General features: G+C 36.4%; 1 protein-coding gene and 1 non-coding gene across 3 annotated transcripts; both read left to right on the top strand.

Annotated features, from left to right (window-relative positions):
• The first annotated feature begins 13,381 nt into the window (after nt 1-13,381).
• On the top strand, nt 13,382-59,108 carry LOC135073336 (roundabout homolog 1-like). Of its 2 annotated transcripts, none has more exons than XM_063967486.1 (11): nt 13,382-13,503; nt 45,727-45,871; nt 50,998-51,327; nt 51,627-51,780; nt 53,180-53,310; nt 53,460-53,732; nt 53,931-55,247; nt 55,337-55,670; nt 55,748-55,920; nt 56,664-57,010; nt 57,090-59,108. In XM_063967486.1, exons 2-11 carry the CDS (start codon nt 45,817-45,819, stop codon nt 57,660-57,662), a joined length of 3,687 nt encoding a protein of 1,228 aa, XP_063823556.1. In that variant the 5' UTR covers nt 13,382-13,503; nt 45,727-45,816; the 3' UTR covers nt 57,663-59,108. The 2 variants fall into 2 exon arrangements, with proteins under 2 accessions (XP_063823556.1, XP_063823555.1); XM_063967485.1 differs by lacking the exon at nt 13,382-13,503 and adding an exon at nt 26,670-26,804.
• Trnal-uag (transfer RNA leucine (anticodon UAG)) lies at nt 24,068-24,139 on the top strand. Its single transcript has one exon. It is a non-coding gene; the product is annotated as a tRNA-Leu (tRNA).
• Nucleotides 59,109-72,089: the final 12,981 nt, after the last annotated feature.

Below are 72,089 nucleotides of genomic sequence, written 5' to 3'. Positions count from 1 at the left end.
AGCCTGCGGGTAACGAGCCATTGGACGTGGAGAGGGTCATTAATTATACACATATTTTCTACTTTGCCGAACATTTGCACGAGAACGGTTTGTTCAAAACATATGAATTTGGTCTTATTTAATGCAGAATTAAATGCCCTTCAACCATCAGGAAGACCACTTTTCGATAGGGTAAGTCCTTTACGCGGTATAACTGGAAAACCGAAAAAGCGCCCCTTTCGGGGGCCCCCACCACTTAAGCACAACTCCGTCGAAGTCGAAAACTTAGGAGAGTCTTAATGGGCAACCAATGAAGCCATTAAAGCAATAAAATCTTTTGTAGGAATTATTTCCGATTTAAAAGCTAATTCTACTGGACTACTAAGAAACCTAAGAAAGTGATAATGAAAAACAAAAAACTTTAGAAAAACGAAAAACAAATGAATACCGAAATAAGTAAAATCTATGTAACGAAAATGTACTTACTCCATTTTCAAAAACGGAATAATCAGCGAAACCAGCTTGTGATAGCGCTGCAGGACAAAGTTTCCAAAGCCTGTGTCATGCAGATAAGAATTTCGGTTGTTTCAAAACGAAACGTCAAGAGTTAGAGCGATATGGAAATGCTGCTCGAAATTTTACAGCTTGGGAACATTTTTGGTCTTATTTTGAACGTTTGAGAATTACTTGAAGTTTACACAATGGATTACTTAGTTTATCTATTTGTCTATTTCATTTGAAAGACCGATGTAAATATGAAGAAAGACGGAGAAATAGAAAGAAGGCGAAATAACTCTTTATTTATTGGCCTTTTGTAAGAACAATGCAAAATAGTATTTTCAAACATAATTTCATAGTTAAAATCATCTGAGGAAGAAAGTAATATTTTTTAGTAGGTCGTAATAGGAGTAGGTAGTAAGTTATTCCTCGGGCAATAAACACTAGGTACATCGCAAAAAAACCAAATGAAATGTAAATAATCACATAAATGACCCAAAAGTACTTTAAGACATATCTTTCTATACTTTTATCACTTCTCCCACACAACACTTTCCTAGAAACTGCATACGCTGATGCAATACAGCTGCTTTTCTATTCCTTATTTATTAAATTCTGTCCAACAAGTACTAACAAGTGCCTTCGAAACGCAGCGCGAATTCATAAAATATTTTGATAAAGCCAGCTCCTGCATAATAGCGCAGTTCTGGGTAGCTTAATGGCGTCGAGTGCGTTGCAGGTGCTCTTGCGTTTATTTATTCTGCAGGTGTATTCTGGAAAACATTTTCAATAACTCATTTCTATCTGCCTCTTTTACTCTTACGAGCATTCTTACGTGAGTGATAGAGACAGATCGCTATGTGATGATCGGAATTGCCATCCGAAGTAGTGCCCTGATTTCAAGCGATTATAGCGCTGTCTCGTGGGCGGACTCGCTTTATTAACAACACTTTTAGTTTTTGGGTCATTTGTGTGGAGAACAGAAGTTACCTTGGATGGTTATTAAAAATAAAATTACAGTACAGTAACAGTACAGTACTGTATAGGTACAGTTAGGCTGGTTTTAGTGTCACGCGGACCGTCCGGTGCGGACCCGCACTTCTAGGGATCGTTTTAGAGTAAATGCGGTCCGGAGGAACCGCTCCGCTCGCTAGCAGTTCATACAGATCGGCTGTGCGGAGCGATCCGCACTGACAGTCCGCGTGACACTAAAACCAGCCTTAAAGACACGTAAAATGTCCAAGGACAATTTTCATATTGAGAATTAATGTGAAGTTTGTTAGACTAGACCAAGATAGATTATTTTAATGGATATTTTTACCCACAATGGAGAAGCTTTTGGTCTGCATCACACCTGATTGATAGTAAACTGAAAAGGCCGAATTTCAGCACATAATTTTTAAATAAAATTATCGTGAAACTTCTTACACGACGATTCAACATGAGCCATCTAAACCTTAGCATTTTCTTTTATATTGTAATTTAATAGTAAAATAAGCATTAATTCAAATTCTACTACGACTGTATTAGCGCAATTTGCCAATCACTAACAGAACCGAGTTACGCTAAACTGAAGAAATGCCAACCATTTTAGGGCGCCATTCACTGGCAAAGCCAAGTCTATCATGCCTTAATGCCATCTGTATTATGCTAAACAAGTCGGCCAATTGCATAGTCCTTGCATTCGCGGACTGGTTCGTTTAGTGGAAAATACTTCTTACTCAAATAAGGCTTTGTTAGATTTTTGTAAATTTTAGATTATATCATCCAACAAAAATCTAGGTTACGCTTAGCAACAGTTATTTATTTCTTTTATTAACCGCCTCTGTGGTCTAGTGCTAAGACCGCCTGCTTTAGACCCATCAGTGTCCTGGGTTCGAATCCGCCTGGCTAGCTACCACTATCTTACCCAAGTATGTCGCCATAACAATTATGTTAACAGCATTGTAATTTGAGGTAAGATAGCCAGTTTTTCTGTGGTTGAAGATTCTGGATGAAGCTCGCTTCCACCCTCGGCCTCATCACCACTTTTCATCAGGTGTGATGCAGGCATCTTCGTTGTGAATTAAAAAATACTGATTACTGACGATGATTTACTCTTTCTCTCTATATTGTTAGTTAAAACAAATTAGCATTTTACCACTTGTATGTGCGTAGTAGCAACATAACATACTCGGTCCTAAGGCTTGATTTGTTTTACGCAAATCAACTATAATACCTTAAATCTACATGGGTAATATTACTTTTATATTTTTGTATCAATCAATAAATCAATCAAACGGTATTTTTATTAAGACGTTAATTATTTTACACATCTCCAATAATAATTTATAGAGGTATCTTAAATACTTATCTAATAAAAGATTAAACACATTTTAAAGATACGGTTCGGTATCTCTAATATCTCTAAATCAGATAGCTAATGAGAAGGTTAGTGCAAGAGAAGCCGCGTGGGTGAACGAGGTGTGTAAGATAAGGTACTACGTGGGAATGAAATAAAATAAATAAATTCCCATGACACTTTAGTGGTAATTTGAAGTTTCAATGTCACGATTTATCGCTATGTTTTGTATGTAACTAATGTGACCCGTTTTTTTTGTGTTGTTAACTAAGACCTACTCGTATACTTACTTGCTCTTTTTCGTCTTGTCAGCGTGTAGGCCGTGGAATAATAACTGTGTTTCAGTTACCATGTTAAACGACTTTTTAGAATGTGAGGTAAAAATAAGGATTTTTTGTTGCAAAATCTAATTTTGAAAATTGAAAAAATCTATTGCCTCAAGTGGGAATTGACTCCAGGACATAACATCATATTGGAGATGCCATGGTCTATAGCTTGATGCGCCTTTGTTCCTGTCATTAACATCTCAAACGCATCTAGTTTACCTACCTATATGAAACAGAAAAATATTATTATAAGAGGTAACTTTAAAGTTTAAGTATAATTATGGTATTTAAATACAGATGCGACCCATTAAATCAAACGGGGCATTAAGCTCAGCAACTTGGTGTTTTAATTACATGTCCCTAGATTTATATGTGAAGGGTCATCTAAGGAAATGGGCCTCTAGCGAAATTTATACTGCTGCGGACCGCGCAAGATGCCGTATTAAGCCATTTAGTGCATTCTAACTTACACACGAATTGATAATACGATCTCGCTTTTGGTTTGTTTAGATAGTTAAGTAGGTAACTTTCAGCGTAGTCGTGTAGCTAGTTTAGGTATATGCGGTACTTAAATTTCGTGAAAATTGTTGTTTTAAAAGATTTATTTACATTATGGACAAATGAATCAGTTATGAATATCCGATTATTATTAAAACGCCTTTTGATGTGTCCTTTGTTCTTATCCCTATCAAGACTATAGGACAGAGAACAGTAACTAGAACAGGTTAAATCATCAACTTTTATCAGTGCATAAAAACCTCATTTTCCTAACCTTTTATGGATAGTACGACCAGTCGACCATGAATTTAACATACATTAAACGCCAGTGAATTCGTGGCATCATAAATTACGTTAACAATAGAGGTCTTAATCGAAAGATCGGTTTATTCATAAGAGCCTAAAACGTTCCAACGCTTTTAACCCACCGGGGACATTTATTCTGTATGGAGTATGGAATCGCGGAAAATCACTCGATTCAGCCACGAAATTCTTCCGAGTAATAATATTATGACAATAAAGGGAAAGACACCGATATCGGTTGTTACGTAAGGCGAAACTCGCGCAATGTAGCGTTGGGATATTCTTTATTTCGCGTTTTCCGAAAGTTTTCGATACAAAAGCTGCTATTTTATTCATGGAAAACTCTAAAAGCTTGCAGATTTTGTAAATGAATTGTACTAATAGAGGAGTGTATTAATTTTATTCTGTGTAGAGCTACGTATTGTCAACAATGAAACATCTACTATGTTTAAGTAATTCTATGAGTAAAACGCTGTACGATATCACTGTTATCTGATACCTACTTTTATTAAATTCTTATTTTGTTGTTCGTTATTCTATTGAATGTTACAAATTACATCAAATGAGACCCATCTCTAAAATAACAGCTGAAAGAAAATTGAATATACCAAACCCATTTTGCTTATTCCAAACCATGTTTATCAAAACAGTCTATGAATATTATTAGAAGCCTAGTTTCCCAACCTGTCAGCGGTTGTCTTCCCAACTTATTCGACTCAAACAGAGGGTGAACACACCACTTAGACACCAAACAAGGGTGTATTAAGTGCGAGTTAAAATTTAAATTGATTCCACCCTCGCTGGAAAATTCAAATAGTGCACGGTGTGATCTGAAGCGAGTAACTTTCTGTTTGTGGGATTCTTTCCTGCAAATTGGTCGCCTCAGGGCGGTTAGTCACAAAAAGTGTGGGCTAACACACACATGCATGACGCCTGAGATTACACGGTTCATTTGGAAGGTAGATTGAGACAGATGCCCCAAAAAAGATAATGGCGACATGTTTTGTTTCTTTTTTCGCGCGTCTTTTGTTTTCTTGTCGTGCATGAATATTACTGGCTGCTTTATGATACCTTTTAAGTGACAAAACACTTTTTTTTTGTCACAATGTAATGAAATTCCAGTTACGTTTCATGTAGGTACACTTGTCATAATAATGAGAAAATAGTTATAAAAATGTTTTTTAAAGTTTAGATGTATGCTACTTCTTTTCAGCACCTACCTACACGTATACTTATTTTGTTCCAAAGCAGTGATAGACATAGGGAATCTATGCACATTAGTCGGCAAGTGTATTAAATGACTTAAAAAGAATACAATAGATAATTTTAATTAAAATTTCATCATTTTGAAATGTGATAACGCTACCTAGCACACCAACATACACTATAGTATGCGGAAAAAGTTATTCATAAATTAAAATACTATCTCATTCAAAGTTCTAACAAGACTCTTATACTTACGTGGCTAAGGCCCTCACTCACACTTACATTACTTACAAACACACATACACGACGCCCCGTGATTACACGCTCCATTTATGAGGGGAAGACATCTGTCTCAAAATGGTTAAAGTTTTCGCGGAAAAATGGCTGCGATAAAGTCACAGGTCTTAAAAGGTTTTTGAATTGATTCTTCTAAGACTTACCTATATTATTTGGTTAAAGGAGCTGTTTTTGCTTATAAAACTATCATGGAGTTTATTGAAACGGCCAAAAATGTAGCTTTTTATGTAAATCAGACCTTATTGTCCGCGGGTTTGTAAACTTTTAAATTTAGCATGGTTAAATTGATTGCCCTTAAAAGTACAAAGTTGTAAAGCATTTTAATTTCTGGTGCCTCTGTTACGATTTACCGTAAGAGATTTTTGGTGAATTACAAATTCTTGTGAAAATTAAAACATGGGTGCCTATACAGTATTAGTTAACTTTAGAATGAACATGGAAAACTGAGTTACAGTGTTTTCACTAGGAATGTTTAAACTAACGTATTTTTTGGTTGCCCTATTGCAAAATAGAGAATGCTTTCATTTCATTAATGGTCGTCAATTTGAGAGCACCCAAAATTCCATAATAACGAAACAATGTTTCTGCCTTAATTAGTCATTCTCGTAATTTGAAAGAAAAATTCAAATTTCTGTTGCGGATCGTTTACGATTTGTACACAAACCTCGCTAGAGGCGGATGAGCTGTAATATCATGCAAATTTCCCAAGGTTTAAGTATGAAATTCGTTTTATTTTTTCCTTTCATTTTCTCCGGGTTTCGGGTCGACTCGTAAAAGCTTTTACATTCGTCTCGCTTACAAAGTTAACAAAGGCGCGACTATTTTCGTAAGAATGTCTAATTGACAGTGTTTTTCGATCTTACAAAGTGGAGAAAAATATATTTTCCCATTAAATTGTGCTTAAACGGACCCATCCTAATTCTTCAAGGTCCATGTTAAGTAAAGGCGATATTTGGCTATTCTGCATTTTGTTATCTAGCTCATACCTACAAATACATTTGACTCATGACATTACTTTGCACGTAGATACGAGTACTAAACTCTTTGCCGTGATGCTATTAAAAACTTTGTTAAAAATTTTGACACTCGTAGGTAAGCTTAAAAATTTACTGGTCGTAAGTGTGCATGTGCACTTTTCATTACAGACACAGGTCTTCAAAAGCATATTATTACAAGCACATTTCTACTTTTATCAATAAAAGTAGAAAAAAAGACCGTTCTATCTTATGGGGCTGGTGCTATCGGGTCTACGTAATGGCACATGAATAATCTCATATACGACGGTTGTCCCTTTCGCGTCGGGATGCCCTTCAAACATCTGCCAAAATCAATCTTAAATATTGAATTTGCTTCGTAATCCGATGGAAACTTTTACGGGAAACGAGTTTCTATTACGTTTTAACGCAATTTGTTTCGAGTTTTCACCTTCCACCGTTTGTAGGTGCTTCAAACTTATAAGCCGAGCGGAATTTTGGATTTTAATTGCAGGCGCGGGCGAGAGTACAATGTAATATTGTCTGATTGTATATAATGTATGATAACTTCGGTTTTTGCGAGTTTGAGCGTGAATTATACGGAAAGTTTAAGGCTTAAGAACAAAACGTGTTAACTTTACGGCGCTTTGTGATTTCACGGGTCGGTAAATGTGAGTGTTTGAGTTTATAATAATATGAATTTGATAAAATATGACATGATAAAACTCTGCTTTGTCTTGTGTTTTTTTCTTTACGTGACAGTAGGCTTGATGTTATGTAATTTTAGAGATTGTAGAGTCATTTTCTTTCAAAAATCTTTGCTTTGAAAAAAAATATAAACGCAGTTGTCCTTGCATAATTTAAATCGGCTCGCAATAAAGCTGGGCGTCATCGATAGCAGCGTATTCACGTGCATTATTCCCAGATTACTGCTGTTATCCGAATTTTCAATGCCCACACAGTTTCAGGGTACCGGTAATACCATTACATTGGCAGCTTTTTCAATTATTACAATGGTTCTTTGTTGATTTAAAAACTGATACAAATTCCAACAATTTTATTAATGCAAGCTACGAGTATGTCGGTCATTTTAGTTTTCCTACGGATCTCCTTATTTCTGATTCGATCACGCCGGGAATGTCCGATTATAGCACAATCACTTCCACTAGGTGGACCGACGATCTGGTGAAGGTCGCGGGTAGATCTTGGATGCAGGACCGTTCGTTGTAGAAATCCTTGTGGAAGGCCTTTGTGCAGCAGTGGAAGCCAAACGGCTAAAATGAACGAACGAACGAAGTTTTTTGTTATTTATTTTGTGGGTTTTACTTTAGGATCATCTTATTTCTGACTTCTTTTATAATACCTCTGTGATTATAGATTTCGGCGAATTCCCGGAATTTGAGTTCAGGTAATGGGCTGTCCATCAGTGAAATATTACTTGGAAACAGATGAAAAGTTCTAAGTATTGTACTTATTATTATTCTGTGGTATTACTAACCCCTAGGAAAATTGTATAAGAGTAGGCGGTATTCCATTTTGGTGATATTGGAAAATACATATATAATCTTACTTTATATGCCACTCTATATCTGTAAATTATACGTAGACGAAACTGTCTGGTGTGGATAATTTAATTCTTAGAAAGATTGAAATACCTTTTCAGTCATCTGATTCCCGTTTATCAACGAAGCGAAGTCGATACTCCTACTTTAAACTCTTTTTTATTGTCTTTTGATTAAAATTCATTGTAGGTTTCATAACAGTCTGCTTTCTACCGGGACTTTTCCACCTTTAGAATTGGATCACTGGTGGCCAAACTGTAAACCCTGGATATCCAGGAGTTGCAATAGGATCGAAATGTAGAATCAAGAATCAATCCGCTGCTCCACAAGATATACGCCCGTATTCACAAACATTACTATGAGGTTTCACAGTGCGCGCACGCACAGGACGCACAGGGTGACACATGAACCAATCAGTGATTGGCAATCACAGAGCTCTATTCAACGCTGTGCGTTCGATGCTTCTTCACTTAAGCGAGCATCGTTTGCGAATACGGGCGATAAATACGCTCAATAATTAAATACGGAACCAACCAACTTTAACGGGCGATTCCCCCTTAACCAGATTTTTCGCTGCCCGCGAACGAGGTATTAAGGGCGTTGATGGGCGCTACAGAAACTTCGTTGTTAAGCCTTCCTCTTTTAAGTGCCCACCTTATTAATTAATTAATCCACGAGCTGTAATCAGAAGTTTTAAAGGCAACTTTGTAATTAAGAGTCTGTTCCCGAAAAGTGTTTACTATTGAAATTTCGCTGCCGTTCAGTTTCAGTGAGTGTACGTGATGTAATTTAATTAAATATTTCTTAATTTATTCGAAGTGTCTTGAACGAAATTTTCTAATTATCTTGTAGATACCCTTTTGAAGTGGTTGATTGACAGCTAAGGACTCGCCATAAAATAGGTAGGAAAGTTTGGTATTCTTGCACTGCCGCTTGTGTGGACTTTTTTCAAAATATAAATTTTCCTATTATTCCAGGCGAAATAACTTGGCGCCTGGGACACACCGCTTCAAATATGGGTTGGCGGCTAAAGGTTCGGCCAAATTAACGCGTGCACCCTGTGTGCGCGATGGCGATCAGATGTCGTGTGTGAATTTGTAGCGATGAGTTCACAATTTCACATCAACGTGTCCTGTCATAATCTTCGCCATCGCCATCGCCCACGAGAGCAGCACGCGTTGGTTTGGCCGAAGCTTAATAGGTTAAAAACTGCAAGTACTTAGTCTAAAGCGCGTGAGCCGCTTCAGTTAAAGGGCCCCAGCTTAGGTTTGCGTGGCAAACAGGCTTTCGTGTCTCTTCTTTCTTTTTCATGCGCCATTTTAATTGATGTACTTATTTAACTGCGCTAAACTGAAACATCACGCTACATCAGACGGTTAACTACTTACCCGAAAAATTGTTGATTAATTCATTTCATTCCCATTATAAAGAAAAAACAAGTTCAGGTTCTCTTTCTAATTATGAAAAAACAAAACTCTTTACAAGCTTCTATGTCTTCATCTTATGTTAAAACTACGATTTGATGTTTCTTTTCAAATAGTTGATCAAAAATGTCTGCTTACTAAGCACTGCTTAATGCGGGCTATCGTTTTAGCGCTCACCAGTTTGCGCCACTGTATAGTAAGGTCCTGTCAATCGCCAGGGGTGCCAACTGTTAAGTATAAAAACGATAGCCCTCATTGCTTAAGTCAAAACTACTTTTGATAAAATTAGTTAAAAGTACTTTTGACTAAAGGCTCCAATCAATAGCACTTTTGAATGAATCAAAAGTCAAAAGTAATCTTACCCAATGAAAAATCGCCCTTCTGCAGTAGGGTGAAAATTAAAAACGACGCCAAAAAACGTAATGACAAAATCTCGCAAGATATTATAAACATTGTTTCAGCAATAAAAACTGCAGTCTGGATGCCTTAAATTCTCGTTTCACAAAAACAGATATCCTATGCAGAAAATTAAATTCCTGAAGTGACTAAATGTATTTTTGCTCGTACATACCGTCATTCTTATTTTGTTTTGGGTTTAATAAATCTCACGTTATCTCTATATTTTCCATTACCGTTCCTTTTTGTGGTGAACAATTATTACTTTAGGTATTTTGTACCTTGGGGAATGGGGAAAGTTTCGAACCAATTTTTTTAATATACAAATGGCTTCCTAAGCCATAAAGTGATAAGTTATAATGGAAACAATTTGATTTTACGATCGATGTTAGGTTAATCTTCATTGTTGAAAATCACTTTCATATTAGGGCCAGTGGATAGTTGTTCCTGATAAAAAGCAACGCTATCTAATGAATAAAAGTTGTACTTTATTTGATGCATTATTTTATAATAGGCTATCAAGGACAGGATGTGTATCGAACTTTAATATTTTTATAATACTTTATTTTTGTAAAATAACACCTTTTATAACCACGTAAAACACCACAGTATTTAGCTAGATTTGCCATCATTTGTACAATGGCACGTTAAGCTAAACACTGTGACTTCTTATTTATTTGTTACAAGAGCCATTTTCCAACAAAAATGTAAAGCCTGATGGGCTGTCGTCTATACAACCTAACAGCCAAAATGAACGAAACGAAATGGAAGAGCACCCAATGCACTGTCCTCCATAGATTCGTATGGTGCTAATTTTTTGTGTGGCGAGAGGCTTTTAGGGGACAATGATTAATAGCGTGGCACATGTATCTCTCTTCTTTCACTACAACCACATTAACTAGGTCTCCCCTACCACTCTTGTTCTAACAAAATATCTAAGAGTTATAAGAGTTAGTACTAAAAGTGATAGCTCAAGATATGTTGGGATAGGAATGTTTGGAAATGCGTTCAGAACAGAAAGACCCTGAAAGGAAATCGGTCGTGTCATTGCCTTGGTATTAGCATTGAGGACAGTTGAATTCATTTTATTCGGTTTCGAGAAAGCTCAACGAGGGATTGAAAGTCTTTCCTTTTTCAGAGCTGATTTAAATTATGGCGGTAAGAAGCTGGCTTTTCATAATATAAACAATTAGGTAACTTCAATACTTTTCCTATAGCTTATGGATTGGATTGATTTTACAAAATGTATGATTAATAACTGTGAACCTCAAAAACCAAAAACCAATGAGCTCTAGTTTCTACTTTTAAATCTTTGTAATATTATGTTTTGCCAACTAGGTAAATAAAAAAAGGTAAAAAAATTTGTGTTTTTAAGTAAGACCTCTATAAAGTGGCAAAAATGTGTCTAAACAAAATGACAAGTACATACTTAGGTATCGATGTGCTTTTTATCCACAATGAGGAAGCTCTTGGCCTGATGGTAAGTGATGTTCAGCCGAAGGTGGTGTAGTCAAAAGATTCAATTTCTCAGGCTATTCTCTTGTCTAAACGCTGGACAGAGGTGGTACCAGAAACAAAACACTTCAATAAACCCGTGACATTGATAAAACAACGAAGCATAAAATCAAAGGACGATAAATAAAAGAAAACAATGATTCGATTCCAGGAAAAGAGATGTTAAAAAAAACACAACACGCTTAATGGCCTTTAATAAAAAGGAGCGAAACGGCTTTACTTTCCCGCCCATTAAAACGGGGAGATAAGCTTAGACGCTGTCAACTCATACATCGTTAATTTTGGGAAAACTCCGGTTTTTATTGTCCGTAATTTTTCCTCGCCCGCAGAATATATTGTTGCGGCGACATGTGACACAATTAATGCATTTATCTCGACCGGAAAAATGTTTAGTGATGTACCCATGGTGGGAATATGGCTGCAAGTAGACGATAAACATTTAGGTAACCTATTTTTTTTCCTAGAAAGTTATACCCATTGCAAAACTAGAGATTGTGAAATCTCGTACTTAGTTGACTACCTAACATTGTACACTTATCAAATCTCTATAACTACCTCTAATGTTTATTTTTAACATCACTGAGTTATTTCATAATACTTACTACTTACTGAAAAGCACTACACTACACACTTCGTTTGACCAAGATAACTACAGCAAGGCATGTAAAATGGGCTAAGTCCGTCACAGACTCCCATTCCCATTCATTAAATACTCTAGAAGATTATATCTATGGTCACCATTTACACAAACGAGTCATTTTAATACTCGAATCCAAACACAGAACATAACACTACTATTATTTTCCTACGAATTTACTACAAAATACATCACTACTTCTATTTGCGATGGTTTATCACCTTTACTTTTTGTGCCCAGTAATTGATTGAACACGGGAAAATAAGTCAAGTCTCCACAACAATAGGCTCTCGTGTGATCGTGGGTATCATTCAGAAGTTAATGATACGGTTGGCTTAATTACCACTTTTGTCTTTGCGTTGACGAATAAACGATAATTACTCGTAAGGTTTTCCTTAGGTATCATACATTGTGCTGTAATTAGCCAGATTGCTTTCTATAATTAATTAGGGATTGAGCTTTTACATATCGATACGCCAGAAAATTTGTTTATTTAATTCAGAACATTGCACCGCTTAATTAAATTAAACTAAGCTAAGTTAACTAGCTCAGCTTAGTTTAGTCAGCCAGCGTAGAAACTTAGGTAGTTATATTTTGTTGAACAGATGATGTATTTGTGTGTCTCTACATCTATCAAATTCATTCTTATTCCAAAATCTTTTCCCAATAAACTAGAGACTCACTTTCTAGAAAAATAAACTAGCATCACCAAGATAAGTAACTACGGCTTGAAAAAAGTGAAAAGAGAGTTAACTTATTTGAATATGTAGTAATAGTAGTATAGGTCGCACAAACAATCTTATTATATTCAGTGTTTACAAGAAAAGCTCATAGCTAAGATATGTCCACAATTCTCTCAGTAAACACTGTGCAGCTTTACGCAATTTTAATCGATGCGATTTTGTACCAGAAATGTGCAATAAGTTTCGCTATCTACTCTACTTACTGAAAGCGCTTCCTAATTTGCAATCTAATAATATATTTCTTCTTATGAACCAATAATGTATTTCTACAAGCATCCAATCATTTCCCTTAATGCCCCTGCCTTTAATGCACCAAGCTCGTGATTACCGTAATTCCTGTAACAAATTGCGTCCCATATTCATATCGGGGCATATACATTTCCACAAGTGGCTGAAAACAGCTGGCCTAAGTTTTATTGCGTGTCATTATACCCTCCTTAGCTGGAGCGATGTGAAACATTTCTTACCTGCTTTCGATATTGCACCCGTAACGTATGAAGGTTCACTTACATATATAGCTTAAGTTTCCCCTGAAAGTTGTTGGGTACTGAAAAGTGTACTTTCAGGTGTATATTTTATGGGTTATTTTGGTTTGTTTGAGGTTGTAAGGGATGCGCGCGTCTGGATGGAGCCTGGTAGAGTTTGCGACCCCCCTCAGTTTAAGCTCGGCCGCTGTGGAGGCCTGTTGTGTAGGGCGGCGCCCTACTTCGTCGCGACTCGTAAGGTACGAGTGTACCGGTGTTTTCGAGTGTTGTGGTATTAACTTAAAGTGTTTGGACTTGATTGTGGACATGGATTTGTGAGGTAGGTGTTTCATGCTTATTAAAATAATTTAATCCTGTTGGATTTTCGGAAATTAATTCCTGATGTTTTTCAATATGAAATAGGCATAATTTTAATTTTTACGATTTTGCTATTTAAAAAACAAATGCTGTCTAGATATTCAAATAATTAATTTTAACAGCGACAATTAAGCTTTCATAAAAAATGTTTAAAATTAATAATAATCATCCCCCTACCCCTTCTCTCGGGTCATATGGGGCCCACGCAGCGTATCCTCTTCCGGTACAATAACGATATTTGGTACTCATACTACAAATTCATAATCATAATCTACATTAACCTGATAATAAATTTTACATTCATTTTATTGAGGTTATGGCAGTTTATTAAAAAATCCAGATTTTTCATTTCGTAACAAAGATAATAATTAAGTTTCGAGCATTTATTACTATTTAATTAGTTGGGTTTGGTAATAACGTTAAAATATCATTAACCATATACCGATACAAATTAATTCTACTTAGAATTATTTAGTAAAAAAATTGTAACGAAGCTTAAGCTATCTTACCCCTTTGCTAAATAGTGCCAAAAATAATAGACAAGGAAAAACAAGACAAGGATTACTAGGTACTGTAGTTATGCCCGTTTTCACCATCAATCCCTAAATTTTAAGTGACCCCTTTGAAAATAAAATTCCTGTTATGTGTTACCATAGGGGTCACTTAAAGATTAGGGATTGACGGTGAAAACGGGCATTAGTTTCTTAATTAAATTAAACATTTTTGAAAAGTTCTATTAGAATACCGGAAGTACCTGTACTAATTTAAAGAAAACTCACAGTATCTATCTATGTTCGATAGTGGTTTGGGGTAAACTAATTGGTATAAAATCTGAGCTTAAAAAATTTAAAAGCTGCTTATGTCAAGAATAATCAATAATAGTGACCCGTTATGTTTTGTGTACATGCATTCGTTCGTTCGAAAGACGTCCACTGCTGGACAAAGGCCTCCCCCAAGGATTTCCACAAGACCGGACCATGCATCAGGCAAATAAAAATATTCTTATTAGAGACCTTTACGCAGGAAATATTTTCTAATTGGAAAATGTTTAAAGCTTTTTTATGTAAAATAAAATTATCCACTTAACAAACCACACAACAATAATAATTTTATTATTTCCCCATAATAAGCCTATTAAAAAATTATTATTGTTATACAATGCAACATGATAATTATTTAACTCCATAAAATTAACTGCTATAGTTGGCTGGCATATTATTATATTACGTACAATTGATTTTTATGTGCCATTATTATAAACACTAACTTCAATCTTCAATATAAAACATGCTCATGAAAAATTAAGCAGCAAGTTCGTATCATGCTTTAGAAGAGAAAATCAGTAAAATATCCTCCAGGAAGTATGAAGAGCTTTCTAGTTTCACTTCCGGGAAATGTTTAATAATTCTTCGAGAAAATGAGTTCACAGTGTATTTTTTGCCTATCTGTCTGTACACCCTGTATATTTTAACCCTTATTAAAATCCTTTCTTCCCAAAGCAAATACTAAATTTAGCTAAATCAATAATTGTTCCCAGCTTGCGCAAAGATCTTCAAAGCCTATTATAACATCGAGGAATATTATTTCCTTTGGGTTTCTGTCAGACCGTTTCTAAGAATATCATACGAAACGACCTAATCAAATAGATCCGACAATTTCAATATCCATGGGGTGGGTAAGCGGCTTGTTATTTTTTGTACGGCCAAACAATAACAGGTCATCTTCAAAACGAATGTTTTTCTAACACAGTACGCACTTTGTGTTTTCTTTGCCCTCACCTAAACCACTTGTACCAACACCAGAACACGGAATTTCAAAAAAGAAACATAAATTACACCAACGCCTGTTCCGACATGTCAAAAATAAAAAAGTAAAATGTCAGGAATAAAGTCATTTAATTCTATTGTCATCTGTGATACCGCTGTTACAACTATACCAATAACGGATGCCGCAATAAAAAGTGGGGTAAGGAAAATTAAACTTTATGGTTTTGAATTTAAAGCAGATGAATAGCAAATGAGTAGGAGATTTATGCTGGTCGAAAATACAAAGCAGGAACGATAAAACAGATAGCAGGAGGCGTTACAAAGGCGAGTGCAACAAAGGCTGTACGTAAATAGTGACGGCCTACGTCCGCCGCATATTTGCTCTTGTCCAATCCAATCTACATCTTAGAATTATTATATGACTCAGATTAGAATCATAAGGTTATAAAAAATAATTCAAACGAAATTATCAACATTTTATTTAAATATATTTTAACAGTTTTGTAACTTAATTGCCAAGTCATATTTAAAAAAAGTTTAAGCTTTGGCACACTACAAACGACCCGAAAAATTGCGTTATCCAGAAATAGAAAGAACCGCGGTTCAATTCAGTAAATAAATTTATTATAACTTTCAAACCAACATTACAAAAAAATAAGGTAAATAATTGGTTTATACCTACTGATGAAACTTACATAAGAAGGATTTTTTCATTTACATACTGATAATTTACGTAAAGTGTGTGTTTTATTTAAACGAGATAATTACATGCATTCATAAATAAGGACTTAACAAAAGCGACGTTTGCGGGAATATTCATCCCACATGGGAACACAAACAATTGTCCTCGCCGGAGTTTCAATTTGGGCTGAATAATATGAACAATCTATACATTTTATCTTCTGTCACATCAAGCGGGTATCTATTACGAAATTGCAATTTGATAAATCGCCAAACATTATTATGGGCGGCGAAAGAAATGGACGTGCTCAACTCGAAATGATACTTTGCCTAAACCGCTGTGCCTTCTAAAATAAACTCTATTCCCCCATTTTATAGTTTATTATAGCAACGGGGGAAAGCTCACGCCGTAAAATGAGTATTATTAACCTATAAGGAAACCGTAACGACACGGACACTATGATGAAAGCGAGTCTTTTAGTAAATTGGCTAGACGTTGAATAACATTATTTTTCAAGTAATTTATTGCGTGGAGATGCCATATTTAAAATGCTCTATTAATATTCCGTCTATTAAGCTAGCAGCGCAGTAAGAGCTGTTAATGAAAATTTAAGCTTACGGCAATACTTAGTAATAAATAAAATTGGTTACGAAATTAAGCATGCACAATAATCCACTTATCTACCTAGTAAAGCTTTATGTATACTAATTGGTTATCACACAAACTTACCAATTTCTTTTAATGTTATAATATCCAGTGAAACCATTTTACAAAAAAAAATGTAGGTAGGTACTTCATGATCATTCTAAATCTAGGAAAAAGGTATCATTAAGTTGATATAGCTGCTGTTAGCTTTACCTTTACGTATGCATTCGTACTAATAAGTTATTTTCATTGAACAAATCTATCTACTATCACGATAAAATTTTAGAAATCAGCTTAATTAAGTAAATACCTATTACCTATCTTAATTATGTATATTGTTTTAAAGTGGCTGATTACTTAAACCACAATCCAGTAGTACAATAAAACGTTACGAAAATTATTAGAATATGAAACGAGAATACCTATTTACGGAAGGCATATTTAAGAAGCAAATAAATCGCGTTCCATTCCTACATTATTGAAGCGTGCTACTAAATTACAAGCTCGATTTTCTCCATTTCGCCACCCGACGAGTTCGCGTGTGTGTCTGCTCAGCCCTTTGCACGCTATACCAAAATTTTCAAAAGTCCCATTTACACGTTGCGATCTGCGCGAAAACGGAATTGAAGAATTCTTCGAGGTTACATCACTCGCTACAATTAATCGGCAATCAATTACTGAAACGATATTTCAGTTATAATCGATTACAGTGTCGAATTCATGTATCTAGGTAGTAGTAAATGCGAAATTCGCCTGAATGTAGAACGCAAATAAATATGTCTGTATTTCGGTAGCAATAATGCACATGTAAAATGTTTACGAGCACGTTAATGTACCAACTTTATTTACTAGCTGGCCGCAAAACTGTAATGTGCAGACATTATCCACTCAATAAAGTTTAAATAATGACTGGACTTTTTGTTATATTCATAAAATGTATTGAAATGTAAAATCTATTTTATAAAAAAAGATAATCCATCCATTATTCCTTAAATGTTGAGGTTGAGAACTCCCTGTGGTCATGTATTGACCGGGAAAGCTGGAAAAGTTGCCGAAGCTATTTCAGTCCGAAAAAAGTTCACCACTACAGACTTGATGCTAACGATCCGACTAATCGCAAGGTGTAAACCCCAGCATCTCAGCTTACGTCGGCAACATTCACTTTCAGGCCTCACGAAATCTCGTCGTCAGGAGAATGGGGCTCGCGAAACCGTTCAGATTAGCCCGGGTGAGCCCGGGTGTATGGCACGCAAGACATGATGGATGACAAGGCCATATTCCGATTGTCTGACCCGAGGTAATTGGGAAGAAAACATCTTGTCCTTCCATCCCATCGGTTGGGTAAGGTAGGGAAAAGAGGATTGAAACGGGAAATGTTTGCACAATTCTTAAAATACATGCATCCCTATATTTGATTTTAATGAAATAATAAGACCATCAAATGCATGTACCTACATAAAACGATAATTTAAATGGACAATGAAACAACACCAAGACTGAAGCACTTGTAAGAAGAAAACTAATTGGTAAAAAAATCTTTTAAAATGTAAAGCACATACATTTTTAGCATTTTAAACGAAACGTATTTTGATACAAATACGTAGTAACATGGTTTTGGGAAAATATTACTTTCTTGTATCCAAAACTGTTTCCATTACTAACGTCTCATTTATAAAAACAATCTACGAAATCTCCCAGAACAAGATGAATCACGAAAAGCGTTTACGTTGACGACCTTCTATTATCTAGTATTCCATATTGGGAAAACTTTGGAAGTAATTCATCGTACGTGTGTAACTTTAGGGGGCAAGGATCAGGCGATGTGTTAATTCGAGCTGTCATGCGATGAGTAACAACAATGTCCGGGTCTGGGCTGCTCTGATAATGGTTTTGGCAACGAGATTGGCCTGTTAGGGAGCAGACGTCTTTATGTTTAATGCCGTAATATTTTGTTGCACTGCTATGCACATTTCCTTTTGTGCTAATATACCCGTTGTTTATGATTCGGATGCTTTTTTCTGACTATGAATGGTTTGGCGCAGTATTACAGTTTACCATTTTTCCATTGTTCAAAGTTTTAGTATCTTTATTTTGTTGTCATTACAATAAAATAATATCAAAATTTCTTAATGGTGTGGTATTGTCTCTAAGTCTAGTCAAGTTGTTAGCTCCTGCAATCAGGTAACACTCTAACTCCTAAGTTTCCCCCGAAACTATCGAGACGGAGAGTGCTCCAAACTTCAGCATCACTTAATGACGACGATTGTCTAAACTCAAACGGGAAGCGACAACTGGAAACATGCAAAATGCATTTACTAAGGTCAAGGCAACCAACTAAACGTGAAAGCGCCAATTAGATTAACAGCAAGAGGAACGTCACGCAAATTGTCCAGAAGGGGGTGTATTCAGCCCCTCTTTCCAATGTTTAGCGAGTGAGCGGGACAGATGCTTAGGGTAATTACGCTGCTGTGGTCAGGTTTACGAGGTATCGTAAGACTATGGATGTAGAGCGCTACGCTTAGTTGCTTTAATGGTGCCTTGTTAATGTTTAAACTAGATTAAACGACGTCCTATAACATTGTACAGCTTTAGAAAACACTGAATTCAGAAACACGACATAATGATCTACTTAATTGTGTATTTGACTACATTATGACATTATTATTTTTTCAAAAACTTTTGGCTATGTATTATTGTCAATTGTTATTTTTGATGGTACATAATCTGAGACTAATGTGTTACCTACCTAAATAAAGGTTATACACGATTTATGAGCGCAGTGACAAGGAACCCTTGTCCAGGTAGTGTTGCAAAAACTGTCCTTTGAAACTATTGGACAATCGATTCGTCTCGTGTAGCGGTAAAAATATTTTGTCCATTCTCGTCAAACCCGAGCCCGCATTGAATAATTATGGCCGTTTAACACCCGTGATGCAGTTTTAAGAACCGTCCACCCAACAATGAACAAATGATTATGTTACGGCGGCCATAAAGTAATAATGTTGACATTGTACTAGCCACTATTGTTTACTTAAAAGTGGTTAGTGCTTAGCATAACAATCTCAATGGTATATGTGCTCAAGTAACAAATGCACTTACCACAATGGAAGAGAGTCGAAACTTCATTGACGAAAAGAAAGCTAGAGACATAGATTTGAATTTAGATTTTGGACGTTCGGGGTACGGGACCAGTGATTTATATTCGTCTTTTGTTTTTGGCTGTTTAGTAACAGTATCAATGGCACATGCTCTCGGAAGGTCGTTATTCTTGCATTGTGCCACCAGTATTGTCTACAGAACGACATCGTTAGTAAGTTGGCGGGTGGTCGTGCGCATTGAAATTCTATTGGTGACATGATAAATCTCCAACCGTTCACTCTATTGCCAGAACCCATTCCTATAATTGTTTCGATTACATGACATTTTTATGTAAATTGCCTACTTTCATTCAAAGTGGGAATTCTTAACTCGGTAGCTATAGAATATTCAGCGTCATCAGAAAAAGAGTGAGATTGAAAAATATGGAAGTATCCATTGTACGATTTTTACTTTATCGAATATCATCGATATAAATCGAAAAAAGTTTCATTCAGATATCGGTTCTTTTTTCTTTTAGTTTTGTAACAAAATCGTGTGTCAACGTTGATATATTGCGTAAAGGACAACAAAGAGAATTCCATTCGTTTGTCAAAATAAAACGCTATCGACCCACACGTAACATGGGATATCGTTTCGACGCCAGCCAGTGAACACGTGGTGACAATTGAGTCACAAGTTCCAGTATATCTGATTTCTGGATCGTAACATTTTTAAGCTGTGTCCGTGGAGTTTGGGAAACTTAAAATGTGTTCATTGTTGTTTCTGATCGAGCTTATTACAAAACCGAACCATTGTTGGTAAGAGACGGGTGATCTGTGATGTTCTCTATTGTAATTCTTTGGTGTCGAACAATAAATGACCATTATACATATACAGTCTTTGTTGCTTGCAGCTGATGTTTTATGTAGGATGTCTATCTAAAATGGAGGTTTATTTTATTTAATAAAGAGGAAATTGAAGTAAATGTATTCGGATTTATGACAGCGGATAAAATTTAATCTGTCATGTTACCCTAACTATGCCAGTAGACAATTTACATAATATTTAATACCTAAAAATTTCTTGCTGGATGATGTACCCCTTTTAGCTTTAATAATGTGGCATCTATTGAAGTTGTGATAGGTGTGGTTTTACAATTACAAATGTTAAACACTGATGCACCGGTGAATGTAGTATAAATTAGAAGCTCGTCGATACACTCGTTATTTGACATAGGTAGCTAATCTAATCAAAATCAATTCCAAATGCAATAGGAGCAATAGTCAAATTTGTAGTAGGTACTATTTTGAAATGGAAAAACCCAATGCAAATTTTGATAATAAAACTGAATAAAATTATAACATTTGCAATATAGTCACATTGCCCTCATTCAATTATAATGAGTGCCTACAATAAAGTCCGCCAGATACACATTAGTCAACCGAATAGCCCTCGGCTTAACGAAGGCCGAAATAAAGGCAGACAAAAAGGCTGTAGCCCTCTCGAGGTTCAGGGGCATGGCATTAGCACAGGCTTAATGAGGCGAACGAAACCTTGGAACAAGTCCAGGTCGTCTTGTAAACAGTGAAATTAAAAGTGAAGCCGACTCCCGGCAGAGGAACGAAACGTTCAGCGTTGCAAATTTTAATTAACCCCAGCAAAATACAAAGCTTGTTAAGGCAGCCTTTCGAGAACTGGAACAGATAAACTTGAATTACTAGAATAATGAGTTCGGAAATGTTGAAGAAGTTTCATAAAGAAATAGCACGCCAATGCTTAAACGTCTACATACGTAACGTTAACAACACTATTTCCTATGCATAGATCTTCACCTACTCAAGCTCTCACCTACCGTAATAATACGCCACGAGTAAGGCTCAAGGTGTATTGTTTTATAATAACTTCCGTATTATTATACATTAGAGCTCGTGAACTAAATCATTATTAAATTCACATGCAAAAGCTTAATTTGCGTTAGAACAACACCGTGGTACACGAGTCTGCCTGATTTTCGACATGCGACATTCCTGGAACGCCGTCGCCGTTAGAAAATGGAGTTTTTACTAACTGATCTCGACTTAAACTCACGTTAAAAACATAAATGATAAAAGAATAGATACTTGTTAAGTCGACTGAGTTTTCGAAATCTTAGAAGAAACATTTTAAATGTTGGATTACAAGAGCAAAGGCGATCTAATATACCTAGTGACATCTTATGTACAAAGTATTGATAAAAATTGCATGTAGTGATAGACCAGAACCAACAGACTTTATAGTCAGCAAAACTATGTATCAGTACACAGGTACTTATTAGAGTAATATTTTGTATTAAAATGGTAATAGCCACTCTCCACCTCACACCTCAACCTTATTAATCTAGATGCATGTCATTAATCTCCACACGATCCTGCAATATCCTCCCCGACGCGAGAACACAGTGCCTTTACGTCCCGTGGTAGTGTAAATTGTGTGAAATTCCCTGCTTTAGCGCTGAATTAACAACGCGGGGTAAATTACAGCTCGGTTTTAGCTCGAGCCGTAGTGGCCCGGCTTGTAAGTTCGGGCACGTCCGTGGCTCAAGCCGTTCCGAGCCACCGCCTCGCGTTTGTGATGTCGGTTCCCTGACAAATGTTACCTGCTTTTTAGGGTTTAGCATACGCAAATATTTAAATAAGTTTATAATTTGCAAGTTTAGTGCCGAATATTCTAAGATTGTAGCGGCGGCGTCGCTGCTGGCCAAGATGTTACAACAGGATTATAACAGTGTTATTATAACCCTATGTTACTTTAGACCTTTCTTTTGGCTCTTAAAGTTGCTACTTTGAGCTGAAAAATGTCATTTCAGGTGAAATAATATCACAAATTCAGAAATTGGTATACGTCACTGACTATACGATGTGTCTTAAATCGTCTGAGGGAATCGGAATTGTAAACCGTTTTACATTTAAACTTGCATAGCGAAATAATCTTTCAAAACATTCGAATTCCTTCTCAAGTCCAAGAATTTCAGATATACCAGAACTTCATAAAGTTCATAGACCAAATAAGACGCGTACTTCACGTGCAGTTGATGGCGTGGGCGGTAAACAGCGAGCACTGTATCTAGTCGGAAGATTTTGTGAGCTTAACTCGGCGCTAGGGATTAACCAGCACTCCGCTCCTACACGAGAACTTGGTGAGTAACTCATCCACGTGCGGGAACGTTTTTTGAAAACGGCCATGTTTATATTCATAAGTTTTACGTTTTTAGTATTGTACATTTATAATGGATAAACCTATTTTCTAGTTCAATTCAGTGCTAGATACTGACGTACTTTGGAGCTAGTGTCACTACAGAACTTCTCATCCACGCTTCGAATTTTAGCAATATTCAATCATTATTCTCATTTGCTCTTCATGTTTTTTTTCAAACATCTACAATAAGAGGGATTAGTATGTATTACCATAAAGCACGTGTTAAAATATAGTTATAATAATTATGCTTTACCATTCTGGTTCTATTATTCAGTGCCACTTTTAAACTGAGCTCGGCATTCAAATGACGCGTCATGTGAACATCAATTTGTCATTTCACCCGCATCTTTTGTTTCTGAGGATGGACAGTTGAATTAACCAATACGGACGTCTTAATATCAGATTAGTAGTAACCATCATTGAATAATCTCTTCATTTGCATAGGTCAGCGTGATAAGTTCAATTTAAATTAGTTTAACTTATAATCAGGTTGAGTAAACTAGATAGTTAATATTTAATTTGATTTAACCATCATCGTCACCATCACTATTATTTTTCGCTCAATTCACACAACTTTACACTGCGAAATAATCTCTATGTAAGTATTTAAAATAAATCCTACTTGTCACTATGAACTAAGCAAATACCTCAATGTGCTGTTGTCAGTATGAAATATTCTTTAAAAATACTTTTAATAAAATGACAATAAAAACTTACCGTTTTACAACATCATGGCGCGGCGTGGCGTGGCATTCTCATAACATTGACAGCCATGAGCGTGACATATCGTATCAAATCGTAGACATCACGCCACGATCACCTCACCCGCTTACCACTACAGCAAAATCCATCAATAACTTACTATATCTTTGCTCTCCTTCTCTCACTATTGCTGCGCAATGCCGTAAACTCTACTTTAGGCAACGCTGCTAAATTTAACCTAGATCAATATGGATTATTCCCGGCGTCCGAGCATTGCCTGCAGACACTTATTAATAGCGGCTAACGGCCATCTCCTGAATTACATATCGACTATTCGGCTATTCTGATTGCGTACATTCGAATAGGGCTAAGTGGATGACAATCAAGTATGTAAGAGCTAGACGTATATGCTAAGTGCCGCCTCTGTGGTCTAGTGGTAAGACCACCTGCTTTAGACGCAGAGGTCCCGGGTTCGATTCCCAGTGGGGGCAGATTTTTCTGTTCGGTTTGGTTGGTGGTAGAGCTTGTTCTAAGTCCGCCTGGCTAGCTACCACCATCTTACCTAAGTCTGTCGCCATAACAACATATTGTGTTCCGGCAGTTAGAGGTAAGATAGCCAGTTCCTCCGTGGTTGAGGATTCCGGGTATTCCACTTAAGCTGAGTTGCACCACCTAACTTTGACCGTAACTATGACGATAACCGGTGCTTTTTGTATTAAGTTTGACAGATTTTTGACGTTTGTCAAAGTTAAAGTAAGATGGTGCAACCCAGCCTTAGGTCACCATCCTACTTTAACTTTGACAAACTTCAAAAATCTGACAATTTCCATACAAGAAACACCGGTTATTGTTTTAGTTACGGTCAGAGTTAGGTGGTGCAACTCAGCCATAATATTGCTCTTGTTTCATAAAAAAATCTTACATACAACATGTATCAATGCCGAGAACCAAGAACTTACATTAATCACATTTTTTCTGCTTCACCATATTTTTCGCAATAAAAAAAAACATTACAGTAAATTACTCAGGAAGAAAACCGATGGAAAATAAAAATAAAAGTAGTAAAAATTTTGATCTTCGCAAAACATGGGTGCGCGAATTTAAGGATTTTGTTTTTTTTTCATATCACAAAAATATAATTCAGAATTAGTGATAATAATAACACAAAGTAAACCGAGGAAACTCTGTGCAGATTCTGCCATACAGAAGAAGAAACGGCCATGCATGTTCTTTGCTCATGCGGCCCGCTTATGAGCAAAAGAAGTATCCATCTCGGGCGACACATCATGCACCCGGATGAGATAGCAGATATCACGCTCCAAAGAATCTGGAAATTTATAGACTCAACGGGACAAAGCAGTGAACTCTAAAGACAAGGGCTGCCACAATAGATCAAACCTGGTCGAGCTGGCGCAAATGAAGGCCCAAAACCAATAATAATAACACAAAGTAGGGGAGAGGGGGGCAGCTTTGAACAATTTTCATACTTTATTAAATATCTTCCAAACTTGAACGATTTCATTAATTTTTTCTTCCTAGATAGAGGTCATGGTTATCACACAACAAAATAATGATGTTCTTCTTAATTATTCATGAACGCTTATTAAGATATTTAGATTTTTGCACAGACCTGTAAACGTTCAAAACTGCCCCGTAGTCGGGGCAGCCTTGAACACGCCTGGGGCAGTTTTGAATTAGTATTTTTTTCAATGAAATAAAACTGAATATTTATGAATGTGTATTTTTAAAATAATCAATAAACAAAATTTTAAATGATCAGTGTCATTTGGGATCAATTTAACATGTTTATTTTATTTTACATCACTCTGTACAAAGTAACACAAAACTTAGGAATATTATTAAAAAAAAGTAAATATAAGATATATCAATTAACTAAATAATAATAAACTTTCTGTTTAATGACACATCAAAGACAAAACTGCATAATTTAAAAAATATCAATCAACTACTAAAACTAGCTTTTGCCCGGACTTCACCCAGCTTGAAATTTTATCTGTCACAGTAAAGCAATCTGCTTATTTTTTATGTAAAAACCTTCTACGAAGTATTAGAAAACTTAAGGTTTCATAATACCACTTAAAAAAGAAAATTTATAAAGTTCAAAGGTGCCCCAACCATTTCGTTCAAAGCTGCCCCATGGGTATATTTCCAGAAAAAAACATAAATTTAATAACGGAACATACTTTTATATCGCAATTTCTTATCAAATCTTCATTGAAACTATTTAAACTTCCATATAGTAAACAAACCACTCACTATTTTATAAAACTACGTCCACAAAAACCTTAGCACCAAAATAAAAAAGTGCGAAATTGGCAGTCAAAAACAAAAAACCACTTTTGCCGGTTAACCTACAGTTAGATATTAAAAATTAGATGTGACGGCTATGCGCATCAGTGCTGGCAATATAAATTATGATTTATACCATTGTAGCCTAAACCAGTGATTTTTAAATTCATTTGTTCTAAGCTGCCCCTGTCCAAAGCTGCCCCCCTCTCTACATTATTAAGTATCCTTACAATTTATCAATATCATTAACATAAAACAATTATTTATACAGGAAATTACAAATTCGTTACTATCCATTATCTAATTAACAGGTAAACCTTATCAAAACCTCGTTTCACGTAAACCAAGTTACTGAATATTTAATTTTCTTATTTAATAACAGGAGTTACAGCGTGAAATTAGCAAACGCTCTAAAAAGCGAAACCATTTTCGTTTCAGCCCGAAGGCATTTGAGATTAGTGATTCAATATCTGAAAAGGCAAAATTAGCCGTTGAAGAAACAAAGTTTCAGAAAAGTTGTACGTTTGAATCGTTTAGAAGTTGTGGATTAAAACGTTTCGTAATTAGCCTTCGGGTGTTCTTTTGATTGTGTTTTTATCTGTATTTTTGTGTATGATGGTTTGTGGGTTTTTGTCCGGGGGTTGGTTCCCGCCCCCTCTAGCCCTGGTCGTCTAGACTGGTGGGCCAAGCGGCAGTTGGGTTTGGGCATCGGTGCGGGACGGGTGTCGCTCGCTGCGCGTTCTTGGCGCGAATTTCAAATTGTTGACATGCGCGCGTAATCTGTGGAAAAAGTGGAATTGTGTTTGTGACTTTTTGGACTAGAATTGTGCAAATGGATTGATTGGTGTGAGTATAAAGACTGAATTTGATAACCTATGCTATTGATATGAAATAAGATGTTTAAATAAAGTTTTCATAGTTACGAGTAAATAATAAACTATCAAGATTTCAATTTAGCCAAACTTTAGATAAGTATAGTAAATGTTAACTTTTACTTTATTTACATTATTTGAGTCAATTCTTAGACAACTATCATCAATTTTACTAAGATAAGCTGTATAAGTCTTAATTAATTACATAAATAATTATTGCTACTATACTAACAAGTTTACATATTATGGCAATATACCTCTAATAAGCATAAGATATACTTGTAAAGTGATGTTTATTTACAATCCAAATGAAGTTGTGCAAGGTCCATGGAGAAATTTCGCAAAATTTGCCATTTTTAATAACGCCAATTAAACAAGATTTCTAAAATTGCGAAAATCCCGAACAAACGATGGCGTGAGTGCGTCTTAAGTGCATGCCATTGTAAAAAAACTCGCAAAGGGATGTCAAAACGTACTTGGGAGAGAAAAGTCTTTTTCGAAGACATTTTGCTACTCGAGAGTCGGTGGAAGAAAAAAGATTGTCAAGGGTGACTCGGACTGGACTCTACATGATTCCGTTATACAATTATATTTTTATTTAATTAAATTATTACCTTTTATTAAAATAAGCTTTAAGATAAATCAAATCAAATAATTTATTTGTGAAACATAGGTGACGGAATACAGGTGGTACGTAATAGTGAGTTGAGCTCTATGTTTGGCCTGTGAGTTAAATAAATTAATGATAAGTATAAATTACAACATAAATAATAAATATGCATGGAATATTTTTTTTCGTCTCTGTCTTAATAACTTTTTTTTTAGTATCATCCTTTTTTATCGTGTGGATTTTAACAATTGAGGAAACTTTGGGTAATCTAATCATTTTTAACGAGTCTACCGTTTAAATTTATTTTTCATTTTAGAAAACTAATGTGATTAAAATCTGCTGATGTTTTATTTGTAGGAATCAAATATAGGATCCCCAGATCAAGAGAGCCAAATTATGTGTTTTACTGTTTTTATTTGCTATGGGATATGGGGATCAGATATAATTTAACAGAAAGACATTCGTGTTTTTGAAAACATGCTTAGTGAATTGCCTAAAATGTATACTCGATAAATAGATCTGCCAATACTTTTTAGAAGTTCGCACTAACAAACTAGTAGAGTCAGAAACCTTTTTTTTTCATAAAACAGAGTTATTGTCCCGTTGCAAAAAAAACAATGTGAAGGATTCGTTATTTTACTTTTTGCGTGCGGATCTCTGAAAAGGAGAAAAAAGCGGGTTCCGGGCCTACCGGCACTTATCGTCGCCGGCTGAAGTGATGAATTAGCAAATGCTCTTTAGCTAAGGCGCTGGTTTATAATTTTATGGCTTAAGTTTGCTACTGGGACTCAGTCCATTAGTTTTTAAAGTAAGAACATACTCCGCACTCTATTTCTTTATTATCTTTGAGTGTGTATAACTTCAATGCAGTTCGTTTTTCAAAATAAATGTTAGTATTTCCCGAGAATCTGAAAACATGTTTCTGATTAAATATATTAGAGTACAATATAATTGATTAGAGTACATTTAGGTACCTATCTACTCGTATGTTGGTTTTCATTTAAATAAAAATATCTGAAAGAACAACCTAATAAATAGGTAAATAAATAAATTTAATAATGTACAACTAAATGTACTACTGAAACTGAGACTAAATCTAAGTATTAATTTCAGTTTCAGTAGTTCATAAACGTATTACTACTTATTCATAATACGTAATCTATGCAGAACGTAGTTACAATAAAAACGAATTTCTAAGGCGCTTTTAAATAAATAATAAAAGATTTATAAACACGCCTTACTTTAGATAAATTAAAAAATCTGTGTTCCGTAACAGAGTGAAAAGGCCGGAAACATGAAGTCAAAATGGACGCATTCGTTCTTGTAACAACGTCACTCGATACGCAGCTCTGATGCATCGCGTTACTTAGTATTAACGATACAAAATACGAGCTTAAAAATAGACTCAATATTTTTTATGAATTTGTTTCACTTCTTACGTAAGGAAAATATAGAGTTTTCTAGAGCATTGTTTTCCAAAACTAAGGTAGGTACCTACATTGTGAATATTTTTCATACTTGTAATCTTAAACAGATCATTAAAACAAACGTATAATACGCCATAGTACTCATAATTTCTACAAATCAATGCATTTATTAATTTCAATCAAATAGGGGAGAGTTCGGTATATTGTACCGCCGGGTAAATTGTACCACCCCCATATTTCGTAAAGTATTTATTGAATGTCTGTAATTGCAACACTCAGCGATACACAACTAAAATCAATTAATATCAGCCATGTGGTTTTTGCCGTGACAACAAACACGTGTGTTTTATTTTGAAAAGTATTTTTTCATTGTTTTCAAGTAACTTTTGACAATACATGTTTAGTTTGTAATTTTGTTAAATTTAATCACAGGGTGTTTCTAATATATTATTTAGAAGCGTAAATTAGTGTGGATTACAATTATTTGAAACATTTTTCGGTATTTATAAGCTATATTTTTTACCGATTTTTTAAAAGCACTATCACCTAGTCGGCTAAATTGTACCACATCAAGTTGTATGGAACTTTACCAAAGGATTTTGAAATTTTTTAGCAAATCATATTTTGAAGTTATAATAGCGTAGTTATGTTTGACTAACAATAAATGAAAGCAAAAGACTGGCAAAGTAGATTAGGTACAAATGTGCGTTACGATAATTGGAACTACAAAACTTGTACTTAAAATCGTGATAACGTGTAAAACAATATCGATTGTCTATGTTATTAACTACTGTTCCTTTTCATTTCCTAATTTGTTAAGAGTGTATCGTATAATATTTTGCCATAGTTTTTTTATAGGCTTGAAATTTATTGAAATCTAATTTAGTAACCCTGTGGTACAAATTATCGAACCGGTTGGCTAAATTGGACCGAAGCTCTGAACTCGTACTTCGTGGATTTGTGCTAAATATACAACAATCATGTTAATTAATACTTATGAAATAGTAAGTTGAATAATATATCTTTTATTACATACCATGAACATTAGCAAAAACAAAAGAAAACTATGTGTAAAATGGGATTGAAAAAAACTGGGCCAAATTAGCGGACTCTCCCTTACAATGTTTATCAATACGTCAATGAATAACAGAACCACAAAAAATATTACAAACTCCAGCTTTTTTCTGTTGTAAATACAACATCGTATGTACAATCACTGTTTTGAACAATACACTGAGTTGAATGGTAAACGACTCTAATATAATGTATGGGCCTTCCAGCAGTCACAATAGAGGTCACATTCGTGCATCCAGAAGTGCAAGAGGTGATAGAATGTTCTAATGCTTTAGATCCTGTCGCTAGTGTCGTCAGAGGTCATCGGTTACTGAACGGATGCGTCCCATCTCATACAGTTTGAGTTATTTAACATACAATATAGAAATATGCGCATATCTTTACCACATAGCCGCAACCCACATTTACGAAGCCCGCTCACGCTCTTTACTTTTGCTTGCGAAATGAGTGGGAAACTAAAAAACTTTTAAATCTACATCCGTTACTTGAACATGAATATTTATACGTATTAATGTACCACACATGGCACAAGTTTACTCGGTTATCGAATTTGCTTTCTTATTTTCACCGTTGCTAATTTTCAAAGGAAGTGAATCATTCATTAGAGTCATTGTTTCAGCGTTGTAATTTTACGGTGTCTCGCTTTTGAAAATGCTTACAAATTCGCACACAATGATGCATAAAATTACCATTTTACATTAAATTTCAAATCCTTTTAGTATGACCCCAATTCCTCCTATTCTATATTTGGTAACTACAGAAATAACAAACCCAACTATAAATATCCACTTACTGTACATTGACTGATAGAGCAATAAAAGTCTTTAAAGATTCGGTTCTATCTCAAAGAGTTCAAGTCATAAAACCAATCCGTGTCTTATCTGTTGTCATCTGACTCTTCTGAATTAATTCAAGAAACTTGATATACCTAAGGACCTTAAAACTTTCCAATTGATAGATCAATGCGATCTTGGAATCCCCACCCAAGAGGTCACGTAATTATCACCCCCGCCCTCCAGTTTAAAAGCCTATTCTTGTTACCGATAAAGCAAAGATATCTTGTGACCTCGGTCTTTGGGTTCCAGGATAAGAAACAATGAATTTTAATTCAGTGAGCGAGCGGGTGCCATAAATAAGGCCCCTTATCGAATAGGTAATTGGGGATATGGGTGATCGCACCCAAAACTAAAGGATGCAGGCGGCAACCGATACGTGACGATAAGTGAAATTACTGATGGTGGGATTCTGGATTGCTCTAAAGATATTAAAACCCCTTATCAAAAGCTACTGATAATAATAATAGAGACAAATGGAGTAGTGCCGATACTTTTGCATGTAACTCATGAAGGCTCATTCCAGAATGTGTTTAAACTATAGTGTGACAGTCAATCTGTTATTTGACAACTAAAGTATCAACTTTACGTTATTTAAGAATTCTTATCGCAATATAACATCAAAGCTAAAACAAGAATCAAATTCAGGCCACAAGTCAGAATTATTTATCACACTAAAAATATGATATTTCTGAAACTTTTCTTGGATTTATAAAAACATGATATCGCTTTAACTCCGGTTGACGCGACAGTCCAAATAAACAAATGTCACCTTTTTAATCTGTGGACTCAAAAGTAAGCAGTTGACAGACAGCTACTAACTTGTTTGAATTTTAATAAAAGCTTATCTTTGTAAAACAACTATCGGAAAGCTTCTTCAGTAGTCCCTAAGATGAACTACTTACAGCTTTTTTAGATAACGTCTGCTTGAAAATATTACAGAGTTTATCATTAAATTAACATCTTAAAGTTTTAGTGGAGTACCTTACTACTGTTTGTTTTAAAGCACTAGTAAATTTAAAAGGCGCGGCATTAAACGTTCTTGAAGTTATGAAGTCTAAAACGACACATACTCGATTTAAACGATTATGTACTTACTTATTGAAAGCTCACTGAAGGTGGTTGAGAATAAAATCCTCTATTGCCAGTCGTTAACACGTCACTTGAAACGTAATAGGACAATACTCGTGAGTGACAGCGGGACCTAAATCCGCCATCAAGTCTATCAAAATCGAATGAAGCACAATTTTCCCCCATTACCGCCCTTCATATCTTGCGCGTTACGTATCGCTTCCGACGAAAGAGGGTTAGGAAAGATGAAAATAATAAATCCATATCGAATATGCACGAACGGAGCCGATGAAAAAACTTCTTACGCCAAATATGAGTCGGCTGTGAATATTGCGATCCATCACCAATTAAACGTTGTACTGTGGCCGATACATTATCAGACGATCCGTTCTCTGATTGATGATGCTATACCATGAAACCATACTGAGCTCCCGCCCCATTGACTTCTAGTCTACGGAGACCACTGTCAAAGTGACCGATCACTGTTCCATATCCCTTGCCATTCAATTCGCACCAGCACCTAATCAAACGCCGTTACACCCCAAATTCCATAAAGATTACACAGTTCTTGAACTTGAATTGATTGAATTAATTTCGTACACCGAGGAGCTGTGAAATTCGAGCAATAAATTTGCATGAGCGTAGATAATAACAACCAAACAATGTGCACCTGATATTATGAACGTTTAGAACACAGCAGTTTAATCACGGGCTGGAATATGAGCTTAATTATTCCGTCCGTTGGATAATTAATTAAACAAAAGACGGTGGAGCTAGGTAAGTATTGAAGCTGACTTCCATTGTTGGGGATAACGTTGAAAAATCCGCGACGCTTCCGCGTCTGGCACGGTGTCTTATTGTTCGTCCGTCGTTCGTCCCTCTTCAATTTACGTAGCCCTTTTATCGCGTGACTGACGCATTTATCATTTGAGAAATTTGCCCCTATAAATTGTTTATTGAACTGGCGTTTCTAATCGGAGGCGGATCGGCTATACCGATGTCTTTTTGATTCTGATACGACAGATTTGTAGGCATTTAGCGTGGTGGGGTCGCGTTCCCATGGCGTCGGGTGTTACGCTATTTTAGTGTCGTCGCTTGTAATTTATGGGTGTGCATTGCACGCAGCTTTTAGGGAGATGGCGTGGTATAACGATTTTTGTGTGTTTACACCGCTCTAAAGATGATATGTGAGTTCTAATAAGGATTTATGCATTTTTAACGCGGCTTTTACACTAACGAAATGCATTTGTAACGATAACCATGTTGTAAAAGAGATGGTGGGTAATAAATGGCAAGTGAACGTGTATTTAACCTACATAACTAAAATCTATCGTAAAATATATAATAGAGCTTAGCCATAAGGATAATGAAAAACGCTAGAAATAACTTTTTTATTGCAATGAAATAGTTACGAAATCTTAACAAAATATTTCAAAAATTGTAATGTTGCAAGCGAACTCGCAATCAAAATATCTACTGCAAAAACTTCGGTATTTGTATAATAATATTAACTGAAAACTCTATCAATTATTTAAACATAGTTTCAGATTTCAGTGTATAAACTCTGTCAATTAATGAGTGCACTAAGCTGCTAATGAAAAGTGTGAAACCAAACGTAATGACACTAGCTTTTGTCTCCACTTAAAATTTTATTGTAAGTTGTCCCCGATTGTGGCACGCTAAACATCTGAAGACTTAACAAGCCCATTAACGGGTGAATTGTTGGACCAATTTGTACTGAAATTATTCGTCAAGAGTCCATTCCGAAAATTGTTTCCAGATTTAGCGGCAAGGGTTCGAATATGCTTCCCATGTTACAGCTTGACACAAAGGCGATTGCTCTACTAGACTTCACATTAAAATAAAAGGTTACTTTGCGTAAAAATACTGAAGTTCCATTGTTTTTAAAACAAAATTATTTGGAAAATTAGTTAAAACGTATTTTGTCTGATTACTGGTGCGATATAAGTATGTACAGATGACAATACTTCAAGCTTTACACAAATCGTCGTTGTACTAGGTACTCTCTAGCTACAAAAAAGTATAAGAACTATCTTGAACTGCAGACGCTACTGCACATGAATCGCTATAAATCAAAGCTAGATACTCTTACATTATTACAAAAGTCAATATCTTTTATGGCATCGCGCAATGTCACGGAAAAAGCAATGAGGTGTAAGCGGCGCGCAGCTGCCGGCATTATATTCGATAATGACAGTTTGTTGCATAGAGATGGTTTTAGCCAGATTTATACGCCACTCCAGCGAACTGTCGTCGGAATTAATTGAATTAGTTAGCGGACCAAGCGAAAATTTAATGCGAAATGTCAAGTGCATGACGTTTGCTAACAAGTGGCCTAATAACGGCTGTATCGCGCGATTTTGTTGTTTACCCTCCGGTCACAAAATATAACAGAAGGTAAACTCATGTATGTACCTCGCTTTGCATACCTCTCTCGCTCGCACGCTCGGCCGTCGCGCTAGGGTTGTCTTGTCATGTGTTGCGTTTATTTCGTTATGATAGAAAAATGTTACTCTTAATACTATGCAAGAAAGACAATAACAGATATCCACGTATACTTATTTATATATTTAGTACGTTATTATAGTAATAGTTTGCAAACAAATACACGAGAAGGAAGTAGTATTTAGTTGAGTGGTTGACACTATTATCCAACTAATATTATAAATGCGAAAGTTTGGATGTCTGGATGTTTGTTGCTCTTTCACGCAAAAACTACTGAACGGATTTTGATGTAACTTTACAGTATTATTGTTTATAACCCAGAATAACATATAGGCTATAATTTATGACGATCTGTGACAAACTGAATTTCACGCGGGTGAACCCGCGGGCAAAAGCTAGTTATCCAATAATTCATAAAACCTCTCTAAAACAATTCGATATTCCTAATAATTGAGTTGGCTTTCAATTTCAATTGAAATTCAAATAAATAACTTACTTACCTCCCCGAATCAACTGGTAATTTAAAAAATGAAAATTCGGTATTTAATGATGAGTTTAAGCAACCAAATACCGAACAATTATACCTAATACGACTTTTTCTGTTCACTCATTTTCGTCAATTTCGCAAAACAAAATAATATCACAGGCGGTTGACCGGCGCGTGACTCAAGCGAACCACAGCGAACGTGTGGCGAACGTCTGTCGCGCCACGTCGCGCTCGCATTCGTCCAAGACAGTCTTGCTAGAGCGGTGTCTATGTGTGCGTGGCTCGAGCGCGTTTAGTATGGAGTTTGTCTTCTGTTATATTTTGTGCTCCGGTTTTGTTTGCACTAATTTATGCTTTAACTCTAAAAAAAATCATAAAGGCATCATAACATTACTGAGTAACGGGTCTTTTAAAATGAATATGACATATCGTACCTTCTTGCTACCAAAATAAGTAAGTACTCGTAGCTCACAACAACTCGACCAATACACATAATTAATCTTTTCCTAAAAGTCTAATAAGGACAAAAGCTATAGAAAGCTTTCCTCCGACATTTCTAAACATTGTTTCGTCTATGCAACATCCCTCCGGGAATAGAACAGTAAGTTGAGTATATAAATTAGCTGTCAAGGCGCTAATCGCTCCGACAGGCCGCGATGAAATTTTAGCGTCCATCAGTGGTTGTGAACTAAAATAGATGCACAATAACGTTACTTATTTTGTTGACTTTATTTTTGACTTACTGCACTGCCAGTTGGATTAAGGATACATGTATTGGACCACCAATGAATGAGCAAGCTATGTTTGTCGAATGGATTAGGTATTCGGATTTTGTTTTGCTTGAATTTAGAGCTCTTGCTGTGCTTTGTTTTGTTGCCTTTTTGAATAGAATTCTTTAAAGTATCATTTGAAAGTGTCTCCCGATATAGTACATTAAATAAAAGGATGAAGTTCTGCACTTTATATTCCTGGCCATACATTATAATTTCAAAAACATAATATTTCTCTTGCAAACTCCCCACGCTTCAACCTAGATTCCCGGAAAGCAATGCACGCGCTACCATTCTAGTTCTAACTAAATAATTTATTTTTCTCCCCTCGTGTCATAGTTCCACCACTGGCGACTTCACGCAAATTACGTCCCCTCGTTCCAGATTCACACGGCTCAGAAAAACGGGACAGCAACAATGGGCACAATTACAGCGGTCGTCGTAATGAGTGCCAATGAGATAGCAATAAAATTTCGCCTCACAATACGGCCATAATTAGAATTAACTGTCTCGTTCCTCCCACATCCGATGGCCGTCACTATTTGCACCATTGACGTTGGCCAGACTTTTCTCGATGCCATTTAGTCACAGAACACAAAATCAGCTCAAGACACCATTCATGAGACCTTATACGAAAACCAACTTTATTCATCAGCAATAAGGATCACCAAAATTTTGTACAACAAAACTCTGCGAGCTTTCGTACTCAGATCTATAACCATTGCTTTTCTTCGAGGCCCCTTGCGTCGTTAACGCCTTAATGGAGACATATTGTCGTTTCATTGCGTTTATTCCTCTTAAGCTTATCAATTTATGAAATCTGTTTATCTTCATGTCGGATCGCTAACAAAAGTAAATCGATTTTGAAGATTTTGACATTGTCATCTTAAGATACATTTTGGTCACTCAATTTGATTCCCATCATAAAGCAACTATTACCATTATCAATATTTCTTTGTAATTACTTGAAACTAAAATGAAAGCTTTGAACTCGAACTAGTAAAGAAAAAGGCAATAAATAATCTAATAAAGTTATAAAATGAACTTGATGTGAAAGCACTTCCAATAAATCATAACAATTGCAATACTTCTATTTCAAGGGGCAAGTCTTTATTAATAGTTTGTAAACTTCTCGAGTGCCTTGAGAAGTTTTTGTTTAGCCAATTAGAACAATACAGTCTGAAAGGGTCTCTCATCGGCACTCAGACGTCTCATAATTTAGAGGGCTTAGTGCGTATTACCAGAGGATTGAAGGAACCCATTGTGCAGTTTTTAGAACAATACCCCATTGTGATTTGGGTTCCTGTGTTAAATGTAACAGTTTTGTGTATTCACAAAATTTGGGACTATTATTTCCAATGTTTACAGTTTACACCGAACTATGGGAAATAAATATCATTTTTTGTACACTGTTATCTGTCTGATCTGTTCCGCCGCTATTCAAGAATATTTAAAATTATAAAGTTGATGAGCACTAGATATTTAAAAGTGCTTTTTAAAAGCCTACTTGCAAAAATAAAATGCGTTTTAATGAGTCTATAAGAGAGGAAAAACTGCGGTTATGATAACCACTCAAAAGTAAAAAATGTATTTTAAAGTTAACAATTACTTTCTGAACATTATGAAGCTTTGCAGCAGACAGAAACATAAATATGGCACGTGTTCTCGTAAAATTTCACCTGCGCTTGCAATTGCATGCGCAATATTGCGGAGACCTGTTTGTGTTTAATTTTCTGCTTCAAGACGTAAACTTGGACAAACAACACTATTTTCATCTTCTTCTTTATCGCCTGTTTCTTGTTTATTGAGTGTAGCTTCAAAGAAACACTTGTCAAATTGGATTAACATTTCATTCCCGTTGTGGTAGGTTGCATCAACGACCTCTTTATTAGATGGTTATGGTCGACTATTTTCGTTTTCTGGCTTTCATGTTAGGTTCGCGTCGACTTTTTTCGCTCTATTCGTTTTTACAGCACTCGGTTGCGAGTGTGTTGTTCTTTTTTATCGGTTTGCAGTGTCTGGTAAATTTTAGAAATGTTATTTTATATCTAGTCTTGTTTGGGTTAGTTCTTTCCATTTCAATACAGTGGTTCTTATTGAAAAGTTTTTGGAAGTTACTCTACAGTATTTTTGAAGCCACAGTTTTATTTAACAACGTTTTATGACTTTATTTGGTGAGCGACTGTATGACAAATAAAATTGTAAATGAATTCCGTCCAAAATAAATAAACTCGTGGTCATTGGCGTACGACACGAAGTAATTTGGTTCATCGGAAAGTTTACACAACAATCCCCGAAGGCAAACCGAATATCGCGTTCCGTAAAACAAACACTAAAATGCAAATGTTTTGTAATTAGTTGTGGTCATAAATATCATGGCGTCGATTCCGGGTCACCATAAATAACTGAACGGAATCTCTACGCCGAATTCATAAAGCGTTGGTCAATCGATGCTGTGGGTTTGAAATTGTATAGATTTGGTTGGAATGTAGCTTTTCAAATGGCTGTAGTCGCTGTTGACTACCACTATTTATATCTTTTTATCATCATTTTACAGTTTAATCACTTGATATTTAACTTATAGTCGCTGCTAGAAACATCTCTTGATGATCATCTACAGATGATCGTTGTAACAAAATATTGTATTAAGTTCTTCTTCAATGCACCACTCTTTTTCAGTTTTCCTCAAGTGAGAGTACTTACTCCTTTTGTATTTGCTGGCCTAACGGCCTAAAAACCAGTTTAATAAATATCGAAATTTTCACATAACCTATTATCAAAAACACTGCACTAACCTAGCTATCAATCAGCCGGCTCGAAATTCAATCTGTACTCTTAGACCCTTCAATTAACCATAATTTGAGATAAGCCTTTAATTTTTACGTCACGGGTGGGCTCGAAGAAGGTGTAAGCCGGTCATTAGCCACTTTTGAGCCGACTTTTATACCTTTTGTCTTAAAATACACCATATTTCTCGAAGGTAATCCATAATACATGAGATACCGAGCTCCTCATAGCAATTATGTGTAATAAATCTCAAGTTAGATCAACAGCTGATGCCTAAATTTATTTCACCGCGCAACAATATAATCGGCGCCGTTATTCCCTCCGAAAATATTCAGTCAATTTCAGGGATTATAAAATCAAATTTGTTTTTGGTCGGAGTGGCACTTCGCTGACCCAAAAACACTCAGCTCCCTGGCGTTATCTTCGAAAATAAATGACCAATTAAATAATCTAATTCATTTCGGTCGGTCCCACTCCTCGACAGGGTGGAAGCATAAATCAACATGCCGTCGAGTGGCGATAAACATTTTGTGACTTCCAAACCAGGTGATAAAAAAGTGTCCACTTTTTTGGACATTGCACCCGCAAAGAGCTTTCAAAGGGTGACATTTTTTAACTCTAACGGCTCCTTAATTGTTAACGTGGCCACCCTTTACGTCCGAACGCGTCCCGTGAACAAAAAATGGCCCTAAATAAATGACTATAACGAGCCGATTTGGCCGGGGCAAAAAAGCCTAAAGGTAGCTCGTTGTAATTGGTTATAATGTGGGTTGATAAGGCGAAATTCTTAACTTTGGGTTTTCGACGGCACTTGTCTAAATATTTTCTTTGATGGCATTCGCCCGCACATTAAGTGCTAGCTAATGTGGTAACCAAATAAAAAGATGCGCACACTTGCGAGTTTCAAAGGGCCACAATGCAACCTCGATGCGGATAAGAGGGTCAATATTTTGATAGCGCGCGTGGTGCGATGCTTGAAACATGTGGTCAAACATTGTGCAATACCGATGGCTGCTTAATCGCTGTGGTATTTCTAACGGGTACGTGGGCAAAACAAATGTAACCGCGCTTTCGTTACGGCCGTTCGTCGCAGGAGCAGACTACGCCCGCTGAAAATAGCCCGCGATGAATCAGCCGGCGACTTGAGAAAACCCACATCAAAGACTTTCGCGGAAAGGACATTAGATACGCGCCAACTTATCTCGTGCCTTTCACGGGATCTCTATTGGATTAACGTCGATGTATTAATGCCGTCGTGATTAATAAAACAACCTTAGTCACCATCTTCTTTTATTTGATTGGAATGGATTTTGAATTCTGATGTTCATGGATCGTTTCGTAATCTTCAAGTAATTTTCAATTCAAGCCAATTTTCGTTTAAATTAGCAATGAAATTATGTTAATCATTGATGATTGGTTTCGCACGAAAGCAAAAATATTTGTGAATTTTTGACGAGCCAATCGGGAAGTTAAAGGGCTGTCTAATGACGTGTAAAATCTGACACTTCGCCCACAACGGGCCGCGAAATTATTCGGGTTGATTGGCCGAGGGAATTCGCCGAACAATTTTGGACAATCCGTACTTTGTCAACGGGCGCTTGGTTGACTAAATAAGAGTAGAAATTACTTGCAATGAAGTAGGTAGTTTATTAGGCAGGAGTATTAGGCGTAATACAAAACAAATCTCGCAAAGTAGGCGTGGAGTTAAGAATGCTTTTGCAAGTAGTATAGTACTTAGTCACATAAAATTTGAGTACAGATGAAATCAAATCATATTTTATTCTTTTTATAGCATAACATAAAAGCTTTTTAAAAAACCTTTTTTTTTTGTTAAGTCCAAGTTACATGGTTGTGGGTGGTCTTTTCTAATTTAAATTATATTCAACGATCTTCAATTGAATAAAAAACAATTGATTACAAATATTATTATGTCAATAAAAAGCCTGATCAATCTTCTCCAGAAAAAGAAAATCGAGAACTCAACACAATATTTTACCGATGATCGTGGCAGAGGTTATCGAGAACTCGGTAAACATTGCCCTAAGTTTATCTCCGTAACAAAGTTCTATTGTCCTGAAGCCATTTGTAAGGCGTGAATCAACTAACTTTGAATGCGAACAGTAAATTGGTTTGTACGATATCTTTGGAATAACTTTAAACTATTTCATGTCTGATAAGGAGGAAGAATAGTCATTATGGATGTGTCATTTAATTAATATGAATAAGCTTACTATAACGTTTTGTTGTGATATGATCTAATAGTATTACATCACTAATTAATTTGTACAATCTAAGATAATAATTATAATAAAAAAGCTAGTTGTTATGAATCAACAAGTAAATACCAAAGAGATTTTACGAGTTCGAGTGCTTTTAGTCAAAACCTGACTGCACTTTATTTTTTGGAAAATTTAATTTATTGCAATAAAATAAAATTTCGATGTTTAATAGCTGCAGAGTAAATAATTATGTAAATGATAGCAGCTTAGCTGAAAGAATATGACATTTTGAGTAAACATTTCGGACAGTAAATACATATTACAGTCAGCACCACCCACATAAAATACGAATATCAGGACCGTAAGATACGCCAACAGTCCAGACCTGTTAATTGGTTCGTAAATATATTTTATGTTGGTCACACCGAGGCGCCAAACTTTGGGCGGCGGCCGCTTCCAAAACTTGGTTCTTTTGATCGTTTTGACAACTCCATTTTGAAACTTCAAAGTTGGTATGCATTATTTATGAGTGTGAGCCTGGTCTGCATTGGAAGTATTGGAAAAATCGTTTGCTTAGAATAAGAGGACTTTGATAAATGTTTGTTCTATTTATTGTTTAACATAATACAAACTTAATTTGGAAGCACTTGAATATCACATCAACATTTACGGGGTAAGATATCCAATATCCATCACATCCCTATCGTTATGAACCAAAATTGTTAATAGAGCTAACGATGCAGCTTGATGATCTGAAAAAATAAGGCTTGGATACAATAAAATCGATTTTACGAACGCCAAATAATTTTAGTTGTGTCAAATCAAAAGGTCTTAGCGCAATCATGTGTAACAGTCCCATAGGTTGTTGTAAAAGTAATAATGGCATTGTAGAGGCTCTAAATATCACAACACCGGCCCAGGTGCGACACACCTCGACAGTTCATTTTTATTTCAACAATCCATTCCGTGCGAACCGTCTTTATTGTGACGATAAATCGGGGGTGTTAATGCGGATACCGGCTTTGTGTCTTTTTTCGGCTTGTCTTTTTATATGACACTATCTTAGTAGTTTACACAAGTGATAATAAGAAAATGGGTACCGAGAACTGAGTTATCTCACTTTTTTCCCCAGTTCAATCGGATATTAATTCTTGCGCTAGAAGATGTTGTACCTTCAAATTGAAAACAAAAATACTTTGTGACGTAACTTAGGCATACTAATCGATGCGCAGTTAAGTTAGAGACAATTTAATATTTTTAAATGCACATTAAAGGAAAACAATGTAGGCTATCCCATAACTTTCTTCCTTAATTGCAAAACAAAAGACAAGCTTATGAACAGCTCAAAATATTATATTTCAAATCAGATCATTCACAAGCCCCAAAACTCAGTGAACAATACGTAATCTCTCGGTCGCTTTGTGATGCCGCTTCCGCTGCGGACAATAGATGCATGCAAACTTAGCGAAATGGGTAAAAATAATCCTCTACCCGGGCCCAATACATCACGCGAACTGTCAGTCGAGACCGCACGAACAAAAATATACCATTGTGAGCGACGAGCGACGCTTTGTCGGGAACTTTCCTAAAAACTTGTGCAATTCCGGAATACACGCACAGACGGAAAAAAGACGATCGCAGTAATCCTCATGTCAATCGCGTTCGGACATGTAACGAGCCCGCCGCCATCGCCACCGTAAATCAATGTTGACGAACGATTAATGAAACCCGCAATTAAAAACTCGACTGCCGTTGACAAATAATCATGCGAGCTAACTCAAATTGGAGTCGCACTTCGGCTAACTCATAATTAATCAATTCTGTAAGTGGAGCGCCTTCATATTTTACGAGACCCGAACGATCAATCGCTCTTTGTGTGGGTCTAGAGTTGTCGACACTCTTCTCGGGAGCGTATTTACAAATATAGTGGCTCAGTCATAACAAACATTATTCAAAAGCCATGTTTTCATTTATTTTTGTAATAGCACCCACGGCTTAGAAGCCGCCGCGTGTGATCCCGTCGAAGGCAGTTGGTTCGTGGGACTTTCCTGTAACATTGTAAGGTTCTTCATATGTTTGTCATAATCACCACATCTTGTTTATTTAGAAAACATACTAACAGTAAATATAGCACCTCAGAAAAATCAGCACAGAATACACTCATTCCAAGAACTGGCTCTACCAAACACCTAATAACTACTAATAACATGTTAGGAATAGCAATAGAATTAACCAGTTGTGTGGACTATCTTCAAACGTTAATAAAATTTGTTGACGCAGCCGTATGTGAAAAATAAACACGATGAAGCGACGCGCTTAGTGCGTTTGCTAAAGTTATCTTTTAAACGCGCCTTGAAAGTAAAAAGTCAACAGTCGCATTATGAACTCGAGTGTTACATTACTAACGAGGCCTGTGTTGTCACAAGGCGTTAAGTATTTAAAATGTGATAGTGAAAGCTAAGCTTTATTCCGTCATTAAGGCTCGGTTGCACCATTTAACTTTGACTGTAACAAACGTCAAAAATCTGTCAAACTTCATACAGAATCCCCGGTTATCGTTATAATTTCGGTCAAAGTTTCGTGGTGCAACGTAGCCTAAGTGTATGCGTTCATAAGAACGCACAATCACACTTTCAAATGTATGTAAACGTTATTGAAATTTGGGTGCGATGAAAAAACTGTGCTCCACTTTTGTCGTCCAGTTCAATTAGGTTTCGCTTTGCGCTGTATGCGCATACATTTATAGCTCCTGTGCAATGTCTCTTGCAACGAAAAAGTCCATTGTTTATGAAAGGCGATACAGTTTTCGAGTAACTACTACCCTGTCGTCGCTTAAGTGGTAATAAATTATAAACTTAACCTTGGCCACGTTTGTTTTGGTTAACCGTTTGTTAGACGCATGTGCTTATCGTGAGAACTCTTTTAATGTTGGGTAGGTTAGTTTATGAACTTTGTTCTTGTTTATAGAGCCGTAAAAATTGGGATGTATTCTATCAGCCGAAAGGTTATCTAAGGTCGTTCGAAACCGCAGCCGAAATCAATGTCGATAAATTCTAATTTCATGAATTCAATAATTCATCCGATTTCGGAAACGATTTCCGTTTTGCATCGGTGCTCATTAACATTATCCACCATAATAGCAGCTAATAATGCAGATTAAACTGAAAATGGACGCCGTGAAGCTGGGACTGTTTATCCATTTCGACATCATTAGGTTTATATGATATTAACAATATCCCTTTGCGTCATTCTGTGGCGTAAAATAGTGTGACATCCGTTATCATTACGGTTTTCCTTGGTTTATAGGGTGTCGCGTAATCCGCTCATGTTTATAACATCGTCAAGCAAGAATATCTTATCTTTTGCGGCTACCGTAGTATACTTATATTACATCAAAATCATAAATGTTAATATTATCATCAGGAAAGCTGGTTACTTTGCTTTTCACATTGTTTATTGGCCCTTATTTAATAAGCGATGTCTCTCAACCCTTCCATAAATATTTATTAAACAAATTCGGTGAAGGACCTCCTAATCCCATAAGCAGCACCATCATCGTAACCCACTCGAGTATCACGGAAGTTCATGTCAAGAGCATTTGAAATAAACAATTTAGAGCAAGCCAAATCAGGGTCACACTCCTGCGATCACAAGCCAATCTTCTCGTTGAACAAGGGTAACTATCATACGGTCAATACCTCAACAAAGTACCCGATAATAATCCTTACAGTTATAGCAATAAGATAAAACATAACGTTATTATGTAACGATACACCCGCAGACTTTGAAACAATCATCTTTCCGTCTCACAAAATTGAACCCACATCAAAATCTGTACTCAATACGCTTTTCAATTATGTTATATCAATGTTAGATCAATAGAGTTTTGACAGTTCTAATTGGAACATCCTCCTCAAGCCATCCGTCTATCTTAATTACGAGACTGTTACGGAAATATATTTTGCAAAGAGCAAAATGTAATAAAACATTCTTGTTTGAAATTTTATTTCCCGCATGAAAATTATGGCTTTCCGTCCAACACGTGTTTTCTTCTTGTGATTTCATAAACATCATGTTTTACTTTCGCCCCCACATTTTAAAAGCTGGTTCCATAAATTCATTCCAATAACAAACATTTTTATTGCCGAGGCTAAAAGTTTCAAAATCGTTTGGCGACAAATTTTCAAATTTTGAAGTCATAACACGGACGAGTTAGGAGTTCCAAATCTTGGATTGACAGATGTTTACGGTCTTTTTGATAATCCAAATAAATATTGTGGAGTTGTTTACATTAATGCAACTCCGGGAAGTAGATGCGTAGGCGCCGCTGTCCAGTGGCTGTTTATTTGGGCAATTTAATTTGAAGCTCTTACAATTTATTCGTGTTAACTGGTGTTACGAAATGTGCAGTGGCATTTCTTGGTAATTCAATAATCTGTCTTTTTATAGAATCTACTATTTCAAGCCAGTTGGTTTCCTTTAATATTTACAGCTGATATGTAATTTCAAATGAAAAAGATTTTAGACATTAAAATTTTAATGTTAAAGCATATTGCCAAACAAGGCTAGGTAGCTAGCGCAAATACAATGTGCAAACAAAAACTGGCAAGCACTACGTTATAAGGCAAGAATGATAATGCTATATTTGGCAGCAAAATATATTTCTCCAAGAATATTTAGCAGCAGCCTCGGCTATTCGGATGTCATTTTTGTCCCTTACGGTGTGATTTCAAGGGTCCCAAGCCCTCGTTACGTCGTTATGTATTATTGAATAAGGGAAAAGGGTTTTATGAAATTTTACGTAAAACGAAAACTAAATTACACCGGTCCTTGAACGAATAAGTAAGTTTAACGAGACCGTTCCGGGTCCAATTGGACGGATGTTATGTTTGTTAGATATTATTGGGCAGTAATTTGATAAAGTTGATTCAATTTTGACATTTTCATGACTGTGCTGAAAAAAAAAACACAATTTTGTCCATTTTTGCGTTCTTCATGAATTATTTTCAAGGATAGATATTCAGTATTTTTTAGTCTTCTGGTAACAATAAGTTCTTATAGCTTTTGTTCCTATTCCAAGATAAGTACCTCTACAGGCCCCGGGGTTGGCTGCAGTAAATATTATGATTAATGTTAAATTTTTTGTCCACAGATGAGAGAAGACAGAGGACCACAATGCGAATCACCGTCAAAATTTGGCTCCTACACAAAGTGTGCTAAGATGTGGTAGTGCCCCGGCGAGATGGATACCTTTGCCGTGGTGACGTCACTGTTAGGGCTCTTCTGCTTATGTCATGGTAAGTCAAGTTCAAAATAACTGTCCTATTTTTAAATTGATTTGGCTTTCTGTTTGATTCCGGCTTTGTTGTGAAGAAATATTTTTTTTATATTTGTTAGAAAAGAGGATTCATTCCATTTTAAGTGTACTTATCTACTCTACATGTCTTAGTAATCAAACAATGGTATCCATAAAAAACAGGTAGGCATTTTTAGACTTCTTTGTCCACAAATAATTTATTATAACTTAAGTGATAGTCACTTAAGTTATAATCTTAAACATCTCATTAGTAAAGGATAGTGAAAGGTTAAATCATTAATACTCTCTCACATCAACCAATTTCTACGACAAACTACGTTACTAAGCCAATCTCCGTACATGTTTGCACGAAATCACGCTCGTTTCAATAAAAAGTGACAATAAGTGCCTACGCCAGAGTTCAAACAGCGCTAATAGCTTACCATGCACCCTCAGGGTGGCGTTTCCCCACACTATTTGATATTTAGTGCCTTGCCGTACCATCTAAGATTTGTGGCGAGGAACGAAATAACCGTATCATTCTTGGAACGCTAACTTAATTGACATCGGAAATAAAATCGGCAGGAATTAATTCGGTTGGCTGATAAGCTATTTGCTTGCGAATGAACGGTAAATAAAATGTTTCGTTTGTAATAAAAATTACAGATTTAGATTGCGGTATTACACAATTTTATACTTTAGGGTTTTCTTGTGAAATGTGGAAAAGTAACCAAATAAAATATGAGCTTCTAGAATGTTGATTACTATTTAGAGCCATTTGTTTCTAGTTTACATGTTAGTACCATTAATAGATGTGTGATAGTTTTAGTTTCAAATTAATTAACTCCGAAAAACTGAAGTAGCGTAAAAGCAACGTTTAACTGCGCCCTGGGGACAAATAATAAAGTGAATGCGTAACTTATTGACAGAACTCATTAGGTTAACAAAACACAGATGCGTAAATCCAGGCCCGCATCTGTTCTTTGCATATTCCACAATTAACTTTACACATCACACTATAAAAATTCCAACCTTGAACATCCTCGGTCCCCCAGCAAACATCGTCACACTGATTGAATTATTCTATGCTGTGGCCGGGATGCGTCGATAAAAAAGCGGCACCCCAGGCGGTTATCAAAGCGTAAAGAAGTTAAGCTAATGTTAAACGACGCCTATCTTTTGTGTCTAATGCGTGATGGATGCCGCGTAAAATGTAGTAAAACGAATAATAAAAATAAACAGAGTCAATCGCTCGGGGCAACAATAGGCACATATCACAGGCCGGAGTACCAAGTCATTGTGAGGATTTGAAAAATGACTCCTATCTCAGATCTTGGCTCAAACAAAACTGACTTTTATGAACATTGACGTGTGTGACCCCCATTGGATAAGGACGTTTATGCCTTTGAAATATAATGCGTTTAATTCTGGACAAAAGAGCGGAAGTCTCGAAAAAGTAAATAAGAACGGGACCTACCTACATGATTAGTAGGCTTGCACAAGAAGATTGTAATCGTGATTGTCAGCACTAAATATAGATGTCGCTAGCCTAATCAGCCGTTTCATCGCAAAGGAGCATCGGCAAAAAGTTTTTGTGCTCTCGAAGGCGGTCTCAAAGGATCTCCGATCAGATAGCATACAGTTTGCAAACTTAATCTTTTTTTTGTTCATTCAGTTAACTGTGGGTATATTTTATGTAAGAAACTTTAAAAAAGGCGTTTGATAAAATATCTGTTAACAGCGATAGAAACGTGAAATGTTATAAAGTATGGGTGTTTTCTTTGTAGCACATTTCCGAATAGTATCATTAATTTAAGAAACATGAAAGTTTCACTTTGACGTGCGCATAAACATACCTCGGAGCTGCATCTAAGATTGTTTTCCCATCTGCCCACGCGCCAGTCGCAACAACAAACGACAGAAGAACCGTCACAACCGTCGCCGACGGTTTCCGTAAACTCCACCAAAGAAATGGCTACAACATGCCAACTAAACTTTACCTTTCCTAAAGATAAACTTCAAACTGTATCACAACGAATCTAAGTTCAAATTTCAAACGCAACGGTTTGTTGATCTGTAGCAGTAGCCTTATGGATATACGTAGTTTTGCCCTCATTTCTTGCAGGTACGTCGGACCCTATGAAAGATGACACTGTGTCAACAATTTGTCCCTTCGTGCATTAGCAGAGCGTCTTACAAGACAAACACTGTAAACTCACGAAATTCATATTAAACTAATCCGTCCGTCCGTTTCTGAGCCGGCTAATTCTGAACACATGTGCCAGAAAGTTTTTTGCACCGTAAACTTTAAGTGCTGTTTCATTTGCCATGACATTTGAATGTTTATATCTTTGCTTGTGAGCTTCATTTATAACGAGGCGTTACTTTTACATATAAGTGTGAGTTTGTCATCCAAAAGTAAGTCAGTTAAGCGTCTTATTGCAAACGTACTTAGAGCTTTTTGCTTAAAGTCTGGCCGTATTGATTCTGTATTTCGCGAGACCGTTGACTACGGCCAATTAGGCAAAAATGTTTCTACAACTAGACAGTATAATAACGCCATCAGTCTCGAACGGCAAAGAGGGTTGTAAAATTGAACACGTGTTCGAAATTCCGAACCTCATGATTGCCTCCTTAGGGAGCCAATCACTGCGATTAGAATTAGATATTCGCAATTTAGATTTATATCAAGTTTCATAGGGTGACAGTTTAGAATATTATGAGAAAATATTATCTAATAATGTTTTAGATGAAAAATTACAATCATTGTATGTTATGTATAATGTAAAAAAAAACCGGTGAAGTACTGAAAATAAAGATTTTAGCCGATGTTATTTTGACATAGATTCAACATCTGGGATTGAGGCAAAGCTTTAAAGAAGCTCAAAGGGAACCACTTAACACGGCAATAAAACTGAATTCGTGCAAATCTAGTGCAGTCATATGTTCCCCAAGCGTAACCGACTTGAGAGCTATCAATTTCAAACCGACAAAAACTAAACACGAGTTCAAACGGGCTTCGAATCCAGTGGCCGTTACGATCAAGTTAAATGCGAAACTCGTGTCACCATGACCGATTTTTTATTTATTTTTTTCTTGCGGCGCGTGTCAACATGTGCCAGAAGTATAAATTAGCAGGGGACAGCACCCTCGCAAACTTTTTTTTGACAAAGATTCTCGAACAATAGAGTATAACTACTCGTGACTCTCACGAGTGAGTTGAAAATCACTCCCTTCGGGCGACAAAGAGATGAATGTTCGCTCTCGGACGGAGTTGCAAGGCTTGCGCTTCGAATAAGCTTCATTAGCTGCTCTATGACTTCCATGATTATGATTAGACTCTACTACGCCAGGTCACGGGTTTGACATGACAATAAACAAACACATTTGCATACTTGAATACAATATCTGTTGCTAAGTGTTGTGTTGCCCATGTAAAATGTAGAAGTATTCCAAAAATTGCATTAGTTTAATCTTACTTCTTACTTTATTATTATAAATGCGAAAGTTTGTATGGATGTCTGGATGTTTGTTACTCTTTCACGCAAAAACTTCTGAACGGATTTTGATAAAACTTTACAGAATCATTGTTTATAACTCAGAATAACATATAGGCTATAATTTATGACGATCTGTGACAAACTAAATTTCACGCGGGTGAAGCCGCGGGCAAAAGCTAGTATGTTAATATCCGTTTTCTGGTTACCAGGGTGCAAACTCTATATTTTGAGACTAGAAAGACTAGTATTTCTTAAATACACTAGTTCAATATTATGAGTACAGACTGTTACGTTGCATTTCATATTTTACTATAGGACAGGACATCCTAATGTAATATCCAATAATCGATTGACGCACAACTATGCAATAAAGTTAGTTTTATGCCCGATAAAGTAACGTATCGCGATCAACATAAACAATATTTTATGTCGCTCGCAATCTGCTAAATCTAACTTTTATATCTCCTCTGGCTGTATATAAGTGCTGTTATATCGCCTTTGGTTGTATAAGTGCTATATAAGACCGTGATGGCATTTCTTTATGAGGATGACACCTAATTTATAACTGTCACGATCAATATTTTTTTCCGTTCCTTTTGCGATATAATTCATTCATTGATCCTGGTTATCCTGGGATCGTAGTCTCTGTGATTTATAAAACGTTTGATTTATACCTGCTCAATTCACATTTATAGTTTATAAACAATGTAGCTGAAGTTTTTTGAAACATCAAGTCAAAAAGTACCTAGCTAAAATTATTGCATCCATAATGATACAAAAGGTATTTTAATCAACATAAAGATAATTAATATTATTACGTACTTATTTATCGGTACCAGGGCTCAGTTTAATAAAGAATTCCACCTCTTTAATCCTCCAACCTAAGTTAGAAAAAACCGAAAATAGAATTTGTAAAATAAAATATGGGGAAAAATAAAAACAGGGATTTGGACACAAAAATCGAACGATAGCAAATCGAATGGAGATTCAATTATAGATTAGCCCTTGTATCGTACCGCATTCACATCACTGGGACACGTGAATAAATAAACACAATTACTCTACACAAAAGAGTAATCCCTATTGATTTTGTTAGAAATAGGACCTTGTTTCTGAACTAACCAACTAAGGGCCCGGAGGTTCATTTCGCCAAAAATCGGACACCGAATCAAATTTTTTCCGCTGATCGATTTTTGCGTCGCTATAATAATAGCGAGGCCTAACAATAGACATACATCAATTCAAGTGTCAAAAACTAACATCTGCGCGTTTCGCTGTAAACACAGTAAAATAGTGCAGGGGTCCACCAGCATCCTTTGGGGGGCCCGGGATTCGGAAAGCCTGTGTTTACGGCTCATTATTATTGTGCGCCGCTTTAGAGTAGCTGCAAATGACATACTCAAGCTATTATTAAAATAAACCGTTCCGAAGTCTTTTGTTAGGTAAATTTAAAATAAAGCTTGAACGTGTACAGGAAATTGCAGTGGGTGGGACCATGCGAGACCGAGCGTCGCCTTTCATTAGACGCTATAGCACGCTAACTGCTATACCCACTAGAACTCCCAAGTGTTTGCATGGTAATCAATACGTAAAGGGTAGACGGAATAAACACCGGTGTTGTCAACAGGTCCAGTGGAGGGTGGAATAAGCGATGACTACAATGGTAGTGGAGAAGCGCCGTACATCATAGAGCAGCCTTTAGACGTCACTGTAGCTAGACATCAGCCTGCCACACTTAACTGCCGAGCTGGAGGATCTCCCACTCCTGCTATCAAGTGGTACAAAGGCGGAGTGCTGGTGGTCTCTGATACTCATAGAAGCCTGCTGCCCGCTGGTGGCTTATTCTTCTTGAGGGCTACTCATGGGCGAGCCCATTCTGATGCTGGGGTGTACTGGTGCGAAGCCACTAACCCATTTGGCACAGCAAGAAGCAGGAATGCAACTCTGCATGTTGCCGGTAAGTAATTTTTTTCCTTTCAGCATCTATTGTGTAACTCAACATCCAATAGTTTTTACTGTGTTTTAAGTAATGGATTGCTGCAGCTACAGTAGAGATAGTAAACAACTGTATATTTAGTATACCTATCTAAGAACAACACTACGACTGAAGCTAAACTGTGAAAACAATGAAATCGTAGTTCTAACGAATGAGAATGTACAAAAAAATGTCTTTGCTCTGTATACACGTAGATGCTGAGTTAAACTTCATCCTGCATTTTTATAGAGTGGAATGTCATTGTTAAATTTAATTTTTAGTTCTTCGAGAAGAATTTAGACTAGAGCCAGTGTCGACGCAAACAGCGCAAGGAGAGACTGTGATACTAGAATGCTCGCCACCACGAGGCTCCCCGGAACCATTGGTTTATTGGAAGAAGAATGGTCAAACATTGCATTTTGATGGAGACTCTAGGTAAGTGTATGCATAATAACCATTTTCTTGCATAATAATATTGATGAAAACATTCGTAACACAAAATATAAGCATCACTTAGGGCCCTCGCCCACGGCGACTTTTTGTAGCGATGCTGTCGCCGTGGGCGGCGAGGGCCCTTAGGTATAAAAATTTTAGAAAAGACTTGTGCTCGTATCTTTTCTGTGGTGTGACATCTACGACACATTTTCTGTCTCAACGTAAAAGTGATTAATTGCATAAACTTTTTCATAAATATCGCTATTTTTCAAAGTCATAGACAAACTAACTTTTAAAAATATTGTCCTTCGACCAAAATTCAAAATCTATGGAAGTGGTACCGTATGATAACGCTTGTATCTTCACAATAATTATACAAGTTACGACGAACGGTTGTTAAAGTAAATTCGAGGGTAGGTAGCAGATGAGTGTTCTTGTGAGAGGAGTGGGTAGCTGCGAATACGATAGCTCGTGAATTGCTGCTCGGGTACCCTTTGACACAAGACACGCACGGATTTGTGTACCTATATGACACACGGTTTTTACTCAGAGAGAGCGATGAAGACATGTCATTTTAATGGAAACAAAAGAAAAGTATCTAACTGATTTAACTGCTAAAGCCATTTATTACTGCGAGACTGGTCATTTTAGAATCGAACACGACTTCTTAACTTTACAATCTGATTATTTTCATATTTTATGCGCAATTACTATAATGAAATGTACAGAAGAATTGAAAAGTTTGTTAGAAGAAACTTTCATTTCTTTAACCATTTTGTTTGCAAAACCAACAATAGTAAACGCGGGTGTCAAAATTGAATTTCGCTTAAAAGTTTTATTGGCAATTTATTTCTTTTGGCTTCCATGAATTTTTATGAGCGTCAAGTTACATCTTGAGGGCACACATCGTTACGTATGGTGAAGCATAAAAATAATTAACAGTGGGGAGGGTACATCAAAGATATGAGGGAGGGGTTATTTGAAGTGCTCAAAAAGCAATCAAGCAAAAATCTGAATAGTTCTGATTCACCGGGCCCCTTATTAAATGTTAATTTCCTATTGAATTATTCCGCCCTACATTTCAATGACTTTGTTGCATTGCACTTTGTTGGAAGTAATGAAATTCTTCATTATTTTTTCCTTTCGTTGTTATTAACACAAAAGCTCCTTAGTAATTTAAATAGAAAATAATGTTTAAAGTTAAATTATAAAGCGCAGAATTCATGTACAAATGGGAATATTTAATTATTGGATAGGTAATAATACCGCGTTAAAACTTGTTTATGTTAGTCAAATTGGCCTAAATGAAATTACATATTCAATTAGGATATTGGTTTGACTAATTAGATTGATTTGTGCAATTCCGATTAGCCATTGAATTTCGTGCATTATCCTCCAGAATGCACCTGGTAGACGGCGGCAGCCTTGTGATTCAAGACGCGAGGCAAACCGACGCCGGCCGCTACCAATGCATCGCCAGGAATGCGGCTGGTACCAGGGAATCTGCCATCGCAACGCTCAAAATACACAGTGAGTTCCCATTCGCATGAATGCCTTCATACGCTGAATTCTAATCTGATGTCCGCAAGCGCTGGTAATTCTGGCAACTTGACGTTGAAATGTAAGCCGGGGATGCCTCTTTTGTTGTGTAATTTAGAGGGACATTTCTCATTGCGCAGTTAAGCCGTATTTAATCACGGGCCCGGACGACGTGGTGGCGCAGACTGGAGGCAGCGTGACGTTTCAGTGTCGAGTGGGGGGTGACCCCCTCCCCGACGTGCTGTGGAGGAGGTCTGCCGGAGGCGGGAACATGCCACTCGGCCGCGTCAAGGTGCTAGACGACAGAAGCCTGAGATTAGACAACGTGATCTTGGCTGATGAGGGCGAGTACACGTGCGAAGCTGACAATTCTGTTGGAGCTGTCAGTGCTAGCGGCTATTTAACTGTATACGGTGAGTAATTGAGATTTAAGAAAGTAATGCCCGTTTTCACCATCAATCCCTAATTTTTATGTGACCCCTATGCTAACACATAACAGGAATTTTGTTTTCAGGATTGATGGTGAAAACGGGCATAAGCCTCGCAATTTTAAGTAACAGGATTATGTGAGAAATGAATTCATTAATCACAGTTATAATGTTTTGTTTTAGATCCTCCGTCAATTAGCTTACAACCGATCTCAGTCACAGTAGAGAGTGGTTTATCAGCGACTTATACATGTACATCGTCGGGCAGACCAGACCCAACTATGTTCTGGAGTTTGGAAGGAAATAGAACAATCATTTTCCCCGGCACTTCGAGTGGCAAATATCACGCGTCAGCGGTACTCGATGGCGTCACAACACTCACAATCAACGATACAAACAAAAATGATACTGGAAACACGATAGTTTGTTCGGCAGTCAACTTCGCTGGCAGTTCGTTTGTCAGAGGGAAACTAAGCGTGACGTCAGACGATGACCGCCCGCCGCCAATCATAACAAACGGTCCCTCTAACCAAACGTTACCTATAAAATCGATGGCAGTTTTCCCCTGCACGGCCATCGGTACACCTGAACCAATCATAGCCTGGTATTTCGAAGGGGAAGCATTAATACAAAATCATAGGAGGAATGTGTCTAATGACGGTACCCTGATATTAAAGGATTTAGATAAAGACGACAGCGGCGTTTACACCTGTGTCGCCTCGTCTCCGCACGGCAAATATGTGTGGAGCGGGACTTTGTTAGTAGATAGTCCTATAAATCCAAATATACACTTTTTTCGAGCAGCTGATATATCGGCCTTGCCTGGACCGCCTACCAAACCTCAAATACATAACGTTTCAGACACAACTGTCACCTTGACTTGGAATCAAAACAACAAAATCGGGTCCTCTTCCATACTAGGCTATCAAATTGAAGTTTTTTCTAGAGAAAGCTTGACCGGAAACAATACGCCAAGAAACTCTAGGGGTTGGGTTGTTGTGGCGAGAAAGGTACACGTAACACAATATGTTGTTAAATCCCTTGTACCTGGAATCACATACATGTTTATTGTTAGAGCTGAAAACTCGCATGGTTTATCGGGCCCCAGCCCGATCTCGGAGTCCGTAGCCGTCGGAGAAGATAACAACGCATTATGGGAAACCGGTGTGTTCTCTAATAATACCGAATACAGAAACAATATTTTGACTGATAACATCGTTGAACTGATTGAAGCGACGCCAATTGATTCTAAAACAATAAAACTCATGTGGGAAATACTGAATTTCTACTATTTGGAAGGACTGTTCATATACTATAGACCGCTAGATAACATGACGGTTGAGTACGAGATGAAAACTATTTTACATTCCAACGACGTTTCCGGATATGAAATAACATTTTTGAGAAAATACACAAAGTACGAGTTTTTCCTTATACCTTTTTACAAGAGATTTGAGGGAAAGCCTTCCAATTCCAGGGTGGCTCAAACTTTGGACGACGGTAAATATTATATGCACGAATTTTAAATTACTGTTTACCTGTTCCATTCCTCGTTCGCATGTGAATTAATAAATCATGTTTTATTCTAGTGCCCGATGGTCCGCCGATGAATATAGAAATGTACATTTTGAATACGACCACTGTTCACTTGAAATGGTCCCCTCCTGAATTGCATTTACAAAACGGTATAATTACGGGGTACAATGTTGTGGTGAACTGGCTGGACATACCTGCAAACAAGTCCATGATTGCTATCAATACGACTGTACAGCAAGCTACAAGTTTGATTATGACTAATTTAACTTCTGGTGTAAGTTACTCGGTCCAAATAGCAGCTGAAACTATCGTCGGTCTGGGCCCGTTCAGTCAAAAAGTTTACTTAAACATTGACTCTCGATCTGTCGGCTTGGATCCATTATCGAGGTAAGGAACAAACAATCCCTCACTACTTTCTTACTCCGTTTTATAAGGTTCTACGATAATTTTTTATTTGTTTTCAGATACCCCAACAATGGGGAAGTTTCTATAGTGGCAGGGGACTTCGTGATGGAAACATGGTTTTACTTTTTGATTGGAGCAATTGTGTTGTTCAAAGTAATTGTGATTGGCGGCATAATTTACGTGCGGCGCAACAATATATTTGCGAAAAAGTCCGCTTTGCCCAACATTTATGGTGAGTTTATCATGGTGCTTAAAGGAATGCATGAGATAATTCAGCGGCATGTCAATTTAACAAAGGGTTTCCAAGGGTTTGTAGATAACGTGTTGAGTTTAAACAATTATTAAGTTAATCCCTAAACGCTTAAATTTTTTCCGAGGAATCAGCATCAGAATTTCAAAATTAAAAACATTCCTTGGGTGTGGTAGGGTGGGAGGGTGCGAGTGTTTGTTTGACGGAGGCTTTGCCATGCGTCGGGAGGGGCGCTAGATTACTTTCGAGTTGAAAGGTAGCACGAGCCCTCTCGTGAGCGCACTGGATCTCTTTCACTTTGCATTCACGTTCGAGGCACAAAGGAATGATACAAATCCGAGAAATAAAGACCCAGTAAATGTAAATGTTTTCTATTTTGTTTTCTCGAGGCGATTCGTTTGTCGACTCACCCAGTTACCTTTAAGCCAATTTCCCTCGCTTTGTTTGTATTGTTCTGCGTTTACATCTTTTAAGCCTTCGGCAAACGAGATGATTTACATTCGATTTATGGAATTGATGCAAATTATGAGACGCGATGTAGATTGTATCTCTAATTGTGTTTACTCAATTAAAGCTGTCTAGGACTCAAGTAATCCTTAATAATCTGATATTCCATTTTAGGCACTAGTCTCACGCAAACAAAGTTTTGCAATACCTAAGCTTGTTTCAATTTTGAATTTTCATATTATGCTGATGATAAATGATATGAAATGAATATGTTTTAGATTCTAATGGGACAAGTTTAGTCACGCAGATGAACATAAAAGCGGCCGTGTCGTTGTCACATCCACTAAGCAGTTGTTACAATAAGAACACTGTGACAAAAACTGAATCACTGCTGTGGATGGAGAATCAACCGGGATTGTGCATGTCCGGTAATCAAACGACGCAGAGCAAAGAGAAAGCTAATTCTGAATATGACAAAGTTACGCCTCAATTGCCGGAGTACGCGGAAGTTACGTCTTCGAGAGTTAATGGGAATGAATGGAATACAAGCAAGACTGCCAACTCGCCCGCCGCGTACGCCTCCGTCACATTAGTAGCTAATACTCGGCAATGCGTCAGTTCTTTAGTAAGTTTTTGTAATCCAATTACCTTTGCCTTACCTTAAATTACTGAGTTTAGGGTTTAATGTTTGTTATCTTTGGCAGGGTTGGTTTCCGCAAACCGGTAAAAATGTAGACTCTTTCGACAATCGATATGCGCCTGATGAAGAACTATACCCGGCTAGCAACGGTGGCTACTACAACAGGAATGTGTACAGCGAGAAATACTTCCAAGGTCATCCAAACGTTCTCAAGTTCTACGACTTACCATCTTTAGACAAATCTCAAAAGGCTCAGTTGAGATACAACCAGAGCTTAGACGAAAGAAAAGGGGACGCAACTAAGAATGAGGCTACGCAGTCGCTCATAGGTAGGACGTACGGGATCAATTCGAGAAAGAATTCCGAATCGGAGACGACTTATAGAGCGTTTGGGGAAGAGGAATCGGACGACGAGAATTACGGGGAAGATGGTGGTTATGACGAGTTGCAAGCGATGCAGCCGCAGCGACAGAGACCCCAGCATCAGTACGAGCGGCCTAACTTCGACACCGACAGCTCTAGGACGCTGGCGAGGCTGACGTCATTCCGGCACGGCCATGGCGGCTCGACGCAGCCATCCGGGGCGCCTGCGCATCCCCCCGCGCCACACCTTCGGGTGGAGTCTGTCACGCGGTAGTACCACGCTTTGCCGGTTTTCGGCGACCTGTGCCAAACGGACGTATAGACCGAAGTTCCTTTAGTGTAGTGATACGTAAAGAGAGATCGCAGTTCTTCCTCACAATGCGGTGATACAGTTATTCAGTGCGTATTTGATGGTTTTTGTGAGTGATATGGACTTTTTTGGGCCTATTCGATGAGATGGCCTAAACCTAATTTTCTCCTATCGCGTATTTAATATTATTTATTAGTGTAAATCTTAACCTAGTCGTTTGTATAGTGTAAATATTGTAAATAGTATCGCTAAACTTACATTAAATGGTCTGAATTGATTGGTAAGATGTTAAATTATTGACTCTTATTAAATGTTTAAAGTATTATTATTGGATTTGATAAAATTCAATTGATATGTCCGTCTGAATATCAATAAACGAATTTTGTAACCTTAATCAATATCATTAGAATAAGTATTATATAAATTGAAACAAATTAACGCTTGGCAATAATTTGATGTAACATACCTATTAATACGAGGTGGGTATTGTAAATACATAATTATGAAAATATTTAGCCTAGCATCAACGGACTTTTGGGTTTATAGTTTGTATTAGGTATGTCTGATTTATATTTATATGATTTTGAAATAATTTTATTTTAGTTTTTAGATTGATAGAGTGAATTTATATTTAATTTACGGTGCCATACAAAGCTGTTTATAGCTCTTAAACTATAAATACTGAAGTAACATTGGAGTTGTGAAACGAAATTCAAAATAAAGCTTAAAATAAAATTGTAATCTACGTAAGATATGTGATATGAGTTGAAGTATAGCCACTTGTTATATAAAGTAAATAGCACAAACATGTATAATTGCATATCATCTGTATTAGGTCTGTATGTAGATAAACAATACCATAATATACGATCATAACTTGAATTAATTTAGGAAAAAAATCCTATTGATTTCATAGTTTATCTTTTACTTAGTTTCTTAGTTGAAAAGGGTTCCACTATCTGTGCTGCGAGTTACTTAGATCCGCAAAATAGTCGTAAAAAGGAAAATATGTAAGGCTTACACGTTTATACTGTAAATTAGGTACCTGACCATACATTAAATCATTAAATTATAGCTATTACTATCCCATAGATATGGTTTAATGTAATTTGATACCGCAGAAATAATTAAACATTAATAATTTCAGCATTGTTAATGCAAATGGAAAATAAAACACAATGTAACAAAGTTTCCTAGTAAATTTATTAACCAAGCAATAGATAATTTAATCATTGAATACCATCTTCTCTATTTCATAACCAACAGTCGTAATTGTTTCCAACATTTTTGTAAATAAGATCATAAAATCATTTTTATACTTTGATTGAATGTTTTGTTACTCTGTATTGTTTGTACAACCCGATCGAGGTATCTGCGCACCTCTCTAGAATGCGACTCTTCCTCGCACCCACCCGCACACCTCCCCGCGTTCGCCTCAGCCGTACCAGAGCGTCGCACACAGGTGAAATTTCCTCAAAAGTTGGCCAAAATTACGTTAAGTGTGTTTATGCCTATATATTGCTATAGTCTGTCTAAAATAATAGTTTAAAGGTGATTTAAAAAGAAAAACTAACAAATGTTTTCATTGATGTATTTAGTCTTACTAATAATTTGTTAAAAATTTGATAAATTTTAAAAAATACAATTACGATGCAGAAGTTATTTTTGGTTCTTTTAAAAGTTTTATTACATCTTAAGGATACGGAATACTAATGGAATGCTATTCCGGGAACTGCCTGAAAACATATTATGAGTATTTTTAAAATTCATAAAAATTGACAGTTTTGCAATATTTTGTTTAGGTGACGCAGTTTGACGCAGCTAATTTTGGTGTCATATGAAAGCCATAGATATGGTCTTTCGAAATATGTAAAAGAAACGGGTTGATCGCGCTTGATCATGAACTTTTTCACCGTTTCAAAAAAATAAACTGTTAAAATATAGACTTCTATTCAAACCTATATATCTATAACATAGTAAGTAATGTAGACTGTTTAGTAATACAGAAATAATAAACTAACCTGGAAGTATAGAATCCATATGTTTTTTACCAAATATTAACTAAATAAAAGTTAAACGTTGTTGTTAAACAAGAGCTAAAATTATAATAAATTACTCAACAAGAAAAACTGTTTAAATCAAATGTTGTGGGTATCTGGATAAAAAGTGTTAAACTTTTTAAATATCATTTATAGATGGCTCCATATGTCTTGTTCCTATATTAGGTCACTAATTTAGAATCGGAGTAACTTTGCTTTTTTTAATTTTGGCCACAAATAACGTAAATTTCACCTGTGTGCGTCGGTGTGACGTCACGGCTGCCAGGTGCGCAGTTAACTCGATCGGGTTGTATTCATAGCCACCTTTGACTAGATACCTTGCTTATTTTATTTGTAGCCACAGTTAATGCTATTTTCATTGCAATTAATTCGTTGTCTATCTCATTTACAAGTTTTATGTAACTTTCAGATCGCAATGCGCTAAACAGTGATACTTAGTACTCACTAAAACATGTCAAATGTTCATAATAAACTATGTTTTTCAATTATACTTCGCATGTTAATAATGTAAAAAAATAAAAGTTCCACAATATACTATAGCAAGGTGTCTGTAAAAGTTTTATAAAACCAAAATGTAATCGAAACCAGTTAAAGGCCTATTTTTATGCGAAAAGACCACAAATGAAAATAGCCGTTTATGGAAACAAGCAAAGACCCTATGGATTTTAATTTTTGACGATCTATTTTTAATAAAATAATTTGAATTACTAATTAAACTTTTGTTTTATTACACCTTGAATTTGAAACTGAAACTGTGAACTCCGTCAGTTTATAGTATAACGTGTGATATTGTAAACTAACCGTAGGTTAGATAATAATCTGACGGCATTCACAATTTTACGGTAACATCAACAATCTAAGGCAGGGTTGCACCATCTTACTTTGACTGTTACAAACGTCAAAAATCTGTCAAACTCCATACAAAAATTATCGGTTATCGTTATAGTTATGGTCAAAATTGGGTAGTGCAACTCGACCTAAGTATAATGTTTCCATTAGTATAGCTTAATACAAAATGCATGTGCCTCATAGATAACGTCCAACCGCACTTTTAATTGAAAATCGTTTTGAATAGGATATGTTCATAATAGCTCAATGTGCGGCATTAATGAATGAAATTTTAATCACACTAAATAAAGGTACGCTTACTATTGTCGACGTCGCATTCAATTTGCGTGGTCCCATAAAGGGAATCTCGGCGCGACACTCACGTAAGTGGGGTATTTAGCGGCTTGTGGCCGGCCCGCTCGTCTGTTGCAGTCCGATAAGAGAACGAGTGTCCATAGTCAATACATGCCAATGCGCTTTGTCTTGCAAAAACCGACCGATTCCCGATGCAGTAGCGTTGTGGCAGAAAACGGAACTTTCTCATTAGGAACGTTCTTCTGCGAATTGAAAAGGTAAATGATCACGTGAATGCAGACTCTACAGACTTACCTGTCATTATCGTCATCAGTCAATGATTATATTACCTATCTCTACCTATAGTCGACTGCTGGATATAGGCCCAATAGGCGACATCCTACCCTGTCTTCGGCACTAAGCTTAGTTGGTGAAAAACCTTTCTTTGTTACTTGATAAATGTTTCCAAAGCGAACGGTGAGTATTTACGATCCCTTCATTTCATTGGGATGCGACCAGCACAGCAACCGCATGCCGGTTTAAACGCCAACTAAATGGGTGAAGCCAATGTTTTCTCTGGCCACAACGAGCCCGAAACGCACCACAACTCTCTTTACAAACAGAACGATTCCCGATAAAGCATTACGGCACGGAAAAATCCGGGCAGTTGCGCGAAATATATTGCAATTCGAAAACGGTTACAAAACCGTAACCACGATAAACTTTTTAATGCGAAGTAAACGTGTGAGGGTGAAGTTTCCCTCTTGCGTCCCAGTTTTGCATATTTTTACAATGGCCGCTGCGTCGTGGTGTGGCGCTTGCCCCGGGTATCGTTTTAATTTTCCGCCACGCTGAAATTTACACGATCCGAATGAACCATCTATTTTAATGAGCTTTAAAAGTTAACTGATCAACGGTCTCGGCGGAGAGCGTGGAGAATGGCACTCCGGGCGCAAGTTGAAATGGTTTTTTCATAAAAAGTCACATAGAATTTGCTTCGTGATACAGGTTTTTTCTTTACATTGTCCAACTTCGACGGTGATCCTGAGCGTGCTGTAATTGAATTTCCCAGACCAATTTTATATTTCTCATATCCGTATGAGCACAATGTTTGTATCTCCAATAGTAATATTACTGCTTAGGTACTATTTTTACGTCCTATTCCAAGAAAACTTTTATAATAGAACAGGTATGACTTTTACTTAAAAAAGATTATATTATCTACTGTTGATATTTTGTGTATTTTTTTACTTGTTTTGATAAAGGAAAACTATCATTTAGGGTTCATCTCAATTTAATATGTGATTTTATTAATCATAAAATATCAATTTATGTATAAACGTTTTATTGATAATGACTTGTCTTGACAAATACATTACCTGACGTAATAAAAACAGTAAAATAGGTAAGAGCTTACATGAATAAAACATCCCAAATTATTATTTAACCCTTCCACCTACACATCCGTTTTCATTCGCTAACCGTTCGTCTAATTTTCCGACGGAACCCCAGATGAAGGGTCCATCGATGACGGATGTAATCCAATTACAGGTTAATTGCTAAATTAAGTTGTGTCACCAACATCGAGGGTTTTATTTTGCTTGAAATATGATTTCGACGGAGGTGCGCCCGCGTCAATAACACTAATGGAAAACTTTTTGATTAGTCAAGTAGTGGAGTGGACGGACGATTTTAATTGATTGTGATTCGAAGGTTAATGCCCGTTTTTATCAGTATTTGATGAATTTTGTGCCCTAATAAACATCATAAATTTAAAAATACAACATAGAGAACAATAAGTAGAAGTGAATGTCCTAAATAATATTTTATTACTTAATATGAAATATTCCGCTATCTAAATTAGAGTACGATAGGTTCTCCGTAAAAATTGGCATATTTTAAAATGATAGTTGGTTGGCAAATTTTACTGACATTGGTAAGTAACAAAATTGTATTGCAGTGTTAGTTTCTTTATAATGAATATGATAATATAATCTCTAGAGATAATATTCCAAAAACAGGGAAACAAAACTTGTAAATGGGTCTGACTTAACTTACGTGATTCAAGTCCTTAAATATTTCAAATATTTTAAAGCATTTACTGGCTAGATGAAACTAATTCACCTCAGAAACGCATACAGAGCCACTTGGCTTGCAAACGGCAGCGATAATATACGTCCCTAAGTAAAGTGCCCTTAAAATACTCGAGTGTGCGGTTCAGATGTTCAGGGCCTTTCAGCGAACACTTGTAAGCCTTTTAATATCGCGCCCTCACGCTCTTATCGGATCTTGTAAAGTTGCCTTTTTTAAGCCGCAGATCTCGACGCTTATGAATGGCGCGGCGGTTACGTGGTTAAGATGAACTAGAACAAGATGGAGGTCTTGGATATGATTCCAGAGTAAAACAACTGTTATTAGTTATTCACTTGAAACATCACTGTGATCGACTGTGTGCGCCTAATTAAGGTAATTCGTTACTTATTAGATTAGTTTGAAAACAAGCGGAGTCGATTGTCTTAAAAGAAAAAGTATTTTTGCTATTTTATCTCTATTAATAACTAACTTGATGAAACTTGAATGTGTGGTAGAAAATAAGTACGCTTTGGTATTCTCAAAAAACTAATATCATAACTGAGAGTTAGGTAGAGTTAATATTATTTGTAAAGATCTCCAGTTTCTAATTTATCCCGTAATTATTTAATTTAAGCTGTGTGTACAACATTAATGAACAAATAAAGCTACTACATAAATACTTACGTTAGTTTTAATTTCAAAGAAACAATAAAAATAGTCTCAAAATTACAGCTTTCCAGCCATAAAAGTATTTTTAGATTTTGATTACATGTGTAGCCTATTAATCTCATCAACCAACACACTTTTTTATCGTCTTCAGCCTCAAAAAACATATTTTTTTCTTCCGACGCAAGTTTTCACACTGAAAAATTTACCGTGACAAAACATTCGTAAACTTACGTTAGCCAGCTATCGCCACTTACTATTCTATACGTCAAAAAAAGGTTCGTGATCGCAAAGTTAGTATAAACATCATACGATACGTTTACGGTACTATTACGTTACTATACAATAGGCATTTGTGCTGCCAAATTTAGTTTGTTTTACGTCCGATAGAGGCGCTCTCAGATTCTCATACAAATTATTTACGTTAACGATACTATTACCTTTACGCAAGTTATTCGTGCTTGGCGTACAGATCTTAAGTGAGTGAAACCTTAAACATTAGGTACTTACCAGAAATTGCTGACTCTGATGACCATCTTCTATGGAAAATTTGACCAGACTTGTCCGTTCAATCTATTCACATAACACGATACCAAAACAACTAAATTAAAGTAAATGTTACATTTTCCGAGCCGTATACGGGAACACATTAATTGCAGTTGACTGTACCGCCTGCATCACGCGATAGCAGCCCACAAACGTGATTCGACGTAATTCACTTAATCACACATCGGGGTCATTGTCAACTAACGTCCTTATTCCGATGACGATTGCCCAAATTTAATTAAGGAGACTGCAGTCAACCCTTTCGATAGGCAGTAACTCGGGACAGTCATAGCTAAAATTATAAAGCCAAGACAGTCTATGAAATTCTGATCATGAAATCATTGACTCGTGAAATCGATTAACAGTCGATCGATGCTTTGACCTTTCATCATCAAAATTATATCACTCTTTCTAGGGTATTTGTACATGATCATCATCATCATTTCAGTCACAGGACGTCCACTGCTGAACATAGGCCTCCCCCAATTACCGACTGACTTAGGTATACATCGTTTTCCTTAAATAATTTACTTAGCTAATCAAAGGTTTCAATATCATCAAAATACGCTATTATTATATCGCTAATAATATTGCATTTAGGTAGGTCTGCGTTGTATCCAATAAAGCGGAAAATTTTGAAAGAGATACCTACTCGCAGCTGTAAATTTTGATACTACTTAACACATCTTTGCCTTTTAAGCTATATTTGCCTGTAATTTTCAAAAGTTTTTAATAAAAATGATACCATCACCTTTACCATTGTGCATTGTTTGCACAGACAGGGTTGGCTGTTTTCCACGATCTGTGTCGTTGTAAACTTAGCACGGGGACACATGGGGCAGAGTTTTGTAATTTTATTAATGATGTAATAACAGTTCTGTCAGACGCATGTGTGCGCATGAGCGATAGTGAAGTCGTTACTCGCGACCGGTTAGTGTTAGGGGATGGGGTTCCATGATGGTGGCGATTGTTGGCAACCATTGTCTCTATAAAGATTCGGAATTAATAAACAAAATAGGTACTACAACTTTTCCTACATGACCAGTATCAAATTCTCGAAAAAATATATATTTTTTTAAATACCTACATATTTTTGTACTTTGGTATCTTCGGAAATGTTGTTGCATTTAAACAATAGAATTAACCCTTTTTGTTTAGTCAAATTTAAAAATAACGCTTTAATAGTTTTCACTACAAAGAAAATTAAACAGTCTTGTTTAATCATGTAAATGTAATGTCCATTCAGCCAAGTTTCAAACATAGGTACAATAAAAAAATAGTTTATTTTTGATAACCGCAAACCACGGCCCTTAGTGTAACGGTTTGCACGTAAACCACTTTTATTAAATGCAGTCCGATCGTTCACGCCATATTTTCGTGTCTAGACGCAATAGGTATCGCCATGCCCGGCGTTTCACGTTAGGAACCCCACTTATGGAACCCATACACGCAGCCTGTCACTTTGATGGAATGGCCCCGGCCGATACAGGGAGCTATCAAATCTTAGGAATACGCGTTCTATATACAGGGTGGAAAGGAAAGTCGGAAAATCTTTGTTAGGTAGACCAGGTACGAGTATATAAAATACTTTATTGGTTCATATTAAAATTTGAGGTTTGCAAGAAAAGCAGCTAAGCTCTTTTCACAATGGTCGACATTAAGTAGTATCTACCTAATTGGTTTTTCTATTCGTTTATCAGCATTTAAAATGAATCAATAGTTATTGCACTATACTGTAACTAAATGATTTTGTTATTTTATAAAAATTGCTTATATTATCAGGTCCCATTAGAGAATATGTATTAGTTTTGGTAGCTTTAAACGACAATTACTGATATTGATGACAACCTTTAAAAAAATACTTTATCTAATAGTTAACCCATTTAACTTCGACAAAACTGCCACAGCATTTATCATATTTTCTAAGTAAATTCATATGACTGATGACGCAATAAAGCAGAGGGCTTAAACTTAGTTAAATTCGTGAGTTCGCCGACTGTCCTCATATTTCAGTGGAAACTTTACGCAATCAAGTTTGTGAGTAATAGGGGCTTGTTGGCGACAACCAGCCACCAGTTTAATCTGACGACGACAAAACCAACCCATTTGTTGGGAGTTGCTTGTTCCCGAGAAGCGCCTGATGTGCCAGCTTTAGTTACATGATTCATTTGTTTTGTACCCCTGGTGAGTGTATAAGTAGAGTGCAAAAGTAAACGCGCCAAGCTATTACAGTACAATCCGTTTACTAATTTGGATAATAGATGACGCTGTGCTGCGTTAGTTCGCGCTAACATATTGTATGTTTTTTTCCGGCCTTTATGTACAATTTGTACCCACCAGGTAGGTACGAGTTGTCGCTTGCTTGATCACACCATTAAATGAGCTGTTGCCTTAATCATAGTTTTATTTTACCATGCCACCTCGCGTTGCAGGGTTGATAAATACACAAAACTTATACTGTATCCAATATTAATGGTTGAATTGGTTCTCACAATTTTTTAATGACAAACAGATAAACAACATTGTCTATTTGCCATTGTTACTTACTTATCATCAGTCTCTAAAAAGATCTGCTGGAAATAGCCTCCAAAATGGCACATTAATTATTTTAATTAAAATAACTTTAAAAAATGCGAATGACGAGTTATAAAAGCAAAATAGTGCATTTGAAATTTAAAAAGCTTACGTTGGACAAAGCTTGACTATTTGTATGATTTATGCAACAGTTACAACTGGAATAAAGTAAAATCAACAATGATTGTGCAATCGTCATTTGATCGAATAGGTTCATATTGTAGATTTGACCAATTCCCGTTTTTATTGTTCTCTAAAAGCTGTATTGTTTCCGATAAAAAGAACGAAAGCATATTTTTTGTATTCGAATGAATAAAGTTTTATTTTATCGCCATTTTAAAGTATGCTATGCTAGTGTAGAAGTAGATACTTCAAGAACCTACCTAGAACAATGTTAATGCATATCCTGAAAATGAACATACACCCGTATTCACAAACGATGCTTGCTTATGGGTGAAGGATTCGACTAAACAAGAGTAAATATTAATCTCAGAATAAATCGTTAGTTTTGACATTATTTCCCATACTGAAACTGTCAATGTGCCAGTTAAACCAGGAGTTATTCTCGAATAAAAGTGTGGTCGAACGAATCGGGCCTAAGTGAAGCAGCAATTCGAACGCACAGCGTTGAATAGAACTCTGTGACTGGTACGAGTGTCACCCTGTGCGTCCACGCGCTCTGTGAGACCTCATACTAATATTTGTTAATACGGGCGTCAATGTCTATTGGGTGCTCAAAGTCTATACTTTATATTCATCCAACGCCCCACTTCTTCTTCCGCGTCATAATTCACACCTTTAATACGGGATAATAAAGTGCTAGAAATATCGCTAAAACTGGCCGCATGTGTCGCTGCCCGTTTGAACTAAGTCAAATTGACTGCTGGTTAAAATAGTGCAGAATATATTAAATCACAGTAAAGTGTGGCTAAGTAGGCGTTAATGTTCGTATTTCATGCTGAGCTACGGTTAGCAGTAAGATTTACTTTTATTATTCCAACCACATCGCTGATCGTGTATAAGAATTTTTAAATCAATCTCAATCTTATTTAGGTAATCTTGATAAAATCTTAGATTTTACTAATTATCTTTTATAATCACTTATAATACTTATAAAGAGGAAATATTGGTATGTTTGTATTGAATAAGTAGGCTCCGCAAATAAGTACTGGCCCGATTTAAAAAAAAATATTAACTACGCCATTTTTTTTCTGATGAACATAGGCATATTTTTTTAGTTTATCATTTTAGAAATTTTTGTTTATACTAAGTGCGAAGACAGGGCGGGCTGCTGCTAGTAGGTACTGTTATTTTGATCATGTACTTTATACGAATTGGGAAGACCCTATACTTGTAATTTATACCTTTTATTTTATATTTATGAGTTGCTTTTTTAGCCACTTTGTCCGGAGCGAGTTTACTTTGTGTATTTGCACTATGGACCCAGTTGCTAATTCTTAATAGTTTATGCAAATGTATGTCAACCCAAGATCGGCGTGGTGCTCTCTCTTTCACCCATCTCAAAATGAAACGAAACGACATTTGCATACGCAAATAAGTGAATAGTGAATCCAGAACACCAATTACACGAAAGTGAGTCAGCTGCGTAACTTGAATAAGACAAAAAGGGTGACTTGTTTATTTCACAAGACGTAAGTAAAGAATTATAATTACTTACCTATATCCATATTAATTGAGTTTAAAATATTCAATTAATTTAACAAGAAATACTAAAGAAGCAAACATTAATTTGAAAGTAACAAAGTTAAGAGGAAGAAGAGTGAACTCGCAATTTTTAGACAGTTTTTGTCTACTATTTACGAATGGGTCGACTGCCTAATTTTTTTTTGGTTAGTAGTAGTTTCGCACGAAATTCTTTCGCACGAATGTGCGAAATTTCCCCTTTCAATAATAATATATTTTAGTAGGCGTTCCGCCCGGATGAACTCGTATTAATATCCGAGACTCTTCGGGAACTAGTTGTATGAGATTACTAGTTCTCGAAGGAGTCAATTCGCACGCGATTTTAATACTTTTAACACATCCAGGCGGAACGCCTACTAAAAAAATATTATTATTGAAAACACATTCGTGCGAACGAATTTCATGCGAAACTACTACTAACCCAATTTTTTTGGTCATCGATTCTGCTAGCTTAACTCTTATCCTCGTAGTGCAAGGGACAAAAATATGTGCTGATTTTCAAATAGAAAAAGATAAAACTCTCCTCCCCATTCCTAATTCCAAAACAAAATGCTGAATTTGCATGTGCAAATAACGCTGTAGTGAAATCCAAACAGCAATTTGGGAGACAATGGCGGAGCAGCTGCGTTGGAGGGACAAGAATTAAACAATTATTTCTTGTCCTTTCCCTAAGATAGCTAAATACCATCGAGTTTTCATCTGATACAATGGGCATGAATAATGAACAGGATACTGAACAGCTGATCTCCTGACGTTTGTTTCTGATGATTATTTTCATTCATTCATTTCATTTTCAAACGAACGATCGAACGAATAATTGAGGGCGGAGCTTGTTAAAAACCTAGTCGGCAAATGTTAACATTTCTGAACATTAATGCACTGGCTGGCTGGCAGGCGACTTCGTAAAATATCAATCATGGTTTGTCATAGAAAAATAACGCATTATTTTTCTACTTTTTAGTGGGCCTATGTTTGGAGTCGGGATTTTATTTTTAGTTGTGACTTTTTAATATCAATAAAATCAATAGGTATCAATAATTATCATGTCATTGGGCGAATAACATTAATACTTTTACACATAATGTGTATAAAGAATTAAAGCTGTTATAAAAATAAATTGAGTATAGAAAAGCAAATAAAATAATGAAGTTATTGACAGAAAAACTCATTCAGAAATACAAATGCAAACGTTGCGAAAAGGAAACCACTGTTGCGATAGTATCGGCGCAATGCCGATAACATAAAAATGTCATGTGCATAGTGCACCCTATAAATATTATCCCCAATAGACTTCGCTAACGCTGCTTAGTCTCTCTCCAGAGATGTAGGTCAGGGTGCTATCCTGCCACCCAGCGAAACGTTACTATTTATAACTTGAACACCCAAACATAAAGTCCAATTTCCCTAACCTCTACTCAGCTTATAACTACAAGCGATTGTCATCTCTACTATACCGACTCAAGAGTACAATTGACTTGCACTGTTGAGCATTTTGCAAAAAATATTATGGGTGCAAGGGTAAGTGATTTGTGCATGCGTCTAATGGTTGTGATATGCGTTTGCTAAGCTTCGCTAGTTTAATTTACGATGCTACAAGATAGGGCGCTGGATTAGCCATTGTTGACGATATCTTAAATATTTTATGTCCAATTAAACCTCTTTTTATTCTAGCTGACCATAAATTTCGCCGCAGCCAAGATACAGCTTAGAGGGTCGCGTGTGTGTACATTTACCCTTTATGTCGGTTCTTTAGTGATGGCAATAAACTATGTCTACGATCATAAATTTAAAAAGATAACAGTTTTAGTGTTTGTCAAGTTTCATTATAAAAGCTTGATTCTAGTTGAAGTTATTCTTAACAGAAATTGGGACTTCAATGTAAGAAGTTTAACACATTCTGCGAGCAAGAAAATTGCTTAATTACTTTATGTATGACTGAAAATATTGAAATATATCTTACTAAATTTAATAGGTAGGATACATAATAAGTAATATTGCATATAGTCCATTGCATTGTTTCTATGTGTGCTAAAAGTTTAAATAAATAAATAATAAGTTGCAGGTAACCTCTCAGCCTCACATCACTAAAATGTATTTTTCGTAAAATAGACTCACGTACTTTGGCAACTCAAGCAACATCTGTACAATCAGTTGAAGACTTAGAAAATAGTCTTTATTCAGAATAATAATAAGGGTGATGTTATCAAGGGATTGACTGGTCCGCCCTGAACTGTTTGCACAGTAACCTACATTACGGTGCATGAGAGATGGCATCATTAATGATCGGAGGGACATGATTTGGGGGACCGCATCCCTCCGTGACTCTGAATGCATTTAGGACACCCCTAAAGATGTACACGACGCGCGACGATATTATATAGAATGTCCCAAAATAGTGTCAAGTCGAAGCTGCTGAAAGCTGAATTTTCAACAAAAAATTATATATAAATAAATAAATAAATTCTTTATTGTATAACTTATTTGACAGTTTAACTTTAAACTCTAGGCTAATCTTATGCTACAAAAGGTAATGTATTTTGATACAGGTTGTCACAAAAACATTGTGTCAAGCAGTCTAGATTGGGGGCGGACTATGTTCAGCAGTGGACGTCCTATGGCTGAAATGATGATGATGATGAAGCAGTCTAGAGAGCTAGAGCATCACCAGGGCTACCCGTATCAGGTACAGGATTTTGAACTTTTTTAGTTTACATTCGTTTTATGGATGTAAATATGTAGGGAATTAGATAGACCTAATATAATAAAAAATTTGGTATGCACCATAACTATGTATTTGCGTCACAGTGACCAAAAAAGAAATCGCGAAACATACATGAAGATGATTCGGGTAGCCCGTGATGCTCTATCTCTGGGCTTCGGTTTGACACGATTTTTAGGACAACCTGTATCAATAATTTTATAATTTTTTGTTGAAAATTCACCCTTATTACAACTACATAAGCTTGATGTGCTGTCGTCTGTACCATGAGTATCAAACTGCTCACAATGGCTTTGACGAATAATTCATATTTTATTAAATGTGTCTCTCTCGCTTACCTTAAAATCTTTGTGTAGAGAAAACTATCGGCAGTGCTGTAATAAACGTAGATTTGGTATCGCCATTTTTTCTCATCTGAGTCATAAGATCGATCATGAGTCACGGGAACAGTAGACAAGATAATGGAAACTGAGTTCAGCCTTAAATGCATGACAAAGGTGAATAATGCGGCAAGTTAAAACTTCCATTTTACTCCTCTGATTGCATTTCGTAAAAACCAAAATCGCAAAAGAAAACCGACGTTAGTTCAGCTCCAATTTCAATATCGGATTGAGTCTACGGACCATTGTGACCACCGTCCGAGTGGTCGGAAGTAGAGTAGTAGCGGGATTACTACCTTTTAATTCCTTCCTACAAATTCTACAATCTTTATTACGTGGAGATACGATTGAATTTCGAATGGGAATGATTCAGCAGAAGTGAAACTGCCAGTTCGTATATTCCATTCAAATTTTTACCCTCAGAACGCGGCACGCTCGATGAGTGCTCTAACGGCCATTCAATGCAATTTGATGAAGCCAGCGCGGTGTACGCCATTCAAGCTGAATGGGATTGGCCACGACAATACCGTGATTTAATGGAACCATT

This window comes from Ostrinia nubilalis, chromosome 7 (genome assembly GCF_963855985.1).
Source record: "Ostrinia nubilalis chromosome 7, ilOstNubi1.1, whole genome shotgun sequence".
In the NCBI taxonomy this organism is placed as follows: domain Eukaryota; kingdom Metazoa; phylum Arthropoda; class Insecta; order Lepidoptera; family Crambidae; genus Ostrinia; species Ostrinia nubilalis.
The sequence above is the reverse complement of the archived record's forward strand: the minus strand, read 5'-3'. Positions and strand labels throughout refer to the sequence as shown.

Excerpts from the sequence above, each read along its gene's own strand:
- LOC135073336 (XM_063967486.1), top strand. The coding sequence starts at position 45,817 with ATGGATACCTTTGCCGTGGTGACGTCACTGTTAGGGCTCTTCTGCTTA. Across the intron at positions 51,328-51,626 it reads TGCAACTCTGCATGTTGCCG|TTCTTCGAGAAGAATTTAGA; the intron begins GTAAGTAATTTT and ends TTTAATTTTTAG. Across the intron at positions 53,311-53,459 it reads CGCAACGCTCAAAATACACA|TTAAGCCGTATTTAATCACG; the intron begins GTGAGTTCCCAT and ends CTCATTGCGCAG.